Source organism: Panicum virgatum, chromosome 6K (genome assembly GCF_016808335.1).
Source record: "Panicum virgatum strain AP13 chromosome 6K, P.virgatum_v5, whole genome shotgun sequence".
Taxonomy (NCBI): domain Eukaryota; kingdom Viridiplantae; phylum Streptophyta; class Magnoliopsida; order Poales; family Poaceae; genus Panicum; species Panicum virgatum.
The window spans coordinates 15,787,113-15,848,060 of NC_053141.1; the positions used below are offsets into that span (position 1 = coordinate 15,787,113).

The following is a 60,948-nucleotide window of genomic DNA, read 5'->3' on the forward strand; positions in this document are numbered from 1 at the left end:
TTAGTAATTAATCAAGGTTAACCATGTTACTACTGAGATCCAAACCAAAACCAAACCAAGGTAACCCCGAGAAGCACCTCCCTCGTCGGAAGGAGATAACTCCACTAATCAAAAGGAGGATCTGGGCCGCTCATAACCGTGAGCACGGCTAGTATACCAGTTTTACACTCTGCAGAGGTTGCACATCTTTACCCACAAGTCGTGAGCTACGCCAGTTGTTCATCACACTTCCTTAGGTGAGATGGCCAGCGACTCACTACGAGGCCTTTACAAAGAATCTCGTTGGTAGGGAGTAACCGCGAGGGTGGATCGGCGACTATGGAGCAGGTCTAGTGGGCGTCAAGACACGAAGCACAGACGAGGCCACTTAGCACGAGGGCCATAGAAGCTTACCGCCCCTGCCCCGCAGGTAAGTTACTCCAAACCAAAAAGATCTAATTATTACGCCAAGTCTATCTCATTCTAGCCTTGTGGTAGCGCTTGTTGTCCCAGGTTGTCGCTCTATGAACCGGTCCTTATGGAGAGTGGCCAACTAAGCACTAAGCACCTGTGCTGGCCCCCTAAACCATGTTTCTACAAAAGCCATATTTTAACGAGACGTGAGCCACTCAAGCACGAAGCACAGAGGGCCACTCTCAGAATTAAGTTCAAGTAAACCATTAATCAAATTAATTAAAAAGGACCAGAGTATGTTATGGCGCAGCAACCTAGCACAACTAACCAAAATGCAACCCAAAGGCATATATAAAGGATATAAAGTGGCTAGGAAGTCCTTATAGGCATACAGTATTAAAATGCAGTATGAAATTGTAATTAAAGGTGATAGGTTGTTCATGTTATACTTGTCTTCCTCGTACTGCTCCTGCTGCTGCTCAAAGTGCTCGGAAGACGGCTGCTCCGGGTACTGGTACTAGGGCTCCTCAAATGGATCAACGTCTACTCACGAACACATGGCCAAAACAATGCACAATAATAAGCATACAAGCAAACACTAACAAAAACTAAGGAACAGTACATCAATACATAAAAATAGCACACTAAACTAGTCTAAAACTATTCTACGCGTTACAACGATCGCATGGATATAAAGAACGCCTAAAACGGAGCTAAAACGCATAAACTAGGACTAAAACAAGGTTCAGGGACCTATTTGCAATAAAAACAGGGTTTCAGGGGTTTTTCTGCTAAAACCGAGGGCCTAGACATAAATAAACGTTAACTCCAGGGTCTAACTCATAAAAGAACCAGGGCTGGACGGCGGGTTTAAAATCTACAAAGCTCAGGGGCTAAAGTGTTAAAATATGGGCCTAACTGTAATTACTTTTGAAAGGCACAGGACTGCGGGTTGATTCTGATAAAACTCAGGGGGTCTTTAACAAAAGAGCCAGGCCGAAGGGGTACGTTTTAATCTGGGCGGTTGGTTTTGGATCTAGTGGTTCAGATCTGATGGAATCTCGATCTAATCTCACGCGTCCATTCTTGATCGGACGGCTCCGGGCTAGGGTTGTGAGGGGGGCGGCGGCGCTGAGTCGCGCCGACGAGCTTCTACGGCGGGGGCTCGCCGGACTTGGCCAAAATTGGCCGTCCGGGGGTCAAAACGACAGACGATTGGGTCAGGAAGGATCTACGTGATATGCGTAATGCACCTGGCCAGTCGGCTGGGCTCGGGAAGACCTGAGGAAGTGGAATAGCGTGCGGTGGCGGATCGGCGCAGCGGAGCACGTCGGCGTGCACACGTTCATGCGGGTCTGGGCACAAGAAGGAGTGTAAGCGGGGTGGTGCGTGTGCTCGGTGTCAGGGCCAGCCCAAAAGGACGCCGCGCGTGGTTGAGGCACTCTGCAGGAAGCCCGCCATGGCGGAGCTCCGGTAGTGGAACACCGGGGATGGTGTTCCCGCTCCTGCAGTGGACTACGGGCCCTAGGATCTAGCGCCAAAGCAAGAGGGGGTCGGGGCGCAGCTCACCAAGGGGTCGAGGCTGTCGGATTTGCGGCGGAGCGGGGTCGCCGTCGTGGTCCGGCGGCGGCGGTGGCGTGGATCTCGCGTGACGAGGTCGGCGCAGGGCTCCTCCTGGCCTTCTGATCCGTCGAGGAGGTGCGGACTCGAGCTGCGAGCGAGAACCGCGGATCAGCGGGGCACGAGGATCAAAGGAAGCGAGAGAACGCTCGGAATTGGTCTCACCGGCGGCGGCGACGTCGTACGCGATTCCGGCGCTGGCGAGGGTCCGGGGTTGGGCAGAAAGCTTGGAGAACTTCCTGGACTAGGGGCGAAGCTTTTGCGCGACTCCGCTTGGGCTGGGGCGCGGCGGAGCGGTGAGGACGCGGCGGCGCAGGGGACTCAGCGCGGCGGAGTGGTGCGGAGCGAGGGGGAAGGCGGCGCTCTAGAGAGGATAGGGTGCAGGGGGTGCGGCCTGGGGCGTTTAAAGGAGGGGGAGCCGGGGATTGCGGGGCGTAGCTAAGGAAGGGGATCCCCGGCAGTTTCGCCGGTGATCTCGGGCGCGCGCCGGTGCGGGGAAGAAAGAGCTGCCAGGTGGGGCCAGGTCGTCAGCGGCAGAAGGCGGGGACGCGGGCGAGCCGGGCGTGGGAGGGGGCCTGACGAGCGGGGCCCGGTGGCAGGCGGGTGGTGGGCGCGCTGGCTTGGACTCGGGCGAGCGGACTGGGCCGGGGCTGCTGAGCGCGCACGGTTGGCTGGGCCGGAGTGGAGGAGTGGCGCGCTCGCGGGCTGAAGGGGAGCCTGGGCCGGCCGGTGCACTGGGCCAGGGAGGGAAAAGGGGAAAAGGGTAAGTGGGCCGGGCTGCGTTTGGGCTGGGTTAAGGGTTTGGGTTTCCTTTGGGTTTTTCCTTTTCTATTTCTATTTACTCTCTCTTTTCAAATCTAATTCAAACAAAGGTTGAATTCAAATACCAATTTGAATTCAAACCACACTCAATCAAATAAAAGCTATGCACCAGCATGAATGCAACACAAAATTTTAAACCTATGATAAAATTTTAATTATTAAGGAACAAAATTAAATTAAATGCCATACTAAACACAATAAACCTTAGAAATTTAAATAAAGCCAATTAAATTTATTAATAAATGCTGAAATTTAAATCAGGGTGTTACAGTCCTAGTCTAGTAGCTATCCTTAGCTATGTGGGCCTTTTCGGTCCTTCAGAGAGCCATAAATGAGAGACAGAGCGTCATAAATGAGAGTAATATAAGTAGATTCACCAACTTTTCCTTCATGATACTTAAATCTAACAAAGGGATAGTGCAGCCTTACCTCAATAAGTTTGGATCTTCAAAGAAATAAAAATGAAAACCTCCCCCTCTCCTTTTCAATTCTTGGAAGCCATTGTTAGGCTCCAAGCTCCTCCAAATGTCGCGAGGAGAAAGAAAGTGTCTTATATACGCTTGGATTAGCAGAGGTAGTCCAAAACGTAGGCCGCCTCTGATAAATAAATAGCAGAGGCGGTCCATAACTTAGGCCCCGTCTGACAAATAAATAGCAGAGGCGGTCCAGGGGACGGGCCGCCTCCGCATACAGTAGAGGCGGTCCGTGCTGCACGCCGCCTCTGATAAATAAAATAACAGAGGCGGTCGACCGCATGGACCACCTCTGCTATTTGCGGAGGCGGCCCACGGCAAGCACCGCCTCTGCTGTTCCCTTACTAGCAGCGGCTCATGCCCTTGGGCCCACTGAAAGCACTGCAGAGGCAGCTCCATATTTGAGCCGCCTCTGCTGTACAAAGTGGGGCGATGCCGTAGTGTGTGCGGGAGCAGAGAAAGTGGGAGCGGGAGGGAGAGCGGCGAAGGAATGTGGGACGCTCTGCTCTAGCGTGGTCGATTTGTTTGTGAGGCAAGGACGACCGCCACACACGCGGCGATCATCTCTGCACTATGTGAATCGAACGCATCATCCGGTCTACAGCAATGATATAGAATGATGTCGCGAATACGAATGTTATATATTACAATAATGACAAAATGTCTGATACAGCGGAAGCGAAGTACAAAATACGATAAAAGCTCTACGAAGCTGAAGCAGGGCGCCACAGGGACGTCGACTGGGAGACGAACACCTAGAAGTCCTCGTAGTCCTGGTAGCGCTGGACGAACTCCCTCGAGTCGGCAGGAACTGAGCAGCAGTAGCGTAGCCAAGAGGAAAAAGTAGAGAAGAGGCAAGAGTGAGTACACAACTTGTACTCAACAAGTATAACACAAACTATGAGGCTCTAGGCTGGCTGACTCAACTGCATTAGCTTTTAAGTGTTGGCAAAATTTTATTGAAGCTATTTACTACGAGTTGATGAATTACCATTAACCCAGTTACATAGTAATTAGTCAAGTTTAATCATGTCACTACTGAGAAACCAAACCAAAACCAAGCCACCAAGGTAAACCCCGAGAAGCACCTCCCTCGTCGGAAGGAGATAACTTCACTAATCAAAAGGAGGATCTGGGCCGCTCATAACCGTGAGCACGGCTAGTATACCAGTTTTACACTCTGCAGAGGTTGCACATCTTTACCCACAAGTCGTGAGCTACGCCAGTTGTTCATCACACTTCCTTAGGTGAGATGGCCAGCGTCTCACTACGAGGCCTTTACAAAGAATCTCGTTGGTAAGGCGTAACCGCGAGAGATAGGTCGGCGACGATGGGGCCCACCTCCGGGGGTACAAGCACAGGAGCGCAATCCAAGCACAGACCAAGCCGGAGGAGCAGGGACCATTGAAGCTTACTACTCTTGCCCCGCAGGTAAGTTACTCCAAACCAAAAAGATCTAATTATTACGCCAAGTCTATCCCATTCTAGCCTTGTGGTAGCGCTGTTGTCCCAGGTTGTCGCTCTATGAACCGGTCCTTATGGAGAGTGGCCAACCAGGCAGTAAGCACCGTGCTGGCCCCCTAAACCATGTTTCTAAAAAAAACATCTTTTAACGAGAAGTGAGCCACTCAAGCCACACAGAGTGCCACTCTCAGAATTAAGTTCAAGTAAAACATTAATCAATTTAATTAAAAAGGACCAGAGTGTGTTATAGCGCAGCAACCTAGCACAACTAACCAAAATGCAACCCAAAGGATATCTATAAAAGATATAAAGTGGCTAGGAAAGTCCTTATAGGCATACAGTATTAAAATGCAGTATGAAAATGTATTTAAAGTGATGGGTTGTTCATGCTATACTTGCCTTCCTCGTACTGCTCTGGCTGCTGCTCAAACTGCTCCGAAGATGGCTGCTCCGGGTACTGGTACTGGGGCTCCTCAGATGGATCAACGTCTACTCACGAACACATGGCCAAAACAATGCACAGGAATAAGCATTCAAGCAAACACTAACAAAAACTAAGAAACAATACATCAATACATAAAAACAGCGCACAAAACTACTCTAGAACTATTCTACACGTTACAACGATCGCGTGGATATAAAGAACGCTAAAAACGGAGCTAAAAACGCATTTTCTAGGCTAAAAACAAGTTCTAGGGGCTTATTTGTAAGAAAACTGAAGTTCCAGGGGGTTTTCTGCAAAATCTGAGGACTAAAACGTAATTAAACTAAAACTCTGGGGTCTAACTCATAAAAGAACAAGTGCTGGATGGCGGGTTCTAAAAGGGAAAAGTTCAGGGGGCTGTGTGTTAAAAAGAGGGTCAAACTGGAATTATTTTGAACTGCATAGGAGTGCGGGTTGATAAGGAAGAAAGGTAGGGGCTCTTAAGAAAAACTGACGGGGCGAACCGGTACGCGCGATCCTCGGGCCGTTGGATCTGGATCTGACGGATCAGATCAGGGTGGCCCACGATCTAATCTGGGCCCTAGGCTTCGGATCGGACGGCTCTAAGGCGATTGGGGCTCACCGGCGGCGCTGAGTCGCCGGAGCGCCTCTGCTCCGCGGCGGCGCGTGCCCGGAGAAGGCCAAGGCGGCGCTCCTGGGCTCATTTTGGGCTGCGGCTTGGCTCGGGAGCTTGTCCGTGGGACGCGTAAGCCACTGGGGCACTCTGGGGAGAGGATTGGGGCGCGGGACGCTGTGAGCGGCGGCGATGGCGGGCGGACGCGGCGGAGTTCGCCGGCTCGAGCATTCTAGGCGACGCCAAGGGCTACGGGCCACGAACTCTAACGCCAAAAGGAACGGGGAGGGCTGTGGGTTCTCACCGGGGCTTCTGGTGGCCGGAGACGTCGCGCAGGGTGGACGCCGGCGTGGTCGTGCGGCGGCGGTGGGGTGGGTCTTGCGGTCCGGGCGGTGCTGGGCTCCTCCAAGCTCCTGGGCCGCACGGATCGACGAGTGGAGGCGCTGCGAAGTGATCCAGGGGGGTCAGGGGGGCTCCGGGGCCACTGGCGGCGAGAAAAGCGGTGGCGAGCTCGCTTACCGGAGGCGGCGGTCCTGGCGGAGGGATGCGGCGGCGCTGGTGGTTCGGGCGTGGAGTTGTGGGGCGAGGATGGGGAAGAGAAGGTCGCAGGGCCCAGTTATAGGGGGGATCCGGGGATCTCGGCGGGGCGCAGCGGGATAATGATCCCGGCGAGCTCGCCGGGGATCTCGGGGGCTCTGTTTCGCGGCGGGGAGGAAGGAAAGGGGGAGAGGGAGCCGCTGACGGGTGGGCCCGGGACGCAGCGGCTGAGGGGGGGGCGCGCGTGCGGCGCTGCGCGGGACGAGTGCGGGGAGGCGCTGGCAGGCGGGGCCAGGCGTGACGGGGAGAGGTGAGCGGGGTGCTGGGCCGCGCGGCGCGGGACTGGGCCGAAGTGTGGGCCGTGCGGGAAGGGAGAGGGGGAAGTGGGCTTGGGCAGTTGGGTTTGCTGGGCTGGGTTTGAGTCCGGTTGGGTTTGGTTTTTTTTCCTTTCTAAATTCTATTTCTCTCCTTTCTAAATCTAATTCAAACATAGTTTGAATTCAAATTTTAATTTGAATTCAAACCACACTCAAATAAAATTATGCACCAGCATGAATGCAACAAAAAAAAATTAAAACCTATGATAAATTTTAATTAATTAAGGAACAAAAATTAGATTAAATGCCAACTAAACACTATAAACCTTAGAAAATTAAATAAAGCCAATTTAATTTATTAATAAATGCTGAAATTTAAATTAGGGTGTTACAGACCCTACCCCCTTAAGGAAATCTCGTCCCGAGATTTAGCTGGGCTGGCTAGCAAAGAGATCTGGATACGTCTTCTTAGCTCATCTTCTCGCTCCCAAGTAGCCTCAGCTTCACTGTGGTGACTCCACTGAACTCTGCACATCTTGATGCGCTTGTTTCGAGTAACCCTCTCTGACGTCTCCAGAATCTTCAACCGGATGCTCAGTATAAGTCAGATCCTCCTGGACATCGACTCCATCCAGGGGTGCCTGCTCCTCGGGTACTCGCAAACATCTCTTCAGCTGAGATATATGGAAAACATCATGAACTCCTGAGAGGCTGAGAGGTAACTCCAGGCGATAAGCAACTTCGCCTTTCCGCTCTAGCACCTTGAATGGCCCCACATAACGAGGTGCTAACTTCCCTTTAACATTAAATCTGCGGATTCCTCTCATCGGAGACACCTTCAGGTACACATAATCACCAACACTGAAAGTCAGATCCCTCCGTTTGCCATCTGCATAGCTCTTCTGTCTGCTCTGTGCAATCCTCAGATTTTCTCGTACAGCCTGAACCATCTGCTCTGCATCATCTATGATCTCAGGGCCAAAGAGCTGCTTCTCACCGATCTGATCCCAATAGAGAGGAGTCCTGCACTTTCTGCCATACAATGCCTCGAATGGGGACTTCTTTAGACTGGCCTGATAGCTGTTGTTATATGAGAACTCAGCAAATGACAGGCACTTATCCCAACTAGTACCATACTGAATAGCACAAGCTCTCAACATATCCTCCAACACTTGGTTGGTTCTCTCTGTCTGCCCATCTGTCTGAGGGTGATAAGCCGTACTGAAACGCAGCTTCGTATCCAACGAATCATGGAGCTGCTCCCAGAAACGAGAAGTGAACTGAGACCCTCTGTCAGATATAATCTTCTTGGGCACACCATGCAAGCAGACAATCCGAGAGATGTACAACTCTGCAAGTCTAGCACCGGAGTAAGTAGTGTTCACTGGAATGAAGTGAGCAACCTTCGTCAATCGATCCACTACTACCCAAATGGAGTTGTACCCTTTCTGAGTACGAGGCAATCCAACAATGAAGTCCATAGTGATTTCCTCCCATTTCCACTCTGGAATCTTCAAAGGCTGTAATAGACCTGCGGGCCTCTGATGCTCAGCCTTGACACGCTGACAAGTGTCACAAATAGCCACGTACTCTGCCACTGAACGCTTCATCCCATACCACCAGAAACGTTCCTTCAGATCATAATACATCTTCGTGCTGCCCGGATGAATAGAGTAAGCTGTATCATGGGCCTCACTCAGAATCAACTTCCGAAGATCCTTCACATCTGGCACACAGATCCGGTTCTTGTACCACAAGGTACCCTGATCATCCTCTCTGAAATGAGGAGCCTTGCCCTTCTTGAGTAACTCACGGATCTCCTGCAGCTTCTCATCATCTTTCTGATGCTGCCTGATCTCTGACTCTAAGGTCGGTACTTGCCTCAAATGCTGCACTGGAGGTATGATGCAAGAAGCCCAGACTCAACTGCTCGAACTCCTCGCATAACTCTGGAGGCATCTGGAAAGCCACGGCCATGTTGACATAACTTCTTCTGCTCAAAGCATCTGCTACAACATTGGCCTTGCCCGGATGATAGTGAATCTCCAGATCATAATCCTTGACCAACTCTAGCCATCTTCTCTGCCGCATATTCAGCTCATTCTGCGTGAAAATATACTTGAGGCTCTTGTGATCAGTGTAGATATCACATCGCTGCCCATACAAGTAATGCCTCCAAATCTTCAGAGCATGCACAACTGCGGCTAACTCAAGATCATGAGTAGGATAATTCAGCTCATGCCGGCGTAGCTGGCCGTGAAGCATAAGCAATCACTCTGCCCTCCTGCATCAGAACACACCCAAGACCATCCTTCGAAGCATCACAATATACCGTGAACCTCTTCGTCTGGTCCGGCAGAGTCAGGACTTGCGCCGTAGTCAACCTCTTCTTCAGCTCATCAAAGGCCATCTGACGCTCATCAGTCCATACAAAAGCCACATTCTTCTCTAGCAAAGAAGTCAAAGGCTTTGCGATCTTGGAGAAATTCTCAATGAACCTCCGATAATATCCTGCTAAGCCCAAGAAAGACCTGACTTCCTTTACTGTCTGCGGCGTCTCCCACTCGAGCACATCCTTCACCTTGCTCGGATCAACAGCAATGCCTCCCTGAGAGATAACATGACCAAGGAATGGAACATCGTCAATCCAGAACTCGCATTTGCTGAACTTGGCATACAACTGATGCTCTCTCAATCTCTGCAATACGAGTCTCAGATGCTCCTCATGCTCTTCTTCTGTCTTGGAGAAGATCAAAATATCATCAATGAAAATCACCACGAAGACATCCAGATAATCCATGAAGACCATGTTCATCAGATGCATGAAGTAAGCCGGGGCATTAGTCAGGCCGAAGGACATGACTGTATACTCATATAGCCCGTACTTGCAGGTGAATGCCGTCTTCGGAATATCCCCAGGACGAATCCTCAGCTGAAAATAACCCGAACGAAGATCAATCTTCGAGAATATACGAGAACCTCGAAGCAAATCGAAGAGATCCTCAATACGGGGCAGTGGATGCTTGTTCTTGATAGTGACTGCATTCAGCTCCCGATAATCCACACACATCCTCTTCGAGCCATCCTTCTTATCTACCAGCAACAACGGAAAAGCCCAAGGAGAGAAGCTGCGACGGATATAGCCCTTGGCTAGCAACTCATCAATAGTCTTCTTTACTTCTTCATGCTCTATAGGCGCCATACGGTAGGGGCCGCTTTGCAATAGGAGCTGTGCCAGGCAAGAGATCAATACAAAACTCAATGGCGCGTTCAGGCGGCATACCTGGCAGATCATCCGGAAAGACATCCGGGAATTCAGACACCACGCGAATACCGTCCGTGGGTCTAGCCTCCATCTGATGAAGAAATCCAGAATGCTCTACTGCACTGATAACAACCTCCTGGCCACTGGAAGCTGATAGCAAGACTGTCCTCTGAGCACAGTCTATCCGAACTCCCCATTTGGCCAGAGTCTCCATTCCCAGAATGACATCAATGCCCTTGGTGTCTAGCACCATCAGATCAGTACAGAACTCTACTCCCCTCAAAGAAACACTGACTCTCGGGCAGTAAGTGTGAGACCTCAACTGTCCTCCCGGTGAAGATACTAACAGGCACCTCTTTAATGTGCTAGTATGAATACCATGATGCTCGACAAAAGACTGAGTAATGAAGGAATGCGTAGCACCAGTATCAAAAAGCACTGTAGCTGGATATGAATTAACCATGAACGTACCAATAACCACGTTGGGAGCCTCGGCCGCTGACTCGGCCGTCACGTGGTTCACCCTGCCCTGTGCTGGCGCCCTGGGCTGAGCTGGGCGCCCCTGCTGTCCCGCCTGCGCCTTCCGGGGGCAAGCGTTGGCGTAGTGCCTCGGCTGGCCGCAGTGAAAGCAGGTGCGAGGAGGTCCCTGAGCCTGCTGTCCGGTAGGAGCTGCCGGACGTGGAGCCTGTGGTGCCGGTGGAGCTGGTGGGGCTCGAGCCGGAGGTGCCGGTAACCTCGGGCCCTGACCTGCCTGCTGCTGTCGAGGCGGGTACTGCTGCGGTGGCCTCTGCTGGTACTTGCTGAGGAGGCCGGTACTGAGGCTGGTACTGCTGGGGCTGCTGGGAGTCGAGGACGAGTGTTTGCTGCCGGAAGCAACGGGGACAACCTTCCTCTTCTTGTCCTCCATCTCCAGGTGCTTGCGCTCAGTGTTGAGCGCGCTGTCAACCAGATGGTTGAAGTCGTCGAAGCGGAGGTTGAGCAGCGCGTACTGGAGGTAGTCCTCAAGACCCTCCATGAAGTGCTCCCTGCTTTTTGCGGTCATCCGCAAACCTCGGCAGGGGCGTAGCGTGCCAGCTGAAGAAAACGATCACGATACTCCGTGACCGACATAGTCCCCTGAATTCACAAAGACAGATAGATATCTCAAGATTAACTCAAGATTCATAAGGATAGAACAATGGGGCATTAGCTCAAAAGAAACCAGCTGAATGATTATATTTAAGATTACCTGCTTCAGTGCAAGGAAACTCCTTCTGCTTCATCTTCATAAACGCCCGCGGGGACGTTGTGGCTGCGAAAGCGCTCCCTGAACTGGAGCCAGGTGAGAGACTCGCGGTCATGGAACCGGGTGGGACTCCCACCAGTCCAAAGCTGCCCCTCGCAGCTGTCCTGCTGCGTACAAGACGCGCTCACGATCATCGCACTGGGCGATGTCCAGCTGACGCTCCACTGCACGGAGCCAGTCATCAGCCTGAAGAGGGTCGGACGTGTGAGAGAACGTGGGCGGGTGACCCCTCAGGAACTCAGCACGCCTGTCGCGAGGCTGCGGCGGTGGAGGAAGGCGGAGGCTGAGTGTGAGCGTGCTGAAGAGCCTGAACGGTGGTTGTTCAGGGTAGCCATCATCTGCATCTGGAGCTGGAAGTACTGCTCCGGAGTCAAGGGCGGAGGCATCGGGATCCCAGTACCCTGGTTGTTTCTGACCCTGCTCTGGGCCAGAACCGGAACCGGTGCTCCTGGTGTTCACCATCTGATTTGAACAAAAGATTTCACGAGTAAGGATATTGCAGGAATAAACTCAGATGGATATGATAACTCTTTGCGAAAAAGACTCAGCCATGATAAAGTAGACAGGATAGAGTTGACTGTTTTACCCCCAACGATCTAACTCATTTTATTAATTAGTTAACTTTAAACATCTGAGTGATTTTCTTTAAGCAAATTTAAACTACTAGGCTATGCAATCAGTCAAAAATCCAAATCAACATGTAGCATAATAACAAGCAGACAATTTTCACCGACTTAGCCGAGTTTAGCAAAAGACTCGACTAACACAACGCGTCGCAGAACGTGCTATCGTATTATTATAAAAAGGTCACCTAGCTAACTCATGGTGGTCAGATGACTGATTCAGGCCAAATCGACGAAATCTATTCTTCAGAGAGAAATCAAGGCAAGACGGGTAAAAAGTCAAAGAAGTCCAAGGGGTATAATAGTAAAAATAGTTTCAGCAGATAAGGATTGGAGAGAAAGAGTCCTAAAACTCGACCAGTTCTATCTAGGCTTCGTCCTACAGTCGATATGGCTCTGATACCACTCTGTAACACCCGGTTTATAAAAGAACATAACCGAGCAAATCATATACGTGCCAGGATCAAGTCACACGTATATACAACAGAATGAACAGTATATCATAGCACATATCACGTAAAAAGACATAATAAGCGAATACGAATGTTATATATTACAATATGACAAAATGTCTGATACAAAGCGGAAGCGAAGTACAAAATACGATAAAAGCTCTCCGAAGCTGAAGCAGGGCGCCACAGGGACGTCGACTGGGAGAGACGAACACCTAGAAGTCCTCGTAGTCCTGGTAGCGCTGGACGAACTCCCTCGAGTCGGCAGGAACTGAGCAGCAGTAGCGTAGCCAAGAGGAAAAAGTAGAGAAGAGGCAAGAGTGAGTACACAACTTGTACTCAACAAGTATAACACAAACTATGAGGCTCTAGGCTGGCTGACTCAACCTGCATTAGCTTTTAAGTGTTGGCAAAATTTTATTGAAGCTATTTACTACGAGTTGATGAATTACCATTAACCCAGTTACATAGTAATTAGTCAAGTTAATCATGTCACTACTGAGAAACCAAACCAAAACCAAGCCACCAAGGTAAACCCCGAGAAGCACCTCCCTCGTCGGAAGGAGATAACTTCACTAATCAAAAGGAGGATCTGGGCCGCTCATAACCGTGAGCACGGCTAGTATACCAGTTTACACTCTGCAGAGGTTGCACATCTTTACCCACAAGTCGTGAGCTACGCCAGTTGTTCATCACACTTCCTTAGGTGAGATGGCCAGCGTCTCACTACGAGGCCTTTACAAAGAATCTCGTTGGTAAGGCGTAACCGCGAGAGATAGGTCGGCGACGATGGGGCCCACCTCCGGGGTACAAGCACAGGAGCGCAATCCAAGCACAGACCAAGCCGGAGGAGCAGGGACCATTGAAGCTTACTACTCTTGCCCACGCAGGTAAGTTACTCCAAACCAAAAAGATCTAATTATTACGCCAAGTCTATCCCATTCTAGCCTTGTGGTAGCGCTGTTGTCCCAGGTTGTCGCTCTATGAACCGGTCCTTATGGAGAGTGGCCAACCAGGCAGTAAGCAACCGTGCTGGCCCCCTAAACCATGTTTCTAAAAAAAACATCTTTTAAACGAGAAGTGAGCCACTCAAGCCACACAGAGTGCCACTCTCAGAATTAAGTTCAAGTAAAACATTAATCAATTTAATTAAAAAGGACCAGAGTGTGTTATAGCGCAGCAACCTAGCACAACTAACCAAATGCAACCCAAAGGATATCTATAAAAGATATAAAGTGGCTAGGAAAGTCCTTATAGGCATACAGTATTAAAATGCAGTATGAAAATGTATTTAAAGTGATGGGGTTGTTTCATGGCTATACTTGCCTTCCTCGTACTGCTCTGGCTACCTGCTCAAACTGCTCCGAAGACGGCTGCTCCGGGTACTGGTAATGGGGCTCCTCAGATGGATCAACGTCTACTCACGAACACATGGCCAAAACAATGCACAGGATAAGCATTCAAGCAACACTAACAAAAACTAAGAAACAATACATCAATACATAAAAACAGCGCACAAAACTACTCTAGAACTATTCTACTACGCGTTACAAACGATCGCGTGGATAAAGAAACGCTAAAAACGGAGCTAAAACGCATTTTCTAGGCTAAAAACAAGTTCTAGGGGCTTATTTGTAAGAAAACTGAAGTTCCAGGGGGTTTTCTGCAAAATCTGAGGACTAAAACGTAATTAAACTAAAACTCTGGGGTCTAACTCATAAAAGAACAAGTGCTGGATGGCGGGTTCTAAAAGGGAAAAGTTCAGGGGGCTGTGTGTTAAAAAGAGGGTCAAACTGGAATTATTTTTGAACTGCATAGGAGTGCGGGTTGATAAGGAAGAAAGGTAGGGGGCTCTTAAGAAAAACTGACGGGGCGAACCGGTACGCGGCGATCCTCGGCCGTTGGATCTGGATCTGACGGATCAGATCAGGGTGGCCCACGATCTAATCTGGGCCCTAGGCTTCGGATCGGACGGCTCTAAGGCGATTGGGGCTCACCGGCGGCGCTGAGTCGCCGGAGCGCCTCTTGCTCCGCGGCGGCGCGTGCCCGGAGAAGGCCAAAGGCGGCGCTCCTGGCTCATTTTGGGCTTCGGCTTTGGCTCGGGAGCTTGTCCGTGGGACGCGTAAGCCACTGGGGCACTCTGGGGAGAGGATTGGGGCGCGGGACGCTGTGAGCGGCGGCGATGGCGGGCGGACGCGGCGGAGTTCGCCGGCTCGAGCGTTCTAGGCGACGCCAAGGGGCTACGGGCCACGAACTCTAACGCCAAAAGGAACGGGGAGGGCTGTGGGTTCTCACCGTGGCTTCTGGTGGCCGGAGACGTCGCGCAGGGTGGACGCCGGCGTGGGTCGTGGCGCCGGCGGTGGGGTGGGTCTTGCGGTCCGGGCGGTGCTGGGCTCCTCCCGAGCTCCTGGGCCGCACGGATCGACGAGTGGAGGGCGCTGCGAAGGTGATTCCAGGGGGGTCAGGGGGGCTCCGGGGCCACTGGCGTCGAGAAAAGCGGTGGCGAGCTCGCTTACCGGAGGCGGCGGTCCTGGCGGAGGGATGCGGCGGCGCTGGTGGTTCGGGCGTGGAGTTGTGGGGCGAGGATGGGGAAGTGAAGGTTGCAGGGCCCAGTTATAGGGGGGATCTGGGGATCTCGGCGGGGCGCAGCGGGATAATGATCCCGGCGAGCTCGCCGGGGATCTCGGGGGCTCTGTTTCGCGGCGGGAGGAAGGAAAGGGGGAGAGGAGCCGCTGACGGGTGGGCCCGGGACGCAGCGGCTGAGGGGGGGCGCGCGTGCGGCGCTGCGCGGGACGAGTGCGGGAGGCGCTGGCAGGCGGGGCCAGGCGTGACGGGGAGAGGTGAGCGGCGCTGGGCCGCGCGCGGACTGGGCCGAAGTGTGGGCCGTGCGGGAATGGAGAGGGGAAGTGGGCTTGGGCAGTTGGGTTTGCTGGGCTGGGTTTGAGTCCGGTTGGGTTTGGTTTTTTTTCCTTTCTAAATTCTATTTCTCTCCTTCTAAATCTAATTCAAACATAGTTTGAATTCAAATTTTAATTTGAATTCAAACCACACTCAAATAAAATTATGCACCAGCATGAATGCAACAAAAAAATTAAAACCTATGATAAATTTTAATTAATTAAGGAACAAAAATTAGATTAAATGCCAACTAAACACTATAAACCTTAGAAAATTAAATAAAGCCAATTTAATTTATTAATAAATGCTGAAATTTAAATTAGGGTGTTACATCTGTTCATTTTTTCTTTCTCCAGCAAAGTTGGTCGATTTCTTCTCCCACGATCAATGAATATACACATTCTGCTTTCGCTGCAACTGTTTTGAGCAAACAAAACTGGTGATTGTTCTGCCCATTATCAAGGTACTAGGGGGCAGGAAACTCAGAAGTCATATATCATAAGTACAAGTACGTGATCTCCGTGATTCTCGCCAGAGGAGACGACGAATACGTCTGAGCTCAGCTGGTACATCTTCTGTTCTAACCAAGGACAGCTCAAGTCCTCTGTTTAGTTTTTCTTGCTCCATACTCCATTGAGGTTCATCGATTTACAATCAACATCGACACCTTCTGCTCTGAATGCAACTGTTTTCAGCAAACAAACACTGATGATTATTGATCTGGTGGCTATTGTCAGGTACTGAAGGCAGGATACTCACAAGTCATACATCACAAGTAGGAACCTACGTGATAACGCTTGGTTCTTCTAAGCTAGAGGCTATTTATCTTCAGGGACTAATCGACCACATCGTTCTCCCAATTCTCATCTACCGAAGGCTGAAAGCTCAAAAGGCATAAATCATAATTACAGCACAAGATCCTATTACATTGCTTTGTGCGTTTTGAAGCCTACGATATGTTAATCTTAAACCACGTTACTTTCTATTTGACATGCTCAAAAGTCTAAATCTCCTCATCCATACAATGTACATATGCAGAGAAAATGACCATTAACACGGCATCTGATTCTGTTGCCGACTGACTACGCATCTCTGCCAAACCCAGCCGTACCAGCGTCAGTCCCCATGGACGCCCACGTCTTGTCTCTGCAACCACAAAGCGCGACGCACGCAGCATGGCGTTTAATCGGTCCCATGTGCTTATTGCTTGGCAGCCTTGTTGCAATAATTATCTGTTTTGCATCACAAGCTAAACAAACAGGACTTGCCAAGTTTTTAATCTCCTATTGCAGCCATAAAAAGATAGGCAGAAAATCGTGTGACCCATGTTCGCTAGCTACAACTAGTCTATGGGCCCGTTGGAACGCAGGAATTCCACAGGAATCTCATAAGAATTTCACAGGAAACAGTTCAATTTTCACAGGAAAAACGCAGGAACATGGAAATTTTTCCCGCGTTCCAACAGGCCCTATATTTCTGCTGTGCATATAGTTGCAAGTAACTCACTTAAAATTAGGCAATACTAGTCCACCAACCGTGTTCCTCCACGGGCTAGAACTATAGCAAATATAAACATTAATTAGGTGGTTGTGGATAAATTTAATACATACAACTAATAAAAATACTTATATTGTTTTTTTCTTTCTCTGTCATCTGTCCACGCGCTCACATTTTTCTAACTGTAATAATGCTTTCTTAGTTTGTATTCTATATTGATTGCGATAAACTAATAATTAATTATATAACTTTTATCATCTACGTTGATAGTTTCTCACCCTTCAAAATGTGTCCTTAACATATTATTTTACGATTTAAAATTTGTCCATAGGAACTAAAAGTTAGGAGATTAATAACATAAGGAAAGTGATCAACATAGGTAACACGTCAATAAGGGGACACATGTGCCTTAACTCAACCTTACTAAATTAAACTGTATGAGAATTTCTAAAACATAAATTATCATGGAACATAGGGAGTACCTTGAAATCTATGTTTAAATATGTCATCTACTTTTTTATCCCTGATGTGGTGATGTACGAATCTAGATTTCCTTTTAAACTTTTGTTAATTTAGTTACTTTCTATTTATCTATTTTCTAATAATAGCTAATACTGGTAATGTAGATGTAGTTTTTTAATTTTAAAATGACATAGATGTCTAATTTATATGAATATATTGGGTGTGTAGATTATTTACTATAATATATAATATGGTTTTCTATTTAACTTTATAAGATTATATTAAAGAAATTAAACATGTGTGAAAAATTACATGTAATTTAGAGGGTTATTTTAAATAATATTTCATAATGTAAGTGGGTAATTCAAATACAATTAAAGGGGTTACCTTAAATCATCTCTTATAATATAGATAATTTGAATATATAATTTAGTGTGCTTTTTAAGTTCTATTTTATAGGGTTGTATGTGAATTTGTTTAAAAATAGAATGAATGCAATAATTATTTCTATAGATATTTGTTTTTTAAAATATTTAATACTTACTCTATCAGTCTAAAACTATAAACCACAACTAAGATTTGATTCAATGTTTGGCTATCTATTATATTTAATAAAATTGTATGTATAATATTTATTTTGTTGTGTTTTTCGTTCTTTCTAAGTATTTTATGTATTACGTTTATTGAGTATTTTCACTAATTATTTTAATATTACTAGCTAGATGTTGTACCACAACGAAAAAGTAAAACTTTAAATGGTCCTCCAAGATGTATCGATGCATGGATTGATTGAAAGTTAATAATAAGAAGAAATAGAAAAAAGATTTTTAATGGTCCTCAAAAAAGTATGGATTTATAGGTTGAATAAAGTGGGACATAGGTTAATAATAAGAAAAAAATAAAAAAATAAATGATCCTCCAAAAGGAATCGATGCACAAATTGATTGCGGTGGGAGGTGGGTTAACAATACATAAAAATAAAATAAAAAATTAAATGTTCCTCTGTGAGGAATCGATGCTTGGATTGACTGTGGTGGGAGGTGTGTCACCAATGGCTACTAATAATCATGGATATAAATAGAAGGCGAGATGTTTCTGATTATTGTGGGATTTTCAAGACTTTTTTCTTTTTTTCTAGAGCGCTTCATAAGCCATGCATGCTTTTCATCTCCAATTAGTAATAGTAAGATGCTCAGTTGCAGTTGTTCTCATCCACAACTACAAACCATTTCAATGTCCCAGTTACAACTAGGATCATTAAAACCGTTGCATCTAGGACCGACGAGGCGATTGCAATTACAACTAAGGAATATACTCAGTCGCAATTGGCCAGATCCCGTGCGTGACTGCAACCGCTTCACTGCCGCCGTAATTACAACTAGGATCTTTAAATCGGTTGCAACTAGGACCAATAAAGCGATTCCAGTTACAACTAGAGAATATGCTGAGTTGCAATTGGCCTGACACCACAATTGCAACCGCTTCAATACCCTGGTTACAACTATGATTATTAAGCATGTTGCGACTTAGCTCGGACCAGTAAGACGAGTGCAATCCGGCTTAGTTAGTTACATGACAGAGGGTAACTAAAAAAGTAATTACTCTCGTGCAACTAGCTTACTATCCTAGTATATGTTTTGTTCTAACCAAAGACTACTCAAGTCCTTTGTTTTGTTTTTTTCTTGCTCGATCCATACTCCTGTTAAGTTCATCAATTACCATCAACATCCACACTTTCTGCTTTCAGTGCAACTGTTTTCAGTAAATAAAAATATATTATTATCCTGCCTATTGTTAGGTACTGAATCCAGGAACTCAGAAGTCACACATCACAAGTAGGAAATAAGAGTAATTAGAGTTGATTCGTCCGAGCTAGAGGCTATGGTATGTTCATCTTGAGGAACTAATCAGCCATCTGTTCGAGATCCTCATCTGCTCCTTTGTGAATCGAGGCTATGGTACGTTAATCTTAAACATTGTTACCTTTCTCTTTTACATGCTCCAAAGTACGAAATCCCCTAGTATATATAATGCTTCTTGTTTCATGTGATAACATGAACAAGAAGGCTAGACGAGACTGTTTGCGGCCACAGTTGTGCAGCTCAAAGACTAAAAGGCTAAAGAGCTCAGCTTCAGGCTAGCAGTCTACCTGTTTTCCCAGGTCAGACATCAATGTCATCAACTACTGTTTCATATAGGTGTATCAGATGGTGCCAGTCATACATCATGTTAGCAAAATAACAAAGAAACAATCATGCATGAAAAAAGCGCCATAGGATTCAGTTAGTTTGGAACATGCATAACCCATAATTTATTGAGAGTACAGCTAGTTTTTGCAGATCATTTTTTTTTGTTTCAAAGGTAGCAGCTCATGTTCAATTTGGTCTGCAGGATTTTTGGGAAAGGAGACACTTTCAAAATAAATGATGGCCAGTATCGAAGGTGCTGCTGTGTCTGCAATTTTGAAAATTTTGGCAAACAAGTTAGCTCCATCGATGTTGAAGCAGTACAGCTCTATAGTGGGTGTGACAATGGATCTCCAGGATCTCAAGGGTCGATTTGAGGATATCAGCTCCTGGCTAGAAAAAGCAGGATGTAAAACAACGGATAATGATCAATTTTTCATCAGAAAATTGAAACACGTCGCATACGACGTTGATGATATTGTTGATGAGTTCCATCTAGAGGCTGAGAAGCATGAAGCTGAAGTTGCCAACAATATTGTGTCAAAATGTCTCTGCACAAAACCAAAATCATATCTGTTTCAATTCAAGGCTGCCCTCAAGATCAAGGCTATAAAGAATAGATTTGATGCAATAGTGAAGCAAAGAACTGACTTCAGTGCAATAGTAAACAGTTTGCCGGAAGGTCATCCTGTTCCACACATGAACAGGACTGCCAAGGCAACTCCAACAGTGCCAAATGTTGCTATGGCATCAATAATATGTGGAAGAGAGCGAGAAAAGCAGGAAATAATATCTAAACTGGTGGACAAAAATAACCAACAGATAATCAAGATAGTCTCCATAATTGGGCTTGGTGGCTCTGGGAAAACTGCCTTGTCTAACCTAGTTTTCGGTGATGGTAACACCGTAAAGGATCATTTTGAAGTAAGAATATGGGTTCATGTGCCCCAAGAATTTGATGTCCAACAGCTTATGATGAAGATGTTTGAAGCCATTACTTATCAGAAATCTGAACATCATTCTATACAGAACATAATTCAAACTATAGCAGATACGTTGACTGGAAAGAGGTATTTGCTTGTATTAGATGATGTCTGGACTGTGGACCGAAGTCAATGGGAAGATTTTATGTTATATATAAAGAGAGGAGCACCTGGAAGTAGTATTTTGTTGACAAGTCGCAATAGAAATGTTGCAGAAGCAGTGGAATCAACAGATCTGTCGAAGTTGTCGTCCTTGTCTAAGGATGATAGCTGGACAGTGTTCACTCAGATCATTGGTGAGGACATAAAAGGTTTGGACTCTGAATTATTGGAAGTTGGGAGAGAGATTGTGAATAAATGTGGTGGGGTGCCACTTGCAATTAAAGTTCTTGCAAATGTCCTTCGTGGCAAGACACGTATAGAACAATGGAAGGCCGTGAGAGACAGTAATCCACTAGATGCTGAGGATAAAGAGCATAGAGTATTAGCAAGCTTGATGTTGAGCTATTCCCATTTACCATCCCATCTGAAACGGTGCTTCACAATATGTTCATTGTTTCCTAAAGGCCTTCCGCTCGATAAACAACAATTGGTTGACCAATGGATTGCTCACAATGTGATTAGTTTGACTCATGGTTACAATTGCTTGGAGGATGTTGGCGACGAGTGCTTCAATTCACTTGTGCAAGTTTCTTTTCTCCAGGATGTGAAGGAATATTTTGGGAGAGTGTGTTGCGAGATGCATGATTTGCTTCATGATCTTGCCCAGTTCATCTTGGATGAGCAAATTTCAACTAATGTGCCAAAGGATGCAACCAGTTCCACAAAATACCCCAGATACTTTTACCAGATTCAATTGGTGACTGTAATATGCTTTCAAGCATTTATCTTTGCCAGTGCATGGAGCTTGCAGCCTTGTCAAATTCTATTGGTAGAAATAAAAAACTAAGAGTTCTTAAACTAGATCATACCAAGATTAAGGAGCTACCAGTAGTTATAACAAAATTGAGAAATCTACAATGTTTGAGTCTACGTAATTGTTATAGGCTGGTAGAGTTGCCCAAAGGCATCGGAAATTTGGATAAGCTTCAATTTTTGAACCTAGAATATTGTGTGCAGCTAGTAGAGCTACCTAAAGAAATTAACAACTTGGAGAAGCTTCAAGTTTTGAACTTGGAAAATCGTGGGGAACTGGTAAATCTACCTGAAGGCACTAGCAAGTTGGAGAAGCTTCAAGTTTTGAACCTCGAAGGCTGTAGGAAGCTAGTAGAGCTGCCTGATGGCATTGTCAAGTTTGAGAGGCTTCAAGTTTTGAACCTGAAAGATTGTGAAGAATTGAGAGGGATGCCTATATGCATTGGACAATTCAGCAGTCAACTACAAAAGTTGCCCTTATTTGTTGTGGGTAACGGTAAAAGTTTGCTGGAATATCAGAGCTCGCAAATGTAGGTAGGAATAGTGAAGGTCTAATTATCAGAGGTATTTCACATGTGTTGGAGAAAGATGATGCACATAAGGCAAGCTTGAAAGAGAAGACAAATTTACAGAGGTTGAAGCTAGAATGGAAGATGCGTCAGAAAGGTGAGGTGAACACTGAGTTTTTCTTTAATGAAAAGGTGGACACTATGTTGGAGGAGGCTGTACTTGATGGCCTAGAACCGCCAGCTGGGATTAAAGAGCTAGAAATTTGTGGGTACTCAGGCGAGAAATATGCATGGTGGATGCAGAATCAGGTTGTTGGTACTGAAGTAAAGGGGCAAGCTTGCTTCCAATTTTTGAGGGCGATGAAGCTATCTGATTTCCAAGGATTGAAGCATCTACAAGGGCTTGTGGAACTTCCTTGTCTGGAGGAGCTTGAGCTGCACAAGATGCCTTCTCTTGAGAGCATAAGCTGTGGCCCATTTCCTTCACTGGTGAAGTTATTAATGGATGGTCTACCTAGATTGGAAGAAGTGTGGTTGGTAGCAGAGAGGACCATGTCTGATGGAGAAGAGGGAGGAAACTGCAGCAATTGTGCACCTCACTCGGGATAGGTCCGAGTTGGTAATTGCTTGACATGTCTGAATATATCAAATTGTCTTACATTGAAGATAAAGACATTCCTACCTTTGTCTTGTCACCTGAAGCATTGGAAGTTGTCTGAGTGTGCTGGGAAGTGGATCACAGAATCTAATTACCACTGCCAATTCCATTTCGAGAGGTCCAATTCATTCTTCTATCATAGCCACCTACAAAACACCGGACGTGAGTGGGAGGTGGTGCAACACATGATAGCATGGGAATTATTGAAGACTTTTCTCATGGATAATGCACTAGGGGAGCTTCGATATCTACAAGAGCTAAACATTCTGAACTGTTGTCGCCTTAGTAGCCTTCCTCAAGCAATGGGGCAACTCACATCCCTCCAGGTGCTACGGATAGGAACGTGCGATGGACTTAAGCAGTTGCCGGAATGCTTGGGCGAGCTCTGTTCTCTTCGAACTCTACATGTTGAATGGCTGCCCAAAATAAAGAGCCTTCCCCAATCGCTGCAGCATCAGCATCTCACATCACTTGAGGATCTCAGGATTCATGCATGTCATGCACTTCATGAGCTGCCTGAATGGCTGGGAGATCTCTGTGCTCTATGTAAACTCCACATTTCTGGGTTGGATGGGCTGGCTTGCTTTCCCGAATCCATGTGCCGGCTCACGTCTCTTAAAGAGCTCTACATCGACAGCTGCCCACGCATCACATCCTTTCCGCAGGGGATGGAAAGCCTGGCCTCCCTTGAAAAGCTATGCATCTCTAGGTTAAGAGGAATCGTCCTTGCCAGAGGGCATAAAAGGCTTCACCACTCTGAAGAAATTGGAGATCATTGACTGTCAGGGAATAAAATCCTTGCCATAGGGTATAAAATGCCTCACCACTCTGAAGAAATTGGTGATCAAGAAGTGCCCTGATCTGGCGAGGCGCTCCGAGGAAGGAAAGGGGAAGGACTGGCACCTCATTTCCCACATCCCTGATGTGTGGATTGATTGAGGTGAGTCATGGGCCCTTTTTTTCTACTCCCTCCGAATTTAAATATTTGTCGCGGTTGACTTTTTTTGCAACATTGAATCATCCGTGTGTGTGTGTGTGTGTGTGTGTGTGTGTGTGTGTGTGTGTGTGTGTGTGTGTGTGTGTGTGTGTGTACAAGAGTGGTTTTTTTGGGTATAGCAGGACTTGAACCTGCGACCTTTAGGTTAAAAGCCCAGTTCGAGAGAGGGGGTTTAGGAGTTTTCATCTTGCATGAAACAGTTCATGAATTGCACCGGAAAAAACAAAGTGGGGTAAATGCTCAAAATTGACTTTGAAAAGGCTTGTGACAGTGCGCTGGAATTTCTTGCTACAAACACTTCGGATGAAAGGATTCTCACCCAAATGGATTGAATGGGTAAAATCATTCATTTCAGGTGGAAGTGTAGCAATAAATGTCAATAATGAAGTAGGTCCTTTCTTTGAGACAAAGAAGGGCTTGCGACAGGGTGACCCCTCTCCCCAATTCTATTTAATATAGTCGCTGATATGTTAGCTATATTTATCAAGAGAGCTAAAGTAGATGATCAGGAGGGTGGAGTAGTACCACATCTTGTTGATGGCAGTATTTCCATTTTACACGATACGCTGATGATACAATTCTCTTTTTGGAACATAACCTGGAGAAGGCTCAAAACATGAAGTTGCTACTTTATGATTTTGAGCAACTATCGGGTCTGAAAATTAACTTCCGAAATTTTCTGCTTTGGAGAGGCCAAAGAATTTGAGGATCAACATATGGGACTATTTGGCTGCAATACATGTGCTTTCCTAATGAGATATTTAGGTATTCCTACACATTATAGGAAATTGTCAAATTCTGATTGGTTGAAGGTACAAGAAAGATTTGAGAAATGCCTCAGTAGTTGGAAAGGAAAAAACTTGTCAACTGGAGGTCGTTTAACTTTAATCAATTATGTTCTTAGTAGTCTAGCTATGTATATGATGTTCTTCTTTGAGATCCCAAAAGGGGTCCTAAAAAAGTTGTTTCGTTCTCAATTATTTTGGCAATGCGATGAACATAAAAGAAAATACCGTTTAGCCAAATGGGATATCCTATGTCAACCAAAGGAATAAGGTGGTCTAGGCATACATAATCTGGAATTAAAGAACACGGCTCTACTTAATAAATGGTTGTACCGACTGTTAAAGACAGATGACACATAGCAGCAGATTCTACGCAAGCTTTGGTTCAGGTCCAATGGAAAAGCAGAGACTCTCATTTCTAGGCAAGCTTGATGAAGGTAAAACAGGACTTTCTTAGATTTGGATCTTTCATGATTAAAGATGGGTCACAAGTTAGATTTTGGGAAGACATTTGGTTAGAAAATGCATCACTAAGAGAACAATATCCACAGCTTTACAACATTGCTCGAGGGAAACAAGATACGGTGGAAGCAGTATTGAGTGCGAGTCTACCTATTGTATCTTGGCGGAGGGATTTTTTTGACAACAAATTAGTGATGTGGAATAATCTTCTTTCACGTCTAACAATTGTCGTTTTAAGTCAGCAGGAGGATGAATTTATTTGGACATTAGATCAAAAGGGTGAATTTACAGTAAAATCACATTATCTTGGTCTGATTCATCAAAACATCCCCAATACTAACAAGCGCCTTTGGAAATTAAAAACCCCTCTCAAGATCAAAATCTTCCTTTGGTACCTTTGGAAAGGTGTTATCCTAACAAAAGATAATCTGGCCAAACAAAACCAGCAAGGTAACCAGCAGTGTTGCTTCTGTCACGAGAATAAAACGATACAACATCTGTTTTTTGATTGTCGGTTCGCTCGTCTAGGTTGGGCTACAGCTTATGCAGCTTGGGGCCTTCATAGACCCCACAATGTGGATGATATGTTTGGGCACTGGCTCGATGGAATTCAGTCCGACTTAAAACTTTTGATCCTTTTGGGAGCATTAGCTTTATGTTGGTCTTTGTGGCTATGTAGAAATGCATTTATCTTTGAAAACAAACACTTTTTTTGCAGGTTATCTCTTTAATTACGCATTAGCTACGTATATGGGCTGTCCTGCAGAAGTCTTCTTCCCAGGAGGTCGTTGTAGCAGCTTCTTGGTACTTGATGCAGGTGGCCAAGGAGTTTTTTATCCGGGCACATGGTGACAGTCTAATTTTCGGATTGATAGTCATAAGTGTGCCTTGAACTTTTTAGTTGGTTGTTTACATTGGGCTGTGTGTCTCCGGGCAGAGGCCGGGGGGATTTCAAGATTTTGTATAACCTTGATGTAATAGCCTTGAAATAAATAAAGCTTCTCATTTAAAAAAAAGAGCTTATCCAAACAGCGGTGCTAATGTGGTGAGCTAAACTCTAATATGTGTTAAATTTTAGCTCTCAACTTTAGCTCATCCAAACAGACCCTTAAATCACGAACATGCACACATCAGATGTTTGCGCCTCCATCTCTACTCTCCCAGTGTGCACCGTAAACTCAACCTCGCTCAACCCGTGTTGCTTCTTGTACATCCACTGCTACAATGATCAAAATGATGCAAATGATCGACATGATGCTAATAAGCATATGCAGATCGAGGCTATCGGTTTACTGATCAAGAAGTGCTTCGTGGTGCTCAATCGAGAGGCAGCAGGCCTCGAAGGTCTCCATGGCGCGGCTGAAGAGAGACACGTGCGCTTCCACGCTCCCGTCGCCCAGCGGGGCCGGCGGCAGGATGTAGACGACGCCCTCCGCCGGGTAGTACCCCGGCGTGTAGAAGAACTGCCGGCCGCCGCCGAAGTCCACGTCGTAGAACGGCACCCGCAGCAGGCAGTACACCGCGACGTCGGCGCCCAGCGCCGCGGCCTCCGGGTCGGCCAGCGGCGGCACGAGCCCCTCCTCCTCCACGGCCCCGGAGCTCGCGAAGTCGATGAACGACCGGAAGTAGGCGTCGTCGACGCGGGCGGCCGCCGCGCGGACGAGCTCCGCGGCGCGCCCCAGGGCGCCCGCCAGCAGGTCCCGCGCCGTGGTGGCCGGGTGCGCCCAGAGCACGAGGTTGCCCGTGTACGCCTCCGGCACCGGCGGGCGGCTCATCCGCGCCCGCCCGTTCACGGCGAGGTGCAGGGCCGTGGCGCGGCGGCCGCCGCCGCCGCCGCCGAGGCCCCGCGCCCTCGTCACGCACCGCCAGAGGTGCGCCGCCAGGCACTGCGCCGTGCTGTAGGGGCGGGGCGCGCCAGAGGACGCGGACGCCCGGGACTTGAGCTCCGAGATGAACTCGCGGCTGAAGCGCACGTGCCGGACCACCACCTCGTCGCCGCCGCTGCCGGCACCGCCGCCGATGCTTCGGCGCGCGTCGTCGTCCTTCCTCTTCTCGCGTGGAACCTTGAACTCGGCGCCGCGGTGCTCGAACTCGACCCGCGGCGGGTCGCGGGGCGCGAAGAAGGACGTCCTGTCGTGCACCGGGACGGGGTCGATGGCGACGCCGCGGGTGGCCTGGCCCCACGCGACCAGGAACCGGCTGATGGCGAACCCGTCGCCGACGGCGTGGTGCATTGCGTGGCCCACGACGAGGGAGCCGCACGCGAACCTCGTCACCTGGACCAGCATGAGCTCCCCAGCGCCGTCGCCGCCGCTCGGGTGCAGGCGCCGGACCTCGGGCGTGGGCTGCGGCGGCATGACGCTGGCGAGCGTGGCGCCGTCGGCCGCCGCCGCCTCGACGAGCCGGGCGCCCGCGTCGTTGAGCAGGATGCCGCGGCGGCCGGTGGCGGCCTCCGCGTGCAGCCGGCCGGCCCACTCGCGGTACTCGGCCAGCGCCCGGGCGAGCCCGGCCTCGAGGGCGGCGGCGGGCGGCGACGGCGGGTGGAAGGCGTGGATGCCGAACATGTAGTCGTCGAAGCTGATGAGGTCGAACACGGTGAGCGGGACGAAGGCGGCGGCGGCCGGAGTGTCGCCGCCGCCGTAGTCGGGCTTGACGGCCTTGGACGACAGCACGGTGATCTTCATCATGTGGAAAATGTAAGGCGCCGGTGAAAATTAAGCTGGAAGTACAAATAAACTTGCTCGATCATATCATCCTTATATGCTACCTCCGGTCATCTAAACATGACGTGTCAGGCCGCCGTCCAAAACAACTACATGTAGGCCAAATATTTGGTGTAAAGCGTTAGTTCAAATATATGACCGGAGTGGTACTAACCAGAAGTGTTGGGATTGGGTGCACGGACGACGACATCCATGACTATATGAATTTTAATCCATCAACATGTGACGTCAGGGATGTTCCAAAATCTCAGCAAAGCAGAAAAAACTGTTGGAGAGCATTTTTGTGGCCAGTAGTTAATAGCTGGTTGTTAAAAAAACTCTGACCGGGTGGAGTATGACGGTGCTAATAACCGTTTTTCACTATGAGGAAGTAATTGTTTTTCATACCTCAACCGTTCTTCGTACCCCAATTTCATTAAGAGGAAGTCTCATTGAGCGAATTTCCGCTTGTGGGTAAAAAAAATCCTTCCAACCGCACGTGGGCCCAAAACATGCACGACTTGTTTTTTTTTTGCCAGTCTCATCCATGGCTGATTAAAGATGACAACGGGTAGCAAATATCCGTGTGCACGCGTATATTAAACCCGACAGGCTCGGATACGGATAAACTTATACCCGTGGGTGTGGGCACAACTCCAACGAACATTTGCTCAGGGGTATCTCAAAAACTGATATCCGCACCCGCAAACCCGCCATACCCGTTTCAATCGCTGACAGGTAGGACCAAAACCGTAGATATATAACTTTTGTGTTAGGATTCTAACCTCACACACATCCACATCTCTTCCCTCCTCTCAGCTCCTGCCGCCTCTAGGAGGCAGGGCCCGTCCGCTCCCCCACCTCTCCTCCTTGTTGGCGCCCCCTCCTCCTCCTCCTCCTCCTCCTTCCTGCTAGCATTGTCGTCCCCTCCTCCTCCCTAAGGGCGATGCTGGTGCCACCACCGCCTCCTCCTCTTTGCTGCTGGCTCTGCCGTCCCCTCGGCGTTGTAGCCCCCTTCCCAACGCGCGGGCTGCCGTCCCCTCCTCTCTGCGCGCGCGACGACGCCACCACGCCCTCCTCCCAGCGTGTGATGTCGTCGTCCCCCTCCTGCTGTGCATGTGGAGCTGTTGCGCGCTCCTTTCTGTGCGCGCTGCCACCTACTACTCCCTGCGAGCGCGCCGCAGTGCCCTCCTCCTTGCACGCTCGATGCCGCCGCCCCCTTCCTCCTCCCAGGCACCGTGCTTGTGCCGCGTTCCTCCGGCCGCTCGTCGCCCATCTTCGGGTACACGAGCGTGCCCGTGGGCACAGAATACCCGCGGATAGAGGTTCGAGCATGATTTTGTGCTTGTTGCGGGTGGCGGGCATAGATTTTGGGTCGAAGATACGGGTACATGAAATAGGTATCCGTGCGGATTTTACCCGTTGCCATCCCTATAGCAGATGGACTGATGGTACCGTCATCTCACCCTCAACTATCCCGGTCCCATTGCTGACCTTTCTTATTTTCGGTCCTTGGTTATTCTTACACCAGCGTTTTATGCTACAATACAAGAAGAATATAATTTATTTTTTTTAATATGACCTATTTTGGTTATTTGAGTTATATACTTCTATGCTATCTCTAAGAAAAATTTTTGGACTTGAAGCTATGAGAGAGTTGGTTTTCTTTTCAATTTGTTCTGCTCTTATGTCATTGCAAGGCATGATAAGTTCATATGCTCATTATTTTTCTTTCCCATCTCATCTCCAAATCATTTCTAATTCTCTCAAAATGAAACAATTAGATAGGATGTTTAATGTTATTAGACTTTCTCTCAGAAAAATATTAGTAGTATACCTTAAGAAATTCGTATCTCTAACACCTTTGTAGTGTTGGGAAACGGGTAGGCTACGCTAGCATCACTACCGCATAAACCCAAGATACTTGCGAGTAGAAGATCATAGATCGTTACCACTAGACGCGCAGCGCAGCGGAAGAAGTCGCGCGTCGATGTAGAGGAAGTAGTCGATCACGTCCCACGAACCGAGCTCCTCGTACTTGATCCCAGCAGCCGATCAGCGCAGCAGTCGCAGCAGCGCCTCCACGGAGTCCACACGTACGGGGATGAAACGCCGGGCGTCGGTGTGCTAGCACCGCACGCACGCCAAGAGCGGCGGCCGAGAGAGAGGGAGGGGCGGCGGCTAGGGAGGTGGCGTGGCTCAGGTCCTCGCCCCCCTAGCCCCTCCCTCATATATATAGGGCGTACTAATGGGCTTCTATCTCATAGGCCCATTAGTAACCCTAATCCCTCTTGGATCAATATCCACTTGGGCCTTTAAACCGTATTGTGATGATGGCCTCTTGGGCATATCACCAACAATCTCCCACTTGCACTAGAGACAATCATACATGCAACCTTTCCAACATTCCAAACCCCTTAAGTGTGTGACCCGTTAGGTTCATGTGTAGGTGGTCGTGATCGGAAATCATTTCCGAATCACAAGTCAATAGCGGCACCTAGCAGGGCATAGTGACTCACAAATACACATAAAGATCATATCGGCCGAACCATAGATATACTCATACACCGATCCCTTTGCCACACGATACCAGTCAAGCTCAAAGCGAGATGCGTGCCACCTTTGTGATAGCTCGACCATTCTCTCGATCTAATAGTGGATTCTATTCATAACTAACTTTTAGTCATCATGATTAACTCTTTAATCACTTTGGCATGGCCATGCACTTTCAAATCCAACTATCTCGAGGGGCCCAGAGATATCTCTCCCGTTATCTAGGAGGGGCAAATTCCATCTTGATCCGCTCACATCCCATTCCATGTTTCATGACATACTTGTAAGCTGCTTTTGTAACTACCCAGTCACGGAGTAGCGTTTAGCAGCCCCAAGATGCACCACTACACACAGTGAGAAACAATGGCGATCTCAGGTCTAAGGATTCAGTAGGTATAACACTCAAGAACAACTGATGGCACATACAAAATAACAATCCCAACATTGTCTTGGAGTGGGTCAATCCAACACCATGTTCACCAACATGTGTCCACATCATTAATCCGATATCTCCATATCCATGATCCGTGAAACATGATCATCAATTAATGCATGTGCTAGTCTCAACGTCGTTGTTGTCCCACACAACGACATAAACTAGGGATAATTTAGAATCATATCATTTTCAACAAAGAGTTTCACAAACAAGTCACATACTTGATAATCAATGTAAAATAATCATCCATGGAACAAATAACAATTATTTATCATTACATAAACATACTCATGACACAAAATCTCCCACGCACACTAGAATCACTGATGTAAGTATCTAATACCCATAGATCTCATGTGCGCCTCATGCTTTGGTTGTGGGAGAGGCTTCGTCAACGGATCAGCAACGTTTGAATCCGTGTGCACCTTGCAAACCTTCACATCACCTCTCTCAACAAAGTTACGGATGAGGTGATACTTTCGCAGTATATGTCTGGACTTCTTAGTTGTTCTAGGCTCCTTTGCTAGTGCAACGGCACCACTATTATCACAATAGAGGTCCACTGGACTGGACGCACTAGGAACAACACCCAAGTCAGAAACAAACTTTCTGATCCAAACAGCTTCTTTTGCAGCTTCGGAAGCTGCAATATACTCGGCCTCTGTCGTCGAATCAGCCACCGTATCTTACTTGGAACTCTTCCAGCTCACTGCCCCACCATTGAGGCAGAAAACAAAACCGGATTGCGATTTGGAGTCATCTTTGTCTGTTTGAAAACTAGCATCGGTGTAACCCTTACAAGGAGCTCATCTTCGCCTCCAAATATTAGGAACATATCCTTAGTTCTTCTCAAGTACTTAAGGATACTCTTTACAATTGTCCAGTGAGGTTCACCGAAATCTGACTGATACCTGCTCGTAACACTTAGAGCAAAGAAAACATCTGGGCGCGTGCAAAGCATAGCATACATGATCGACCCTATGGCTGAAGCATAAGGAATCGTACTCATCCTCTTTTGCTCATCAGGTGTCGTAGCACACTGACTCTTGCTTAGAGTAATGCCATGTGACATTGGCAAGAAACATTTCTTGGAATCTTGCATATTGAACCGATTCAATATCTTGTCAATGTACGTGTCTTGGCTCAATCCAATTAGCCTTTTTGATCTATCTCTATAGATCCTAATACCCAGAATATAAGCCGCCTCTCCTAAATCCTTCATCGAAAAACTCTTTTTCAATGAGGTTTTAACGGCTTCAAGCATTGGAATATCATTTCCGATCAGTAATATGTCATCCACATATAGGACCAGAAACACAAGTGCGCTCCCACTAGCCTTTTTGTAAACACAAGGCTCATCTTCATTCTTGATGAAGCCAAACCCTTTGACTACTTCATCAAAACGAATATTCCAACTCCGAGATGCTTGCTTCAATCCATAGATGGACCTCTGAAGCTTACATATTTTCCCAGCATTTTTAGGATCGACAAAACCTTCAGGCTGTGTCATATACACATCCTCACTTAGATGTCCATTAAGAAAAGCGGTTTTGACATCCATTTGCCACATCTCATAGTCATAATATGCGGCAATTGCTAGGAGAATCCGAACAGACTTTAGCATTGCGACGGGCGAAAAGGTTTCCTCATAGTCAACACCTTGAATTTGTCGGAAACCTTTCACCACCAATCGTGCCTTATAGATGTGAACATTTCCATCCATGTCTAATTTTTTCTTAAAAATCCACTTACAGTCGACAGGTCTTACACTGTCAATCTGATCGACCAAGTTCCAAACTTGATTATCATGCATGGATTTTAACTCGGATTCCATGGCTTCAAGCCATTTGTCGGAGTCGGGTCCCAGCATTGCTTCTTTGTAGGTCAAGGGCTCATCATTTTCCATCAATAATACATGGCGCTCCTCCGTAATAAGGAGGTTGAGCTTGTCAGTAGCGCGACGTGACCTTATAGACCTTCGTGGGGCTGGTGCCTCAACTACGGGTTGTGCAACATCTTGCACATCCCGTGGATCTTCAGTGGGTGCTGAAACAGTTTTGGGTGTTTCCTGAATTTCTTCAAGTTGCACCTTGCTCCCACTAAATCCTTTTGAGAGAAACTCATTTTCTAAGAAAACACCATTGCGAGCGACAAACACTTTGCCTTCCGCCTTATTGTAAAAATAATATCCTTTGGTTTCCCTAGGATACCCCACAAAGAAACATTTGTCTGACTTTGGAGTGAGCTTATCTGACATCAAACGTTTGACATAAGCCTCACATCCCCAAACTTTGAGAAAAGATAATCCGGGACGCTTCCCAGTCCATATCTCATATGGTGTCTTCTCAACAGACTTACTTGGAACCCTATTCAGTGTGAACGCAGCAGTTTCAAGAGCATAACCCCAAAATGACAATGGAAGATCAGCTTGGCTCATCATGGACCTAACCATGTCCAACAAGGTTCGGTTCCTCCGTTCGGATACCCCATTCCATTGAGGCGTTCCGGGCGGAGTTAGCTGCGGAATAATTCCACATTGCTTCAAATGATCACCAAATTCAAGGCTCAAATATTCTCCTCCACGATCAGATCGCAGAAATTTAATTGTCTTGCCTAATTGATTTTGTACTTCATTCTGAAATTCTTTGAACTTTTCAAATGATTCAGACTTGTGCCTCATTAAGTAGATATAGCCATATCTACTAAAGTCATCAGTGAAAGTAATGAAGTACTGAAAACCACCTCTGGCTATTGAGCTCATTGGTCCACATACATCGGTATGTACAAGTCCCAACAAGTCACTCGCCCTCTCACTCTGACCAGTGAAAGGCGCTTTGGTCATCTTTCCAAGCAAACAAGACTCACATGTGTCAAATGATTCAAAATCAAATGAGCTTAACAATCCATCTTTATGGAGTTGTTCAATGCGCTTCTCATTTATATGACCTAAGCGACAATGCCAAATAAAAGTGGGATTCAAATCATTTGGTCTAAGCCTCTTAGTATTAATGTTACAGACAGATTTATCCTCAAGATCAAGAACATATAATCCATTCACCAATGGACAATGAGCATAAAAAATACCATTGCAAAAGATAGAACAACGTTTGTTTTCAATTACAATCTTAAAATCACCAACTTCTTCCAAACACGAAGAAGAAATAATGTTCTTGCTCAAAGCAGGAATGCAATAACAATTATTTAATTCCAAAACTAATCCGGAGGGTAGAGACAAGTGGTAGGTGCCGACCGCCAACACCGCAACCTTTGCGCCATTGCCGACCCGAACGTCTAACTCGCCTCTTGCAAATCTTCTAGTCTCACTTAGACCCTGCAACGATTTGCAAGTGTGAATCATCGATCCAGTATCAAATACCCATGATTCACTAGAAGATAATGCAATATTTATTTCTATAATATTTATACCTGAAGTGGAAGTCTCACTTCCCTTCTTCTTCTTCTTTTCTTCCAAGTACTTCTTGCAGTTCCTAGACCAATGTCCCTTTTCATGACAGTGGAAGCATTCATCTTCAGAAGTAGGGCCAGATTTGGCCTTAGGTGCTGGCTTTAGCTTAGAGCCTGAGGACTCACCACCGGAACTCTTTTCCTTGCCTTTACCTTTGGGATTAGGAGGCGTCCAACGCTTCCTCTTTTTGTTCCCCTTCTGAATCATCATCACATGATTGGGATTCTTCTTAATGCTCTCCTCTGCTGTTTTTAGCATCCCATGCAACTCACTCAATGTTTTATCCAAGCCATTCATCTGAAAGTTCATGATAAAAGGCTCATAGCTCGACGGGAGCGACTGGAGAATAACATCAGTAGCCAAGTCTTGGTGAAGTTCAGAACCAAGTCTATCCAAAGTCTCAATGTAACCAATCATTTTGATCACATGAGGACTGACTGGGCTACCTTCTGCCAGCTTACACGCAAACAAGGATTTTGAGATATTGAACCTCTCAGTCTTGGCTTGGTTCTGAAACATCCCACGCAGATCCTCGATCATGGTATGAGCATCCGCATGCTCATACTGCTTCTGCAGATCAGGGGACATGGTGGCGAGCATCAGACAGCTGACATCAAGTGAGTCATTGCAGTGCTTCTCATAAGCTCTGCGATCAGCAGCAGTTGCATTGTCAGGGAGATCATCAGGATATGGCTGCTCAAGAACATACTCCTTTTTCTCTTGCCTGAGAACAATTCTCAGGTTGCGGTACCAATCAATAAAGTTTGTTCCATTCAACTTTTCTTTCTCAAGAACAGAACGCAAATTGAAAGCGGAATTGTTACTGGCAGACATGATCTACAACATTAAAGTAAAGCAAGATTTCAGCACTAAGTTTATGTAAAGACTTTTATTAACTGATTTAACAAAAGACAACCTACTATATCAAAGTCATCTTCCCTCTAATGACATATAGTGGTTCAAGATCCATAATCACTAAAATTCTAGTGAGCTTTAGCATCACGGCTAGAAAAGTAGTGATACAGGTAAGTAACAAATTACTAATCACATCTCTATGCGACTCTTGTTTGTTGGGTGGCATCCAATGCCCCGGCCCCAACCCTATGCCTTAAAGCCCAAAACTGTTTTGATAGCTTTGCTGAGTAAACCAATACTATGCTTGTGAATGTCCGACATCCACCCTATACAAAAGTGATAGCTGAGGGTACTCTACTTTGGTAAACCTACCACACAACGATCAAAATTTATAGGTGCAGCTATTGGTAAAAGGCATCAAAAACTCAACTTTTTCTGAGGGAAGCTATTCTATCATGATTAAAGCATCCACCATATGTAAAAGCATGAAAGAATAGTATGACAGGAAAATAAACATCACAAGCATATAATCATATTATATTGTGAATAGTATGGCCTCTTGCATCACAATGGGCACCATCGCCATGGCTCCAAGGTGACCTCCATTGCCATCCGTCCTGTCTTGTGGTGATCATCATCGCCATCATGATTGAAGCCTCCATGAAAAGATACTAAGCTACTACATCTAATAGCTAGTGAAATAATTACATGAGGATTCAAACATCACAAGTCAACACGCAGGTCGTTATACAATAATGGTGCAACCTCAACCCGGTTGTGTTAACTTGCGACACGCAGGCCGCACAAATCATCACATACATCATCACATGACATTGAGGCCATACCATTCACATCACACCCTGCAAAAACAAGTTAGGCGTACGACGTGTTCTACCAAAGTAGCGCTTGAGAAGCCGCTACAGCGAGAAAGCAACGGAATTACACAGATCGCATCTATGGAATCCCTATGAAAATCTCATCAGAGTGATCGCATCACCTCAAATCCGAGCCATTCATAATGCCTCAATTTTCACTAGGTCAATCACCTTGACCGTGCAAACTTTGCACTTGAGAAGACTGCATCTACACATGACCTTGATCTGTTGGTTCAATCTGCTGACTATGCACACAGTTAGTCCCGATGGTGATTCCAGCCGGTAGGGACATGTCGTATGCATAACAGAGAAAGAACACAAACTAATCTTTTGTCATATGCCGCGCAATCAACTCGCTCCAGTTTTAACCCCTTATGACCAATTGATCTAATCAAACCGTGCAAAAGTAATAGATCCAATCTACTACAACAACATATCACCTATATGCAAAAGATCCAGACCAAAAACTACGCAAGATGGCTCTGGTACCACTGTTGGGAAACGGGTAGGCTACGCTAGCATCACTACCGCATAAACCCAAGATACTTGCGAGTAGAAGATCATAGATCGTTACCACTAGACGCGCAGCACAGCGGAAGAAGTCGCGCGTCGATGTAGAGGAAGTAGTCGATCACGTCCCACGAACCGAGCTCCTCGTACTTGATCCCAGCAGCCGATCAGCGCAGCAGTCGCAGCAGCGCCTCCACGGAGTCCACACGTACGGGGATGAAACGCCGGGCGTCGGTGTGCTAGCACCGCACGCACGGCAAGAGCGGCGGCCGAGAGAGAGGGAGGGGCGGCGGCTAGGGAGGTGGCGCGGCTCAGGTCCTCGCCCCCCTAGCCCCTCCCTCATATATATAGGGCGTACTAATGGGCTTCTATCTCATAGGCCCATTAGTAACCCTAATCCCTCTTGGATCAATATCCACTTGGCCTTTAAACCGTATTGTGATGATGGCCTCTTGGGCATATCACCAACATGTAGTACTAGCAGAGTGAAAAAGGAACTAATAAACAGAACTGCTCTTGCTCTCCCAACACACGGGCAATGCAAAAGATGATCTGTCTGAAACTGGAAGACATGTGAACAATCTTCAAAAAGAAAAGATCAACAAGAGGACAATTACACGTACGTATGGCTGCAGCTGTACACCATGAAGCCGCCATTTTTTGAACATAAACCAGGAAGCCGCCATTGCTGAGGTGCTGACCTCGAGGTCGTTGGTGTATTCGGAGCCGCTGACGTTGCCGCAGTCACAGTATGCGGCTACGCGTTCAAGTCATTGCTGGCGAGCTGTACTATACGTAGGTGCTACCAAGCTACATACATAGCCACGAAGCTTGTTAGTTTGGACTTTAGATGTGTGTCATATGAATTCTGTCCACTCATGGTACCTTTCTCTTCAGACAGTTCTTCATTTGATACATCTGTCCACTAGTTAGTGCCAGTCTCCCAGTTCTAAAGGGCCCGGGGTTTCTTCTGAAAGTCAGGTTAATGTCATCATTCTTCAACACACTACAGAAATGCAGTACCATTCAGGAACACTAAGAAATTCAGGAACAGAAATGTAGTACTCATGTGAACACTAAGAAGAACGTGGCAACTGTTGCAGAGCTGTGGGCTGTGGCAAAGAAATCACTATCCAAAGAAGCAAGTACCATTCAGGAACAGATATGTAATTTCTTCTTGATTGATCTTTGGTTCATTCAATGCAAAGACCAAATTCAAGCCCATGGGCTTCCTCAGCGCAGTTGAAAAACCCTTCTGAGCAGCAACCATTTCATTCACTATTTCTGTTGGTCGAGTATTCATGACTGCGTAAAGTTGGGCTCGAAACAGAATAGCAATGGCAGATGAGATGCGCATGATTTTGGTACCTAATTGGGCTCGAAACAGTCTCCTCCGTAGCCCAGATAAGCCCATAATATTGGTACAGAATGACCTGACTGACTACTGACTAGCTCATTGGTACTCCTATTTCTATTAGGCGTTGGGCGATAACAGCTCGTCTGTTACCTTTCCAACAGCTGTTGATTATCATTGTAAAAAAACAGCTGATGGTTATCTTTTTGGGAAAAAAAACAGCTGATGATTATCCTTGAGATGAACAATGATTTTTTAGTATCACTAAATAAAAAACATTCAGTAAAAATGTCGTTCAGTGCACTACTCGAGCTGCCAAAAAGGAGCACAATTGCACAAACACATCGGAAGCCGGAGGAGGAAGCAAAACCCAGAAGTGCAGGGGATGACCATGAACCCAAACCACACAACCACTGTAGATCTCATCAGTTTGAGGAGCATGATGCCATGTCCAATTTGCCAATTGCCTTCTCATTACATTTTCTGATAACGTCACCATCAGTTCTCATTGCATCAGCCTCTCTAAAGCTGATCTGCATACCTTTGAATTAGTGGACATGATGAGTAAGTACATAACATGGAAAAAGCTACGGGACGTCCAAATGGAAGCAAGCTAAGACTGAAAACATCCCAGAGACGGCCAAATGTAACCAACTCGTTGACCGGAAGTACATGCACATAGTAGTGCTAGTGGTGTAGTGTTTTGTCAGTTTGGCCGTCCTGATTTGAATGAAGAGCATTTGTAAGTAAGCAACTCTAAAATATGGGTTAGGTCGCTTGTTGACTCTACGTGGCCCTCTGCTCTTTGACGGAGTAAACTTGCCACATCGATTGTACGTTTAGACAAAGCCCAAAATGGCCATAATTTGATTTTCAAGCAACTGAAAATGATCATATTAGGAAACTTTTCCTAATATACCAAAATATTATGATTTTGAAAGATTATCTTCTAAAGTCTTGGATGTTTTTTTTGCGAGGAAAAGGTCTTGGCTTTTGATCATCTCTTGTTACATGACATTGACTTGCTATGAAATCCGTGATCCTCACTTTGACATGCATACCAAACCTTTTTTTTCCTTTAAATTCATCTTCAAACGAAGGAACCAACTGAATTCCTTTTTCTCTTTAAATTCGTGGCTGAATTATGATAAAAATCAAATGGGGCAATGCCGGCCATGATCGTTGCTCTGACCACATGGATGAAGACTAACATAACTAGAAGATATTTGCATTCACAACTAACATTAAACAGAAGCTTAGATGTGCTACAGAAATCAAAGAAAAGAAATGCGAGAGGTATGCGTGCCACTCGCACAGCACTAACGCATGCCGTGGCCGCAACGCCGTCTGTGCCCGCGAACCACTTCGATCACGGGGTTGTGGGCCCGGGAGGCCCCCACCCCTTTGTTGCTCAGTCAGCACCCAGGGCCTCCCTGGCCCCACCTGTCAGCGGGCGCGCCTTGGTGCTCAGTCAGCACCCAGGCCGCCGCCTCCGCCGCCGTGCGCGCCTCCGCCTTCCCTTATTTGGCTTCTTCCTCCCCCACCCTCTCTGATGGCGGCCTACTACGGCGGGAAGGCGCCTCTCCTCTCTCCTCTCGCTCTTCTAAATTGGGCAGCTGGGTCTGGGTCTCTCTCTCTCTCTCTCTCTCTCTCTCCTCGCCGAGGACGGAGGAGGAGCCGTAGAGGGAAGGAAGCCGCCCGGAAGGCCCCGGCGCGACGGAGAAGGTTCGGATATTTCTCTCCCTCCTTCTCCGCTCCCACTCCCTCCAAGGTTCCTCGCCGAGTGGCTGCCGCTGGAGATTGACGGACGGACGGGCGGACGCGCGCTCTTCTCTTCTCTTCTCTTTAGCCGCCGATCATTCTCTCCCCCCCTCGCCTTGAATCGGCGAAGCATCTGTGCTCGCTCCGGCCGGGGGGAGGGCTGGTCGATCAGATGGTGGGTTCCAAGGGGGACGAATGCGGACGCCCCCGTCTGTCGTATCCCAAGTGGACTCGGCGAGGCGACCAAATCGGCTTCGGCCCCGGGCGCGCGCTCTCGCCCTCCCTCCATTAGTTGATTCGACGACGACGGGTTTCCTTTGTTTTCCTGCGATCGATCATTGATTTGTCTCGGTCGGCAGGATCGGGGATTGTCTGGTTGCCTGTTTTCACCTCGTTCCTGTCGAGCGGGCGATTCCGGGAGGGTTGGTTGGTGCACGCCGAAACAGCGGCGAACATTTCGATCGATCATCGATCGGTCTCTGTTTTTTTTTTCTTTCGCTAGCCGCTTTATTTATTTCTCTCGTTGGTTTCGTTTTCTCCCGTCCCGGCCACGTAAATTGGTTCTGCCCTTACATTTGCAACCGGGAGAGGAGACGACGGCCGATCCTCCGCGTTTCCTTGGATGCGGGAACAACAGGTGATCCATTTTGATCGATTGATGCCTTGGAATTCCCAGGATATTGATATTGTGCGCTGAATAATCCCAGAACTACGGGTTTGTTCGTTTGATTCCCATTTATTTTCAGTTGCAAACATCTATCCTTTGACCCTCGTTGGAACCTACTCCTGCTTTAATTCAGCCTTTACAAATTCCTTCATTTCCCTACTTTATTTATATTCATTCATTGGTCTTTCTTCAGTGCCGAGATATTAAGTATCACATATGTTTTGGGACACACCAGGTACTTTACGGATCACGTCTCAATCGTTGATCCGCAGTGGCTTGGCGTGCTAGTGTGGGTATAAGTGGATTCACCTTTCAGCAAAGGCAATAATGTCAGCTAGAAAGGGGAGGGAGGGGGCGCCAGGCTACCAGTAACTTTATTTCTGGTGGGTTTTCATCCTCCCATAAGCTTCACGGTTGTAGGAAGCACCTCGGTACCTAATTCACATGTAGAGTTGTTCCTAGGATTTACCTAACTGAAAAGTAGTTTTTGACAATGGAGTTGATTAGGCTAGACTGCCCAGTTGTGTGCACGTAGACGTCAATGTCATTTTGGTTGTGCTGGTCAAGTTTGGTCAGTCTTTATGTTATTCTTGCAAGCAAAATTCAGCAAGTACTGGTCAATCGTTGCTACCTTGGCTCCTGACCTGGGCTCTTCGATACCTTAGTCTCGGCGATGGAAATACCTTGTTTCATCTAGTCATTTATTCTTCCTGCAAATGCTCGCAAGTTTTGGACACAAAAGAAGTATTGCTCAGATACTCCCGAGTTCTGAACTGTGTAGGTTTAGGAGCATCCTTTTTCTATCTTGATTGGTTATGCATCATTTGCACTCCTTATGTGTGCCTAGTAGGTCCAGACTCACATTATAGTTCATTATTATCTCCTGTCAAATATGGACGGGTAAGATGCCTGATTTTAGTATACTGATAGTATGTGTGGTCTTGAACTCTCGATATGTCATTCTCTTGTCCACTGTAGTAAATCTGTTTAAAACATTTTTGTGTCGTCAATTAAATTTAATTCTGACCTGGCTGACTTGAAATATTCAACTTTCAGTAATTGAATCTGCCTCTTATTTCAGTTGAATATCTGATATGGATGAAGCCATGGGAAGACGAACAGCCAGTGGCCTTCTTGTCACCAAAGGAGGCTCAATTCTTCTCTTCAGGGAGGAAAGCCCACGCCACAAGGCCAGTGCATGTTGTACACGGCTTGGATGCAGCAGTAAGCTTTTCCCAAACAAAGACAGGAAGATGCATAAGACATCTAAGGAAACATCAGGTCCTCAGAGACCACAGGTTTTGAGGAAATCCAGCAGGATGTCCCCTCAAGGAAGTATTTCTTATGACGGAAGCACCAGCAGGAATGCAGCAAGTACTTTTGGTGAGGCTGTTAATAAACCAAGAAGAAGAGAAAATGCCGGACGTGATCTACTGGCCCGGTTGAAAGAAAGGGTCAATGCATCAAGAAAGCGTCCGTTGAGTGGAGGGAGTAGTCCCTGCCTATCAGCATCAAACACATCCAACTCTAGCTCCTTAAGCAGTAGCCGATCTATTTCAAGATCGATATGTCGGCCAGCTTCGAGAATGAGAAAGGATGGAGGAAGAGTTGCAGAAGCTATCAGGATGCATAGAGCCAGAGACAATAGTGGAAATACTAGGGAAGATGTGCGAAGAAATTCCAACCAAGATCCATCAGGGTGTCTTTCTCGAAGCTTGTTCAGACATAGGAGTGGAATTCAGAGAGGTCCAGTATCTTCATTGGAGGACAGTTTGGATGATTCCAATGAATACTGGCGCTTTGATATGGACGAAAGTGAAGAGGTACATCTCACCATAAACATATCATCATAAATCATAAACATTGTTAATTATGAATTATCCACCCATTCTAGATATAACTGCATCAGAAATGCAGCTCTTCTGCATTCACAGAAATAGTTACTGTGGGCACCATCTAGGGTGGTGTGGTGTCTAGTCAACCTACTGTATACTTTGTTTCGAATTCTGACCTTAATGGTATACAACTGCTGGACTGTCCATCAGTAAATTTCATCATTACCATTTCAAAATTCAAAGGCGCCTCTGCCATTTTCCTAAACTTAACCTGTCTGTATAGTGTATACGAACTATTGATGTTCTGACTATTCTGATTGAAGTGATTCCTTGAGTTAGTAGTTAGTACTTTGGTTGTCTTTTAATCTGTCATTGAGTGATGTTAATGCGATGATGACAGAGGCAAATGTTTGCCAGCAATGTTGAACAGTGTGTTCTTAGGAATGACATTATGCCTTGCAGGTTGAAGATTATGTCTTTAACGATCGGCATAGGGGAATGAGAATGGACATTGATGACATGTCTTATGAGGTACATATATCCTTCAGTCTGACAATGTTTACTGGAGCCCACCCATATTTATGTTAAAAAAATTATCAAACCTATTTCGTTTGGAATGTTGGCATTTTTTTTTGGTTTTGTGATCAACTACAATATGTTATGCTATAGGAATTACTTGCTCTTGGGGAGAGAATCGGTACTGTAAGCACTGGCCTCTCAGATGGTGCACTTTCTGAGTGTTTGAAGAGAAGCATCTTTGTGCCCACAACTTCGACAAGCCATGAAGATGGTGACCTCAAATGCATCATATGTCAGGTATGTTCATATATTGTTATGGCATGATTAGATTTTGTTCTAAATTCCTTACAGTAACCATTTGTTCAAATACACAACTATTTTCATACTGCGGTTCTATACTCTTAGCGTTGGTAGATATAAATTATCAAAGTACAATGTAAATGCACCATCTAAGTAGCATTAGGTGCCTCGGAAGCTATTCAGGTGAAGCATTAGGTGCCATTTGGATTTCCGAGAGAATCACTCTAGTCCGGGCATTCATAAAGATACTAATGTCATACACACTTGAGCACAGGATAGTTTTCAGTCAGAAAATACCTTTAGGTTCTACTACTGGCACACGTGAAAACTATAAAGGTTACCGACAGGAAGTTTTCTATTGGTTGTACCACTGGCAGAGAAAACATTTTTGAAAAGAAGTTTTTTTGGCATGAAATCAAAATATTACCAAGGACTGCTTTACAGAAATTTGGGGTGAAATACTGAAATCCGGCTGAAAACCAGCTACCACGAGGTGGCCTGCTGTATATGGTGTGTTTGGTTGAGCTTAGGGGTGATAACGGGCCGTCAAATTTGGCCTAGATAATCTAAGAGCTTAGGGCTCTAATCTTATACCATTTTGAGCTAAAAATTTAAGGGCCAAGTTGGGCTGTGAAGTGACCACTAGGGCCATGACCCATTACCACCTTTAGTTGACTTGTGACTTTTGAAAAAGTTGCTGTGAGCTGTAGGATGTGGGAAAGCTGTTGTGGGCTATGGGCCGTGAATAAGTTCAAAAACTATTAATTTTCTGAAGGTGGTGAGTGGGTAATTTTTTCGAAGTTGCCCACCTCCACAGCAGGTAAAACTAGGGGGGAGGGGGATGCTTTCAGCTTTGTACTAGAGGAAAAGCAGCTTTGGCAAAAAGCAACTTTGGGAAACCAGTGTGTTTGGTTGGCTTTTGGTTTTTCGAAAAGCAAAAGCAGTTTCAAAAGCAGAACCAAACACACCCGAGACTCAAAATACATTTACCCTTGGCACAGCATACTCAGAGACATATATATCTGGCATAAGCGGTGAATTATTTTCGTTTTCTTTTGATGTAATATTTCCAGGAGGAGTATTTTTCTGGTGTGGAGGTGGCCAAGATGGCATGCCAGCACTACTACCATGTCACTTGTATCCAACAGTGGCTTGGGCAAAAGAACTGGTGCCCGATCTGTAAATCCGTCGCTTCTGCTGTCAGCTCATAGAGTTCTTACAGAAATAAAGAAACATATATATAGATTCATTATATTTACACAGAACTACACTGTATCTTTTTTGTTTCTAGAATGAATTATTCCTTTCAATTCCAAGCTGTCCATCTCGTTCAATTCATACTCAGTCAAAGCAAGCTAAATGCAGCAGGAAAATAAGTGCGAGCAGAAAGGGTTTTTCTCAGTTTTGATATTGAAGAACTGAAGCCTGTTTAAGTCCAGCTTTCTCCGTCTTTCATAGAAACACAAAGAATTCTTCACTGATTGTGCAATTTCCGGTTGCCATTTGCATATTTTCTTGTCGTTTCAATGCTGATTTTCTTATCAGTGTTGATTTTGAAAATGTGGAATACATACTCCTTTTTCTGGTAGAAAATAGCTTAATACAATTTGCACCCTGAGAAGAATTTTTTTAGCATTGTACTATAAAGTTAGAAATATTTTCCTCGCAAAAAAAAAGTTAGAAATATTCATCGTTTAATACAGCGCCTCTGTTATCTTGACCTGTTGGCCATACCGTGGAGTGAGCGCCATTGTTAGAATTTGAGTATCTCCTTCAAGCACACACATGCCCACTCCAGTTCAAACAACAGATCAGAACAAGACTACAGGTTCACAGATGTCAGATTTACCACATATATTTCTGAGGTTCAGAAGAAAGCGATCATGGATCGTTGGATCTAAAGAGCTGTTGCAAACCGAGCCCGTTGTCCCTACTGAAAACACAGATTATCATAAGTTTCTAAAGATCCCGAAGGAGCAGCGGCGGTAAACACGTTAAACACTAACATGTTTCTTTTCGTGTAGCCAGATTTAGTTAGGGGTTCGTGTGCCTGTACGTTCTGTTGTGATACTGCAATACTGATCCAAACTTTGGTAGCCACCTGCCACCACATATTCAAAGAACAGGCGAAATTTATGTTTAGTCAAGCACTAAAGGGAGACATTATATTTCCATTAGAGAAATACACCGCTAGTTTCCAAAATTGACTCATAGTGCTCAACTTTTATACTCCCTCCTCCATATAGGAAATAGATGACTCTTAAGAGAGCGACACGGTTTTCAAAGCATAACTTTGACTGCTTATTTTTATAAAAATATTTGTTGAAAAGTGATATATGTATATTTTTATGAAAGTGCTTTTTAAGACAAATCTATTCATATAATTTTCACTTTTTCAAACTCAATAACTTAAAAGTTATTCATGATTTATATTCCCAATGTTTGACTCAAACTTTGTCCAAAACGACATCTAAATCCTATATATAGAGGGAGTATTCTCTAATTTTTCTTCAAAATTTTGTTTCAAACCTTTTTGCTCAAATATTTTCCCTTTGTCTGGGTGGCTTGTTTGGAGTGTCCCTCCCCCTCCGTGCTTCTTCTGCTGTCTGCCTGTTGTGTTAGTGGCTATGGCCGTTTCGTGTGTTCGTCTGTACTCTTTCTTTAGTGTTTCTTTATCCTTAGTCCTTTGTGATCTTGTGTTAGCCAAGTTCTGTTTGGCTGCAATAAGTTTGTGTCTGTAACTGCTTTCTTCTTAATGAAAAACGTGCTCAGGCACGGTCGCGAAAATGTTTGCTCCAAAATTTATCCTTTTTGTTTTCTGATTACTTATACGAATCTTGTCGTATGAGTTTCATTTTCGTACATTTCTTGCATTTAAACATATTTGTTCAAGTAAATTTGTTACAAATTCCTTTTGCATGTATACATTTGTATATAATTTGTATTGGAACAATTTATATAACTTTCAATTAAATTTAAGCAACCGTGATTTATACCTCATGTGTTGCGATTAGGAAATTTAAGGATCTGAATGTGCATTTTGATAAGTTTGGAGATCTGGATAACAAACCCTAAGCTAAGTTTGAAGACGCTGGTGGTGCATTTTATTCTTTGCATTAGGAGCCTAAAGCAAGTAGAAACAAGCCAAAAGGAAGAAAAAAAGAAAGAAAATAGCTTTTCTAATTATAAATGTGGAATAAGCATACTATTTTGAGCAACAAAAAATTGAACGCAGCCACAAGAATGAAACACATTGGAATCACCGCTTGACCAGCAGCACCAGCGGGGGCGCCAGCAGCGACGGAATCATGGGATTTGTGAGTGCCTCGACTGCGGCGACCGCGCCTTTAAGCAGCCGTCGCACGGGTGCCAGGGAAATGGTGGTGGCTGCTGCTATCCCCCTCCCCGGTGAAGGTTCTGCACGTCGATCGTTGAGGCTGAATCGATCTCTGACGAGGCTCCAAGGAGCACGAGTATGGCTCAATCGAGCTCCAGCGAGGCCGAATCGAGCTCGAGCATGGTCAAATTGGAATTGGATCCCCTCTCATCTCTGTCACCACTCGTCCGGCCCCATAGCCACCTTCCAACCACTACCTAAATTGAGGCACTGTTTAGTTCCCACCCGTAAATACAAAAACGCAAAATTTTACGAAAAAATCTTACTAATTTAAAGTACTAAATGAAGTCTATTTACAAAACTTTTTGCATGGATGTGCTGTAAATCGCGAGACGAATCTAATGAGTCTTCTTAATCCATGATTTACAACAGCGATGCTACAATAATCATCCGCTAATTATTGATTAATTATAGATTAATTAGCATCATTAGATTCGTCTCACGATTTACAACCCATCTGTGCAAAAAGTTTTGTAAATAAATTTCATTTAGTACTTCAAATTAGTAAAATTCCGTCGCAAAATTTTTTTTTGCATTTACACGGCAACGGCAGGAAACTAAACACGCCTCAGAAACGAGGGCGTGACAGCGTGAGCACGCTAAAAATCTGTCATCTGACAGCAAGGCTGGATCCTTTCGAAAGCAACCTGCGATCTTCAACTTGGAAGTACACTGGAAAATGTGTACACATTTGGGCCGGTGATTCCCTGCCACCAGCTGCCTCTCCATTGCAGACGCCCTCACAAAAAAACGAAAATAGCCAATTGGCCCCTCGTGACCTGCACCATCATCGGGTTTTCGGGAGCATCCAATTATGCAGAACAAGGAAAGAAATTCTCAGAAGTACGGGTGCGGTGTCAAGAGCCAAACGGAACTTGTCTGTCGCTGCGCCCTCAACCACAACCAACCCAATCCACCACTGACCCCAAAAAAGAAAAGAAAAAAACAATCCACCACTCATCCGTCTATCATAATTTTAATTTGACAAAGATACGAACAAACGGAAATGAAATTGTACTTCATGCCGTCCTCCACAGGCAGGTTGAACATACCAGAATCAAGGATGATCAACTGTGAAGGTATGCAAGCACCAAACAAAATGCAAAGGAATTTACGCAGCACAGCAATGATTTATGAAACTACGACACTGATGCCAGTATTGTGTCCACCGATATCACTCACCGACGAGGTGAGATCCCATTATAAGCTCAAAGCAGCTGGCATAGTCTGTTATTCAGAAGTAACCTACCACTCAAATTCTAGATACAAAAAAGGACAGAAATATGGGGGATGAAAATGGCGAAAGGACGAAGCGGCGTTGACGCCAGCCCAGCATCAAATAAGAAGGGCAATGAAGTTCTCCTGCAGAATGAAAATCAACCACATGAGAAAGGCAGTCTGTTAATTCAAAAATCATAGATGCTATCTAGCAGTATCGAGTATTTAACTCCTTAGTGATCAAAGTTGCGGTTTATTGGTGGTGCGTGTGCTTGCCATACAGGAGGAATTCAAACAATTCTTGCTAGCCGTACTTGAACACTACAATTTACATAAGTTATAAAACTAACTCTTTAGCCATAAGTTTGGTTTCCTGGTTATTCCAAAGTGAAGGAGACAAACAACGTAGGGATTTGATACCTTTGCCTGGGTAGTAGATAGGCAAGCGGCACCATAACAAAAAGGTGCATGTCTCCCCTATATACTAACTCAAAAGAATCAGGCATCATTGAACTTATTGTTCCCAAACTAAAAAACTTTGCGTTCCTCACAAGAAACTTATGGTGTCAGACTTTTCATGCACATTTAAATAATTAAGAATACAACTTATCTACAACTTTGTTTTATGTAAAAAATAGTTGATTTACCTCCGGCAGAACTAAGTGGCAATCTCCATGTGCAACTTAAAACATTATGCAACATCCATGCGACATTTCAACTGAAATTTCCCTTTACTGCTCTTCTGATAACTTCTAAGCCTAAACAACAAATAAAATCTAACATGCAGGGACTAAAAATACCATTTTTCAAATTTTTGATTGCCACCAGAATTACTAAATTTTACAAATTCCAGTAATTTCATTTCTGACCTAAATCAAATGGTTTGATCAAAAATTTAATTCAAAATAAAAAGTTTTGATGTAACAAACTTCTATGATACAAGTGCTCCTAGCCTACTGCTGCTGTATTTAATGATGCATTTTCGGGACTGGATTTCTTAACCCCCCAACCAGAAATCAGTTGATTTTTCTTTATCTGGAAACCATGGCACCCGTCATCCACATAAAATAGGAAAAGAAGGCCAAGGGCAAAACTCAAACGTCACACTACGAGTACATGAACAGGGAGTTTTATATGATGGCAGCAATCCCAAGTTTAGACTAGTAATCCTAAATCCTAAAATACTTCAAATAAAACCAGTCTTTGGATCAAAAACACATTTCCCGTTCATTGCCAAAATGTTAGAATTTAATGGAGTTTCACCAAAATAAAAATCCCCCTAGCAGGTGATGCTGGCATTTAAAATGCAATTAATCCAAATTATTATATAGCAGAAGCATAACATCACCTGTACAAGACGCAGAAAATGAGGTTTCTCAGCCCTGAAGCACCTTCAATGGATCCAATTGTCCACTACAGTAACTGGAAGGGACAGCTGAGAGGGCAAGTCTTCCTTTCCACTCTTCACCAGGCTTCAGAGTAATAGGCTTCTCAACAGAAGCAGGTTCCACACACAACATGTTCTTGTATTCTGCATCCCCAAAATCTTGCATAGCTTTAGCCTTCTTGTCCCAAGGGTTCCAAACAACTATAGAAGAGAGCACATTAGAAAGAGAATGGTGCATCTTGCAGCAACCAGGCTCAATCGTTTCAATAGAAATAAAAAAGATTTGCCATCAAAACAAAGCTTACCAGAATCTGGAAGCCCTTCTTTTGTCACAACAAATGTTTTTTTCTTCTCATGATCAATTATTGCAATTTTTGAGGGTGCGGCAAGATAAACTTTATCAATCTTGACAATGAAAAAGTCAAATTAGTTGAATGTTGGATGAAACTACAGGTGCTTAACATGAGCTAAATGCTTACCTCCGATTCAAAAACAATAGCATCTCCTTGCTCTGTGAAACGCTCCTTTGCCTTCAAGTTGTCAAGGTAGTCCATTGTTTCCAGCCCTTCAACACGCACCTCACTAATAAAATATTAAGCACAAGTGAAAAATAAAACAGCCACAGCACCAATCTCAGATAAAAACATTCATGATTCTGAACACCAAAATAAATATACATGTCCAAGAAGCAGAACCTAGTTTCTCAATGCGAGTTACATTATAACAGATGCAGGATCACCACGCAACCTGACATTGTTGGAACTGTATTGGGGCTAGCATTCAATTATGAGAAACAACCATATCAAGTATGGAGAACACATATATGTATCTGCTTTGTCTTAATTCAAAAGTTACATTGGCATCTAGCAGGCTTCCATGCAACATGGATAAAAAAAGGGTCACCCAGACCAAGCACATAATAACTGACAAGTCACAAAACATTAAATGACATACAAATCACCATCTTTAACTTAAGAGATGCTAAAGGAAACCAAATACTCAAAAGAAAATGAGAAGTAAAATGATAAATATCAAGTAAATACCTTATGTCAGAAACAGAGAAGTATGTGTGGTATGCGAATGTGTAAGAGAAAGGTCTTCCATCAGTGTTGGTATTCCTGATTCGAGATGTGAGACTCAAATCTCCAGAAGGTCCAAGAGCAACTCTCAAGCGAAACTCAAAACTGTAAACGAAATACGCAATCAGATGTGAACTACATTAAGGGAAAAAATAAGTGATCATCGTAAAACAAACCTATGAGGCCAGATCTTTAAATCTTCTTCAGAAGGCCTCAGAATCAGATCAACATAAGCTTTAATAGCAGGGTTTGCTGGTAAAGGAGGTGGGTCGTTGTCAATGGTCCAAAACCGGTTCCTTGCAAACCCATGTTGCTCAAGATTTCCATGAGTTCCAAACTGCATTACAAGGTGCATTTTGGTGAGGGCCAGTCAATTTCTGAACATGAATGAAGCCATTACAGATAAAGGTTACCATACTTGGGGAAAGCAGATGGGTATACCACCACGAATGGCTTTTGGAGGTTTGAAAATAGCCTGCAAAAGTTGAATTTCTTATGTCTTTCAAAGTTTAGGAATTAAGGAGTCAATGCAGGCATGAAAAATAACAAAAGCCAAAAAATAATCAAATTGGCCTCAGTTTCCACCTTACGAAAAATCTAAGCAGATCAAAACGAGATATAAACTCAACTTCCAGCATTAAAGAATGGAGGAACAACACAATTGTTTCATGCAAGTACCAGCTGATAATGTTATCTGCAACAACAAAAAGGAACATGTACCTTGCTGCTGAGAAAAAGCAACTCTTCCCCGTTGTCATTCTTCCATGATGTTACTTGACCTCCATAAAGATAGACCTAAGAATAGACAGTACTAGATTTAATCATCTAGAGTTACTATGATCAAATTGACAACAACTTATGGCAATAAAAGGAAACAGGACACATATGTTATACGAATGGTAGTGTAAAACTAGTTATATTTGTACACAGTGACTATACTACTTGCTACTGCCCTTTTATCTTTCTACAATTGGTTGATATACTAATGTAAAGACCGTCAGCAAGTCATAACTGTCATATTCAAGTTATCTTAGCATATGAACTCCTAATCTACAATGCTTATTATAAGACGATTCAGATTATGTACATCCAAAATTATTCAGATAGATAATTTAATTGGCAAACAACAATAACATACATGAATACTTCAAAAACATATGTGACTACTTCCTCGAGGAACAATTTGGTAAAGCTGCCATATTATGGAATTGTGTCATATAGGCATCAATTTGGAATAACCAAAACAAGCAACAGTAAGGATTATGTATGTCTAATAGCATAAGTGAACTAATTATTAAAATTGCTCACTCCTGTATCAAATCAAAACTCAAAACAGATCCTATCCAGGGGAAAAAATCCACTAGGCATTACTTTGTCCGGAGAACAAGTTATAGCAAAGCAACAACACAAGGAGTAAAACTGGTGCCCATTAATGTACAAATAACTAGGATACATCTGAATGCATTTGATGTAAATGTCTTCCAACCCGAATAAGAAAGCATTATCTATTCTGATCAGTGATCACGCATAGCGTCACTATTTACTAACCATCACAACAACCCCGCCCGGCACTACGCTGTGCATCCAAACCACAACATAAGACGGTTATAATCTACGAGAAAACATGAAACTCCCTCGAATCCAAGTCCGCAACGCGGGGATCATGCAATGCACCGATAATGATCCAACCAGAACAGGGCACGGGCTGGCGAAATCGCACGCCCGCAACACCAAAAACCTCATCAATTCCGCCCACACCCCGCGCGGATCAGCAGAATTCCCACCGGATCTGCGCGGACGGCGCCCAAATCCAACCGAATCGCAATCCCGCGCGCTCGGCACCCCTACTCACTCCACGCGCGCACACGACCAGACAAAACGGCGAGACGTCCCGGGTGACGGGGGTGGGGAAGGCCTAATCGGGTACCTCGACGCAGCAGTTGCGAGAGCCGCGGAGCACGACCTTCTCGAGGCCGGAGGGGCTCTTGACGAGCTCCGCGAACGGCGACGGCAGCTGTGGCGGCTGCGGCGACGGTGAGGCGGCGGCGCCAGCGGGGCCAGGGGCGGCCATCTCGCCACTCGCCCAGGCGACGGGGGAGCGGTGAACCTAACCCTAGGCTTCCTCCTCCGCGGGCTCGCCTCTCCTGCTCTTCGGGGGTTTATTTAGTGGAGAAAGGGAGCGGAAGCGGAGGAAATTAATGGGAAAGGAAATGAGAAGGGAACGAGGGTATTTATAAGCGATGCGGCGGGGAAGAAGAAGAGGAAGGTGCGGGTGTTAATTCTGGAATTCGACGGAGGCGTCTGCAAACACTAGTGTTTGTTTCCTTAACTTCCCACTAAATTAGTTTTTTGGGTATAAAAGAAGACTTTGGAAAACAGAAATATTTGGGGAAGACGTCTGTTTGTTCAACGAAAACGTGGAAGTTTTCCATAAGTCATGAAAAACACATGTATACGTTTAAATCATGCATCTCTACTCCATTTCTGAGATAAACTTTCGCACAAGTCTTAAAATATTTTAAGAATTTTTTTAAGTTCTATAGAATTTCCATCATTTGAGTTATTTTGAGACAATAATGTACCCACTGTAGGGAGGGAGAGGAAGGTGTGCAGAACCTGAATTCACACGGGTCTCTTTTTTTATCATGCAGCTAGAAACTTTTCCGTCAACATATAGATTCCATTATTTTGAAACTATATATTGATTCAAACTTATTGTTATGCTGATTCAAATTTATTGATATGTGCTTTTATCATCATATCATAAGAAAACAATAATTTATTATAAAATAATAAACCAAATTTGAAATTAAATTGAAGAAGTTATGCATATTTATGATATTTTTAATAGTTCAATTCTACAAAACAGAGATCAAGAAAAACTTGGCACACAAGGTGTCATATAATTTTTAATGGAGCTATAGTAGTTCCGTTTATGAAATTCTTGTTCCAAACAAATGATAGGTTGGGCAGCTAGTGTGAAACCTTGTGCTAATGTAACCGAGAACGTATTAGGTGCAAACCAATCTCTCCATGCAAACTTCAATCTGGGTCATCGGATCAACATCCAAGGGGCATGTTGTGGCAGCCCCGCTTAAATTAATCCGACTTAAGTGCGCTAACCATCATCAAAACGACAATCAGGGTTAACACGCACTTAAAACGGAGTAATCCGGCAGTGCTGTCGGGTAAAATCCCGATTAAACCACTTAAAACAAGATCGACAAAGCAGTTCAGAGCGTGCAACATTCCACAAATTTTACAGCACAGAGTATGAAATTGAATTATCATTACAAACCAAGTTTGAATTCATAAAAGTATAACAGAGTTCAAGAGTGACGGAAAACGAACGATAGTCTAGCGACGAAACAAGACATCATGATGAAGCCCGTACATGACGTCATCCATCCTCAAATGTACCACCTGGAAAACAAAGCTACAAGCAAGTCTGAGTATACTAATACTCAGCAAGGCTTATCTGACTAAGGGTATACTTAGCCCTTTATCTAGACATGCAAGACTTTTGGCTTGAGGGGTTTGTTTTGCCGAAAAGCAGTAAAGAGTAGATCCTTAATTTCAGGTTTTAGCTTCCAAATTCTAGTTAAATTAACCATTCTATGTGTGCATCTATCCAATAGTATACATGGTGGAAAACAATTATCTTTCATCATCCAACCAACCATATTCATCATCATCATCATCATCATCTTTCACTTTTTACTCTATGTGGCAAAAGGGTTAAGTAGTCCCAAACCGTGAGAAGCGGACGATTCGAATCGAATTTGTTAACCTGGCCAGGCAGACCTAACACACACGCATGGGGATCGACATCTCGCTTCGCCCACGCGACTTTCCACTTCAATTCCCGCTGCACGGAATAGGCCCACCGCCCTCGACTACAAGAATCCACGCCATGGTACGGCGCCGGGTCGTGAGCCTTCTTGCACCCGCATGTGGCCATATGAGAACAACGTTCAAAGACGGTGGGGAGGTATGTTCCGGCCTCGGTGCAATCCAGTACTTAAGCTTACCGATTACCATATTTCTCGGCATGTGGTTAGTACGTTCAAAAGCTTAACCACCACTACCACACACTGCAGTCTTATCCATTTTCACTAAACAGACGGGGTATCACAAGTACCACAACCCCGCCCGTGAGCCTTATAGTTGCAGTATGTAGTAGACATTCAACTCCTATAATTCTCGCGAGTGACAGGAAATCACTCGACTTCTACCGAACCATTAGCCTAGCCAACTAACGACCTACACATAGTAGTGTTCAAGTATAGATACCTAAGATCATGCAACTAGGGTTCCATGCAACTCCTATAAACTTAAATGCGCAAGTAGATAGGAATAATAATAAGTTGCATAAATTTAAAATTGATAGGACATGCTCCGGGGCTTGCCTGGAATTAACACTAGGTTATTGTTAGTTAGAGGCTTCTGGAGTCGGATTCGGGTTCTCCATGGCGTCTGCGAAGTTCACTCGAGCTTCTCCTGGACCTTCTTCGGCTTCAGGCACCAGCTCGTACGTTCCGTCTGGTATGTTTCGTCGGCTCTATATGAATGCATATGTATGAAATGAAGATAAATCATTTATTTATTGACATAGATGGAGATCAACCAAAGTCAAGTTGGAGGGTGCTACTACTTTCTTTTTCATCCAGTTGGGCAGTCATTTAAAGAGTAGGAATTTTATCTATACTAACTCATAAAAGAGCTGGATGTGTTGTTTTTCTTTTATATAAGTACAGAAAAATCATTTCTACCTAAAAATAATTCTCCAGGCTAGGGAATGTAAGTGCTGGTAATGATCTTTTAACTGAGGATTGGATTCCTTAAGATGAGCTTGTGGTAAATTTTTCAGGATTAAAAGAGCTACACAACAAGCATGAGAATTAAGATTCTTTTTCTAGGCATATATCTAACTAAAAATCTATAGAGTAAACTACTAAGTTTCAGTGGCTAAAATTTTACAGGCATGTTCATGTAAAAACCAATCTCTAGTAAAAAAATGAGATTTTTCTAATGAAGGAAACTAGAGCTTTCGATTTACAAAGTTTATTCATGAATAAATCAAAAGGACTAGTTATATATTACTAAAAGTTCCCAAAAATTTTCTATAGCATCTAGAAACTAAGGTAAAGCTGCTGTAAAAATTTCAGCTCAAGAAAACTAGTATAGAACCCTATAGATTTAATCCTATTTACCAAAGGCATAAACCAAGATCTAATGAAACATATAGCTAGGGTTGTCAAAATGCCCTCAAATTTTTACAATAATCTATTCATCTAGGGTATAGCACACTGTCTGAAAATAAACTAAAGATCATGGATAGGACTTGAGATACATATAAATGTGGACAAAACTAATATTTAACATAGAGATAAAACTATTGGTCAAATGCAAAAGTGGATGCAACAAAAGTTGTAGGTTTTGATCTAAGGATTCCAAAACATTTTAGTTTGCATTTTTTTGATTTCTCTATGATTTTATAAGAATTTTCAAAGTTTGCTATTTGAAGTTCATGTACATTTTGTAAACTAGCCCCTGGAATTCTAAAAACTATTTGTGGTTGGGTCCTTCGCCGGTGGAGAAGAAACAGGGGACGGCCCTGCCGGCCGTTCCCGGCGGCGATGGTTGCCGGCGGCGAGGGGAAATGGTTCAGGGAGCTCGGGTGAGTTGAGAGCTACCTTGGGTGGGTGGTGGCGCGTGAGATGGTGGCCTGTGGCGGCGGCACAGTGTGCTCCGACGGCCGGCGGCGGTGCTAGGCCGCAGCGGCGGCGCTCCGATGGCCCTGGGCGGCGGCGAGCGAGTCGGGGAGCATCGATGGAAGGTGAGGAAGGGGTCTGTGGCTTCGATTTGGGCTGAGGACGGTCAGAGAGGGGTGCTCCACGGTGACCTGGGGGCGGCGGCGGTCTGCTCCGGAGCGGCGGGGCTCCAGTGGGCGAGGGCGAGCGGTGGAGGGGTCGGTGAGCTTCAGGGGGAGGTCGTGGAGCGATTACCGGGCTCAGTTTGGGCGAAGGGAGACCGGAGGTGGGAGCTCCGCGGGAGCAGGGCGGCGGCAACCATGGCGGCGGCGCTCATGGAGGCCGACGGCGCCTCTGGCGCAGGGGAGGGGCTGGGGCTCAGCTCTGGGTGCCGTGGTAGGTGAGAGAGGGGACTGCGGGCTCGGTTGGATGCGAGGAGGAGCGGAGGTGAGGGCACGGCGTGCAGGGGCTAGGCGGCGGCCATGGTGGACGGCTGCGCTCGCGGGCACGGGGAAGCCCGAGCTCTGGCTCCAGTGCGATGCGAGGAAGAGGCGAACTCGGGTTTGGCGTCGTGAACCGATGAGGACAGCTTGAGCGGCGGCGAGGTGGCTCGACAAGCGACGCGTGGACACGGACGTCGAGAAGCTACGGCGGCGCGAGCAGAGAAGATGTAGGTGATGGCAGTTCTGTAAATAACTCGAAGTTCCAAAGTCCAGTTCGTAAACTCAGTTTTTCTCCTTCTTCATGGCCTCAAACGGAAAACTTTTGAATACCAAACTTGCTCAAAATTTCGAGATCTACAACTTTTGTTTTAGGCAAAAGTTCATTTAAAGCTTTGTTTGAAAGATAAAATTTGAAACTTGAGTACGTTTGAAAAGGTACTATATGCTTCAAAATTCAATTTTTTCTCCCATTTTTGTGTGGCAACTCGAAAAACTTTGAACACGAAAGTTGTTCGCCATTTGAAAACCTATAATATTGGTTTTGGACAAAACTTCATTTGAACAACGGTTTAAATTTTATTTTTAACACCTGTTTGTTACAATTGAAGGATAATTTTAAACATTTAAAAACTGTGATTTGGAGAACTCGTCATTTCATGCGCCAAACCTCATTTTCTCACTTTGACTTCATCTAGACTTTGATTTATCATGACGTTAGTGATATGCCAATGCAATTTCATATGCACACTTGCATCATTTTAGAAATTATTTAAGTTTTCTCTCCTATTTTCAAATGCACACAGACACACATAAACGTATCCGATTCCATTTTTCTTGGTTGATTATGCACGATGTCTGGTTTAATTGCTCTTGCTTAATATTTTAAAACCCGGGATGTCACACATGTGGATTGGGTAATTTTACAATCTGGACCCGCCCTTGGATTGGGTAAACACACTTTTGCAAATCCCCTCTCCCACCCCCTGCGCCCCTCCTCTTAGATGTTGATCTGATGACCCAGATTGAAGTTTTCGTAGTTTGCACGGAGATGTTGGTTTGCACCTAATATATTCCCAATGTAATTAGTCTAAATTTAAATAGTTGTGTCATCATATATTATTTGGGGGAGGAAAGAAAGATCTGCAACTCTGTTTAATTAGCAATTGTAACAGGGACTATAATACTATTTATAGGGGTATGGATATAGGAATGGCGATCTTATCGCGATTGCTTGGAACATTTTTGTAGGATTATCCTTTTCAATCCAAAATGCCCATGATTCCAAAATTCACAGGACGGTGAACTCATCAATCATCCTTGTATGGAAACGAATCAGCGTGCTGCCAATTGGGAGGCTGCCTTCCTATGCGCCACTAATTGTTTATCTTCTTCCTTTTTCATTTTCGTAGGAGATGATATCTTTGGATTTTAGATAAGGTAAGATTTTCAGAATCTCCATTGTCACCATCATAATCTCATGTCGCTAATTGCCAAATATAGCTGCCTACTCGATCTACAGTTGCAGATTCGGCAGCTATGAGTCCAGAGTCTATCGCAACTTAAAAAGAATATAATTAGGGATAATCTGATTAGGACATAGTATATTAAAATTCTAGGAGTATCACCTAATTACAGCTTTATTTAGACTATGTTTCATAAAAACATATTTTTTTAAAAAAAATACAATACACACGCAGATGCTCACATATAGTGTAGCGGGCACGAACATTTCTCATCTTCTGTAGAACACAGGGATGTCGACATTGTACTGCTTTTCAACATGCGGGGGTGGGGGCATAACAGTGCATGAACTCGCCTCTATATATGTCGGATAGCGGATTCGGCGAGCTTACCTTTTTGCAAGAAACCTTGCAACTTTTTGGTTCTTTCAACTCAAATTATTGTGTTGTACGTCCAAATTCAAGATAGAAAGCCAGGAAGGTGATGTGCAGGTGTGAAAACGAAAGGCCTTTCGGTTGGTCTTGGATTCCCCAGGTGGATTCCAAGCAATTTTGGAAGGGCAGGGAAAAAGGCAAACAGAGCAGGAACCCACTGCAAACGTTTGTATGGTAGTCGGGCTAGGAAAAGATGTACGGTGGATGGCGCCCCACCACTAAGCCAACATCACAAGGCAGTGACACTGCGTCTCACCCTGCAAATGGGCTCAAAATAAAGCTATACCCACCCCAATCCATTCTCATGAGAGAAATTAATATTAACCACTCCACTTCAAACCACCACCACCGCACACCAACCCAACCCAAATATTTCAACTCATAATATAATAAATTATTAGCCAAACTATAGTTACAGCCCAATAAAAATATGTTTTCCAAAAAAAATTTATAGTGTACACTACTAGAAAACTCTACATTCGTCCGCGGCCATTAGTACCGGACTCAGTTTCAGCCGGTACTAACGTATTCATTTAATACCGGACCAAACCTACAGTGCACATAGAAGTTAATTAGTACCGGCTATAGGCACCAACCAGTACTAAAGTGCTCCACCGACAGTCACCTGCAACAACTAGCAACCATTTAGTACCAACTAGAACCACCAGGTAGTACTAAATAGCCCCCAAAATATTTAGTACCGGCTAGTAGCTACAGCCAGGCACTTGAGAGCTTTAGTACAGGCCGAAGTGAAAAACCGATACTACTCTCCGTGGTCCGCTGGCTGCCTATCTGTTTATTTATCTGTCCACCGCATGCACCCCATCCATATCTCTCTTATCCTATCTCTATCTCACTTAGCTTCTCTCTCTTCTCCAGGCAGGAGCAGGTCGAGCAGGGGGGAGTGCGCCGGCGCCGGCCGTCGCGCAGGTCGAGCAGGAGCCGGACGCAGCAGATCGCGCGGCCTCCCGGCGCGGTTCGGGGCGCACGACTCCTGAGTCCTGGCAGGCGGCCGGCGGGATTGTGGAAGCCAACGCCCGCGACACGGCTCCTGAGTCCTGGCAGGTCGTCATCCGCAACACAGTCAGCGCCATGCCGCCCCCGAGGGCTTCAGCCTCGGGCGGACACATCCGGGCAAATAGGACCCTCCAGGCGCGTGGGGCGGCTTGCGATTGTTTCTGGATTTTGATTGCAAGAACTTGTTTTTTGATTGTGCAAGACTTATTTCTTGATTGTGATTGCAAGACTTGTTTCTTGAGTCGATTTTGATTGTGCAAGACTTGTAATTGTAATTGTACAAGACTTGTGAAATATGTGATTGCAATTCATGTGGTTGTGATTTTGTGATTATGTGAGAATAGAAAAAGAAAATAAAGTGAGAAGAGAAAATAAAATAAAATAGAAAAAGAAATTGAAAGCTGTCGGGTTGCTGGCAATTTAGTACCCGTCGTACCATCGACCGGCACTAAATAGTTTTTTTTTACCGGGCAGCTTGGCCGGTACTAAATGACTTGCCATTTTGTACCGGCCAACTGGTACCGGTCAGCTGCCCGGTACTAACGGGGGGTTACTGCCCGGTATTAGAAGTCATTTTTCCAGTAGTGGTAGGTCTTACCACACTGTTTTGCACAGAGTAGCTGCCAGTCATACTGAGTCATTTCCAAAAAATTTCGGTCAATTTCGACAAAATTTATAGTGTGAACGCGATGTTTTATTTCCAGGGTCTGAATCTTGATGTGGGACCCACATGTAGGTCTAGCCACACTAATTTGCATAGAGTAGCGGTTAGTCATACTGAGTCATCTCCAACAAATTTCGATTAATTTTGATAAAATTTTATAGTGTGAACGCGAGATTTTATTTTCAGAGTCCGGCTCTCAACGCAGGATCCACATTTATATATAGTCAAACTATTTTGTACAAGGTATTCATTTCAACCCACTCCAACCCACCCCATATATAGAACCCACTCCACCCCACCCTATTATCTAATACAACCCATTTTAACCCATCCAAACACACCCTATATTAAAACTCAACCCATACAACCTATTTTAACCCAACCCATTTGCAGGGCGAAGTGCGTCTTTGCCTAGCAAAGGCCCCAGCATGTCACATATGGCCATATGAGTATTCATTCATACCTGTACTGACCTTGAGTCTGAGTAAAATCGGTTTGATTGGCAACTTTGGTGCCATCTAAGTCATAAGAAATGGCTGAACGCCACCAATTCTTGAGTTTGCCTGCAAAGATTTTAAAATCCACAATGAGAAACTCATTATCTAGCTCTTGTTCTTTGACCGTCTCGATAATATTTTTCTGGCTTCGATTATATGTATCAACGACACATTTGTTTCAGACACTCACTCACCCCTCAAATATCCGCATGTAATCTTACTCATACATGTATATGCCCCGAGTTACTCATACATATGTATGTAGAAAGGGATAAGTACATCTGTTTTCATGTTAACACAAATTGCCTTAAGCTAAGGTTATTGGAAATATGCCCTAGAGCAGGTTATTGGAAATATGCCCTAGAGCTAATCATGTTTTCTTGTATTCATGGTTAATAAAGTGTATCTTGAATATTCATGGATGACAACTTGTATTAATTAATGCTTATGTGAAGTATTTGTGAAACTCTATACTTATATGAATATTCTAAAATGTTCCTAGTCGAGAGTTCATGTGAGGACACACATGAATATTAGACTAGCACGTGTATTAGTTGATTGACTATGTTTCACAAGTCATGGACATGGAGATGTCAAACTAATAATGTGGGCTCATGTGAGACATGAGATTGAACTGACCAAACACGAGATGATGACTTCTCATTACACAATATGTACGCTGTGTCCTAAGACCTGATATCGTCGTATGTACTCAAGATGTGAACCGACTTACTTATTAGCCATCAAACGCTGCACCGTAACTGGGTAGTTATAAAGGTGGTTTTCGGGTCTGTCAAGAAGCATGTTGTGAGACATAGTCGGTCAAGATGGGATTTGCCCCTCTCTACAAGACAGAGATATCTCTGGGCCCCTCGAGTGATTCAGATCAAGAAATGCATGGCCATGCTAGGGTTAAGAGTTAACCAAGGATTCTGAATCATAGGATCGAGAAAGAGTGGTCGGCTTTAAGCTAGACCAAATATCGTGAGGCAAAGGGAACAGCTTGTATATGATATTGTGGCGGCTCGTCTGATATGATCTTTGTGTGCGTATAGGATTTGACATGTCTTGCTAGAGGCCACTGTCTACTATTGGACCGAGTAA

The 60,948-nt window shown here is 45.1% G+C and overlaps 4 protein-coding genes across 7 annotated transcripts; 2 read left to right on the forward strand and 2 right to left on the reverse strand.

Moving 5' to 3' along the window:
• The first annotated feature begins 19,592 nt into the window (after nt 1-19,592).
• Nucleotides 19,593-22,368, forward strand: LOC120713299 (putative disease resistance protein RGA1). The gene is made up of 3 exons (XM_039999288.1): nt 19,593-20,816; nt 21,455-21,643; nt 21,754-22,368. The coding sequence occupies exons 1-3, from the start codon at nt 19,593-19,595 to the stop codon at nt 22,366-22,368; spliced, it is 2,028 nt and encodes a 675-aa protein (XP_039855222.1).
• A 3,582-nt stretch (nt 22,369-25,950) lies between these two features.
• On the reverse strand, nt 25,951-27,345 carry LOC120713300 (agmatine coumaroyltransferase-2-like). The gene has a single exon (XM_039999289.1). The coding sequence runs from the start codon at nt 27,343-27,345 to the stop codon at nt 25,951-25,953; it is 1,395 nt and encodes a 464-aa protein (XP_039855223.1).
• Nucleotides 27,346-38,915: 11,570 nt separating this feature from the next.
• On the forward strand, nt 38,916-43,828 carry LOC120711880 (E3 ubiquitin-protein ligase MBR2-like). 4 transcript variants are annotated; one of them, XM_039997548.1, is made up of 6 exons: nt 38,940-39,137; nt 40,076-40,223; nt 40,922-41,663; nt 42,138-42,206; nt 42,345-42,491; nt 43,568-43,800. In XM_039997548.1, the coding sequence occupies exons 3-6, from the start codon at nt 40,935-40,937 to the stop codon at nt 43,703-43,705; spliced, it is 1,083 nt and encodes a 360-aa protein (XP_039853482.1). In that variant the 5' UTR covers nt 38,940-39,137; nt 40,076-40,223; nt 40,922-40,934; the 3' UTR covers nt 43,706-43,800. The 4 variants fall into 4 exon arrangements, with proteins under 4 accessions (XP_039853484.1, XP_039853482.1, XP_039853481.1 ...); XM_039997549.1 differs by lacking the exon at nt 38,940-39,137 and adding an exon at nt 39,170-39,810; XM_039997550.1 differs by lacking the exon at nt 40,076-40,223 and having other exon boundaries at nt 38,916-39,810; nt 43,568-43,828.
• A 3,143-nt stretch (nt 43,829-46,971) lies between these two features.
• On the reverse strand, nt 46,972-51,773 carry LOC120711881 (putative glucose-6-phosphate 1-epimerase). The gene is made up of 9 exons (XM_039997551.1): nt 51,503-51,773; nt 50,296-50,370; nt 49,994-50,050; nt 49,752-49,912; nt 49,540-49,680; nt 48,976-49,078; nt 48,802-48,901; nt 48,458-48,697; nt 46,972-47,253 (listed from the first exon to the last, which is right to left on the reverse strand). The coding sequence occupies exons 1-8, from the start codon at nt 51,644-51,646 to the stop codon at nt 48,486-48,488; spliced, it is 993 nt and encodes a 330-aa protein (XP_039853485.1). The 5' UTR covers nt 51,647-51,773; the 3' UTR covers nt 46,972-47,253; nt 48,458-48,485.
• Nucleotides 51,774-60,948: the final 9,175 nt, after the last annotated feature.

Bases quoted from the DNA above. Each gene is read 5' to 3' on its own strand.
- LOC120711881 (XM_039997551.1), bottom strand. From the start codon at position 51,646: ATGGCCGCCCCTGGCCCCGCTGGCGCCGCCGCCTCACCGTCGCCGCAG. The intron at 49,913-49,993 runs GTATGGTAACCT...CTTGTAATGCAG, and splicing joins TACCCATCTGCTTTCCCCAA to TTTGGAACTCATGGAAATCT. The intron at 48,902-48,975 runs GTAAGCATTTAG...TTCATTGTCAAG, and splicing joins CTATTGTTTTTGAATCGGAG to ATTGATAAAGTTTATCTTGC.
- LOC120713299 (XM_039999288.1), top strand. From the start codon at position 19,593: ATGGCCAGTATCGAAGGTGCTGCTGTGTCTGCAATTTTGAAAATTTTG. The intron at 20,817-21,454 runs GTATTAGCAAGC...TATTGTGTGCAG, and splicing joins CTGAGGATAAAGAGCATAGA to CTAGTAGAGCTACCTAAAGA. The intron at 21,644-21,753 runs GTTTTGAACCTG...TAACGGTAAAAG, and splicing joins TCAAGTTTGAGAGGCTTCAA to TTTGCTGGAATATCAGAGCT.
- LOC120711880 (XM_039997550.1), top strand. From the start codon at position 40,935: ATGGATGAAGCCATGGGAAGACGAACAGCCAGTGGCCTTCTTGTCACC. The intron at 41,664-42,137 runs GTACATCTCACC...TATGCCTTGCAG, and splicing joins ATATGGACGAAAGTGAAGAG to GTTGAAGATTATGTCTTTAA. The intron at 42,492-43,567 runs GTATGTTCATAT...TAATATTTCCAG, and splicing joins TCAAATGCATCATATGTCAG to GAGGAGTATTTTTCTGGTGT.
- LOC120713300 (XM_039999289.1), bottom strand. From the start codon at position 27,345: ATGAAGATCACCGTGCTGTCGTCCAAGGCCGTCAAGCCCGACTACGGC.